The sequence below is a fragment of the Pseudonaja textilis genome, chromosome Z, assembly GCF_049901715.1.
Source record: "Pseudonaja textilis isolate UNSWEBS1 chromosome Z, rPseTex1.2, whole genome shotgun sequence".
NCBI lineage: Eukaryota > Metazoa > Chordata > Lepidosauria > Squamata > Elapidae > Pseudonaja > Pseudonaja textilis.
Window position 1 is genome coordinate 120,391,306 of NC_142008.1, and position 72,089 is coordinate 120,463,394.

At 39.0% G+C, this 72,089-nt stretch overlaps 5 protein-coding genes and 1 pseudogene across 5 annotated transcripts; 4 read left to right on the top strand and 2 right to left on the bottom strand.

Annotated features, from left to right (window-relative positions):
• The first annotated feature begins 11,200 nt into the window (after positions 1–11,200).
• Positions 11,201–12,136, top strand: LOC113449861 (olfactory receptor 6X1-like). The gene has a single exon (XM_026720997.1). The coding sequence runs from the start codon at positions 11,201–11,203 to the stop codon at positions 12,134–12,136; it is 936 nt and encodes a 311-aa protein (XP_026576782.1).
• Positions 12,137–16,913: 4,777 nt separating this feature from the next.
• On the top strand, positions 16,914–17,843 carry LOC113449860 (olfactory receptor 6X1-like). Its single transcript, XM_026720996.1, has one exon. The coding sequence runs from the start codon at positions 16,914–16,916 to the stop codon at positions 17,841–17,843; it is 930 nt and encodes a 309-aa protein (XP_026576781.1).
• Positions 17,844–20,397: 2,554 nt separating this feature from the next.
• Positions 20,398–21,368, top strand: LOC113449858 (olfactory receptor 6M1-like; annotated as a pseudogene).
• An 18,032-nt stretch (positions 21,369–39,400) lies between these two features.
• Positions 39,401–40,333, top strand: LOC113449857 (olfactory receptor 6X1-like). The gene has a single exon (XM_026720995.1). The coding sequence runs from the start codon at positions 39,401–39,403 to the stop codon at positions 40,331–40,333; it is 933 nt and encodes a 310-aa protein (XP_026576780.1).
• A 14,771-nt stretch (positions 40,334–55,104) lies between these two features.
• Positions 55,105–56,055, bottom strand: LOC113449855 (olfactory receptor 6X1-like). The gene has a single exon (XM_026720994.1). The coding sequence runs from the start codon at positions 56,053–56,055 to the stop codon at positions 55,105–55,107; it is 951 nt and encodes a 316-aa protein (XP_026576779.1).
• A 10,370-nt stretch (positions 56,056–66,425) lies between these two features.
• LOC113449854 (olfactory receptor 6X1-like) lies at positions 66,426–67,367 on the bottom strand. Its single transcript, XM_026720993.1, has one exon. It carries the CDS (start codon positions 67,365–67,367, stop codon positions 66,426–66,428), a length of 942 nt encoding a protein of 313 aa, XP_026576778.1.
• Between the last annotated feature and the right edge of the window lie 4,722 nt (positions 67,368–72,089).

Sequence of the window (72,089 nt, forward strand, 5' to 3'; positions counted from 1 at the left end):
TGTCCAATCTAGCCTTTTTACCCCTCCATCTCTTAGTCTCTACCCTCTTAATCTCCCCTCTCTGTTGTATTCCTCTTTTCTGTTGCTTTCTGACATTGTATGGATTTTTCACCTTATTTTTCCCTTTTTTTTGGTTGTTTTTTTAAGTCTTGAATTCTCCATTCTCTTTCCCTTCTTTCCCTTTTCTTCCTCAACTAAAGTTATTTGTTCATTAAAGATGGCTTCTTCTTCTTCAGCCCAGCTTTCTTCTCATTGTAATTCCTGGTAGGTAGAAATCACCATTTCCAAAAAGTGGAAAACAGATCCAGAAGAGCCCTTCCCTTCTTGTTCCTCTTCTCTTAACTTTTGAAATTCCATTTTCAATTCTTCAACAGATAATGCCATTGTGAAATTTTTTAAACAACCCAAAAGTTATTAGTCTTTCAAAAAATAGTTTCCAAAAGTCCCAAAGTCACCAAGCAACCCTAATCAACACAAACTGTTTCTTTTAGCACTTTCTTCTTTTTGTACTTTCTCTTCTTGGGGTAGAATCAATTGCAAAGTTCCAAAATGTATTTTTTTGAAGTCTTATTACAGTTTATCTCTAGTCTTATAAGCTCAAAGCTCTTAATATAAGTTCTTTATCTCTCCCTTCCCACTTATAGCAAAAAAAGAATTTTTAAATTTTTTGATTCCAATGTTCAGAAATCTTTAATACCCCCTTGGTTTTATTTTTCAAATTTGATTACCTTCTGTTGCCAAGATGGGTTTTTCTGATTTCCTTCTGTTATTTCCATAGGGAAGGAGAGTGAGGAAAAAGAAACTTTCCCTTTTAACTTTTAACTTTCTTTTTTATGATCTTCTTAGGGAACAATGTATCTTTAAAAAAGTTGAATTTCTGGGGTATTTAGATGTTACTTGTTATCCCAGTTCAGCCAAAAACTTTCACTTTCTCAGCTTCCTCCTGCACAGTCTTGTCCGGATGAAAGTTTCTTTGTGGCGGCCATTGGTGACCGCCGCTCCACTGCTTTTGGAGAAAGGAGTTGAGCCAGCTGAGGAGGGGGGTTGCAATCCCCCCGGACCCCTGTTGGGCCTCCTCTATCTTCAGTCACCTCTATGGGGTGACTATTCACCCCTAAATCCAGCTGGATCGGGAGCACGCCAGCGGCGAGAGTGACAGGAATCGTGCACGATCATGGATTCCTGCCGCCACCGCAGCCTTTCAAATCAGAAGTCGTTTAACAGTCTTCTTAAAGATTCTGAAGACCTGGTTCTGTCAGTACTCCTGGGGAAACCAGAACATTAAATGACTTGTGTGATCTTCTGTCACCGGGGCAAGGGTAGGGGGTGATTTCATTATATTATGCTATATTAATTTATTTGATTCTTTTTATTAGTTTTATTATTTTAAATGAGGTTTTATATTCTGTAAGCCACCTTGAGTCAATAAGCCTCAATATAAATTCAATAAAGAAATAGACATATATTAAATAAATATCTTTGTTTTTGAATCTGGCTTTCCCATTGACTTTGCTTATGAGAAGGTCACCAAAGGGGATCAAGTGACCCTGGGACACCACAACTGTCAGCCTTCAGGACTCCTTTCCTTTTTCTCACTAACTTTATGGCTGCCATAGTAATGGGGAGAGGGTGAATCAATTGGGCTTTGAGGTGTGGGAAACATGCTGGAGGTTTTAGAGAATGAACTGTATAACTTGCAGAAAACTTTGTTGTTTATGCTTATTCACTTGCTTACTGTGCAACTGCAGCTCTTTATCCAACTAGGCCAAGATCAATGGTCAGATGTCTGCATCACCACCTGAAGATGCCCCTCATGACATTATACACATCTTTGATTAGATGGACCACTTGAAGCGTTGTTGGTGGGAACATTGCCATAACTTTGTATATGTGTTTTTTGCATGTAAATCCTCAGATCTAGAATCCCTTTGATGCTACCACTTGATTTCCAGTAAATGTTTCTTTTCTCCATAACAATGGAGTCTAAGACTGTCTTTCTTGGATTTTGAATGGAGCACCATCTGACAGCAACTGTCATAAATATGAGTCAGTTGTTAAGCATCTGGATTTTGAGCACATGACCATGGGGATGTGGCAATGGTCCTAAGTCTAAAAAATGATCATGTCTCTATTTCAGTGTCATTATCACTTCAAATGGTCACTAAACAGTTGGTTGTAATTTGAGGATTACCTGTATAGATGCTCAAGGTTTTTAAATCCTGAACATGTCAAAAGGATTGGTTATTATTCTGTTGTGTACAATCATAATCCTTCATAAGAAATAAACTTTTCAATGTGATGGAAAATGGATTTTGTTGTGCATTCATTAGAATTTATGTCTTCCTTAGTGGCACTCAAAAACTAAATAAATTATAGGGGAAGGGGAATCGTTTATTCCAAACACACACACATGCACACATGCACACACACACACACACACACACACACACAAACACACACACAATATATATATGTATATATACACACACACACATATACATATATATGACAACAAAAATATCCAGAGAATTAGCAAAACTCAAATCAAACTGTATTATGATTTTGACATGCTTGTCTTTTATCTGTTGATTAGATTAGATTGACAGAGTTGTAAGGGACCTTGTAAGTCAGCTAGTCCAACCCCTCCACTCAACCAGGAGACCCTACATCATTTCTGACAAATGGCAGATCAGTCTCTTCTTAAAAGCCTCCAGTGATGAAGCTTCCACAACATCCAAAGGCAACTACAGTTCCATTGGTTGAGTGTTCTCACTGTCAAAAAAAATATATCCTTAGTTCTAGGTTGAAGCTTTCCTTGATCAGTTTCCCTCCATTATTCCTTATCTGGCTTTCAGGTACTTTGGAAAATAGCTTGATCCCCTTCTCTCTGGGGCAGCGCCTCAAATATTGGAACACTGCTATCATGTCTCCCTTGGTCCTTTCTTCACTAGACTAGACATGCCCAGTTCTTGTAACCGTTCTTCATATGTTTTAGTCTCAAGTCCCTCATCATCCTGGTTGCTCTTCTTTGCACTTTTTCTAGAGTCTCAACAATTTTTTATGGTGTCGTGACCAAAACTGGATGCAGTATTCTAGGTTTGGTCTTACTAAGTCTTTATAGAGTGGTATTGGTACATCATTTGACCTTGATTATATCTCTCTTTTAATACAACTTAGGATTGTGTTGGTTTTATTGGCTGGTGCCAAAAAAAAAACCAACAACAGTAGTTTATAAAGGGAAGAGATCTCAAAGTGAAAAATGGAAACAATGAACAGTTCTTTCCATGCATTGCTTTGAAGAATAAAGGGGTTACACTATAACCAAAGTTCCCAAAAGTTGTAACCGACATGTAATTTTGGACTTAATTTATTATTTTCTTAGTTTTTTTAAATAATAATTTAAAAAACCCAGAATGAACATCCCTAGATGAATGATTATAAGTTGAGAGCTACCTGTAAGGATTTTTTTTTAAAGAAAAAAGGAAAAAACTATATAAGAGGGGTGGGATTCAGCTGGTTCAGGACAGTTCAAGCAAACCAGATGTTAAAATTACATCTGGTTTGCTGAACCAATAGTTGAACTGAATAGCTGGCCCCTCCCACCCTGCCCCACCCCTCCAAAGAGTCTCCATGCAGCCCACTTTGGATGCAGATAACTGCATGGTCTAGGAGGAGGCTGTTGGAGGGCAAAAAATGAACCTCCTGAAAATTCCAGAAGTCCAGAAACAAGACTGTTTCTGGCTTTCAGAGAGCTTCTGCAATCCATGGGAGGCCGTTTTTGCTCTCCTGGAGAACCAAGGGAAGCCTCTGGACTCTGAGGAAGGTGAAAAACAGCCCTCCCAGAAGTTCCAGTAGGTCATGCCCACCATGGCCATGCCTACCCAGAAACCAGGCAGAGAACTGGTTGCTGGGATTTTTGAATCCCACCCCTGCATATAGGAACAGTTTCACCAAATTAATCTGGCCTCCTAATTGTAATATAGGTGGGCAGAATAATGCAGGCAACTTGGAGCAACATTCAGCTGTAACTTTATTTAACAATAAAGGGTTGCCGCGGCTGCCACAAGCTAACAGGGCAGCCAGCTGACGGGCAACAGCTGATGACATTTGACAGCTCCCTTTATAGTCAGTTGTCAAATGGCCTCAGCCAATAGGAGCGGCCCAAATTCTTGCTGGATGCGCAGACCGGAGTGAGAACTCCAGCTCAGTCTGTTAGGACGCAATACTCCTTCTTCCCCAAACAGAGCATGTGTAGTCCTTTAGGACTGGGATCTGTAATTGGGAAGGAATAACCACCCTGGTTCCACACAGCAGGCAGCCTTGTAAGGAAGACAATTCTTGCTGACAGATTTTAAAAGGCAAGAATTCTGGTGAAAAAGGGCCTTTAGATCACCCCCTTCCCACCCAATCAAGGACTTGGAATATTACCTTGTCCTTGGCAAAGTGGGCAGTGATGTCAGAAGTAGTGATGAATAGTTTGAGGTCTTCGATCAGGAACCACAGCATTGGTTGGTGAAGGATCCTCCACCAGAGTAGGAAGGGGGCAACGACTGAGAGCATCTGCATGGCTGAGGTATTTGCCTACTTGATGTGTCAGCATATAAAAATATGCAGCCAGAAATAATGTCCACCTGATCATTCTTGGAGACAAAATCTGAGGTGTTTGTCTGTTGCCAGATAAAAGTCCCAAGAGGGGCTTATGGTCTGTGATTAGTTTGAAATGGTGACCATAGAGAAACTCAAGAAACTATTTTACTGATGTTACTGCAGCTAAAGCCTCTTTGTCAATTTGACTATTGTTGGAGAGAACATTCTGGAGAAAAAGGCAATTGGTGCCTCAGACCCATTGGGCAGTCTGTGACTTAATATGACTCCTATGCCAAAAGGTGAAGCATGTGAAACCAAGATTAAAGGCAAATTTTTGTTGAACTGAAATTAGAACAGCATCAGATGTAAGCAATGATTTGGCTGCCTTGAAAGTGTAGGCTTCCTTAGGGCCCCAGTGCCAAGAGGTGTACTTGTATAAGAGTCTATGAAGTGGCTCTGCTATGGAAGCCTTATGGGGCAAAAAGGAGGTGTAAAAATTAAGTAGTCCCAGGAAAGATTGAGGTTCAGTCTTGTTTAATGATGTGGGTGCATCATGGATTGCGTGTACCTTGGATTCTATTGGGTGAATGCCAGAGGCATCAACTTTGTAGCCCAGAAATTCTACTTGTGGTGTGGCACTAGTGTACTTTTCCTTCTTCAATTTGAGGCCTGCTTTTCTGAAACAATCAAGAACCCCTCAAATTCTTTGTATTAGTTGAGATTTGTCAGATGCAGAAATTAATATGTTATCAAAATAAGGTATTAAACCAGGTAACCCTTGTAGTAACCTCTCCATTAATGACTGAAAAATTCCTGGGGCCACACTGACCCCAAACTGGATGCACTTGCATCTGAAAGTGCTTCTGTGAGTTACAATAGTCTGTAGTTCAGCAGCTGTGTTGTGAACAGGGAGCTGTTGATATGGTTGAGACATATCTAATTTTTCAAAAAATGGTCCCTGGTTTGAAAGAATGCAGAAGGTGCTGGATGTCTGGGACTGGATATGCGCTGATATGCAAATATTTGTTTATCAAACATTTATAGTCTGCGCAAATCCTTAAGCTGTCATCTTTCTTGAGGGACGTGACTATAGGTGTTTCCCATTTTGCAAAGTCCACAGGCTCTAAGATTCCCTAGTTAATTAGCTTATCCAGTTCCCTGTCCAGCTTAGGGCACATTGCAAAGGGCACTCTGCGAGGCTTCAGATGGATTGGAACTGCTAGGGGGTCCAAACTGAATGATATTGGGGTTCCCACATAACACGCAAGGCCCTTGTTGAATACATCAGCATAGTCATTAAATAAGGCATCCACCTCCAGGTTTGTAATAGTGAATCCCTCCTATATGAAGGCTAAGGGCAGGGTACCAGTCTAACCCTAGCAGACTTGGGAAGGCACCATCCACAACTAAAGGCAAGTGACCCTTAAAATTTTGAAAATGAATGAAAAACTTGCCTTTCCCAATGACTGGAATGGTTCTGCCCTGGTAATCACGTAGAGTTAGATTGCAGTATTGAAGCCTCTTCTTTGCCATACAAGGGAGGATTCGCTTCAAGGCGCTCCATGAGATGATGGAGAGCTCTGAGCTAGTATCTACCTCCATCTTACAAGGTTTTCCTTCTAAAGAAAAAATGACACTTATTTTGTTAGAACCATTGTTTAGTGATTTAGCTTGGTAGCAGGTGAAGCAATCTTCAACTTGTTTATGAAAATGCTGTGTTGTCTGAGGAATTGGTTGCTGTGGCTGGGTAAAAGTCTTTCCTGCCTGACAGATCCTGGCTAAATGACCTTTCCTTTGGCATTGTAGACAAATGGCATTCCTGAACTTGCCCCAAGATGATTTCCTCCCACAGCTCAAGCAGATGGGCTGAGACCGTGGGGCCTAATTGGGAGCAGACCTGTTTCCCCTCTGAGTGACTTTGGGCTGTCTGAGGCAATTAACGTCACTGGTTTCATCAGAGCTTTCCTCCAGAGAGGCTTCATCATAATGAACAGCTGAGCTATTCTGGCTGACAGGGTTTCCTTTTATCTTTGCCGCTGAGAGCGCTGACAGTTAAGCAGCTTGAGATTCCTCTATAGCTATCTTAAGGGTCAAGTCACCTTTAGCAAGAAGGCATCTCTGTAACCTTAGGTCCCTAACCCCAAAGACTAATTGGTCCAATAGCATGTCCTCAAGGTAGTCCCTAAACCCACAGTGTAAGGCAGCTGTCCATAAGGCTGCCATATACCCACTAATAGTCTCTCCTTCAGCCAGGATTCATCTTCTAAAAGTGTGATACCTGACAATGCAAGAAGGTTTAGGGGAATAATGGTTACATAGGATTTCCTGCAATTCCTCCCAGGGTACAGTTTTTACTGATCACAGTGCCAGCAATGCAGTAGCAGTGTGGCTCTGTAAAAAAATTAAAAAGTATACTTTTTTCCTGTGGGTGGAAATTTCAGCGAGATTGCTGGTGTCTAGAAAACAATCAAAGTGATTTATGTAAGACTGCCATGTTTCTGCTGTCAGTCTGAAGGGTAGGAATGCTGGGGTTGAAGTCATCTCAGCACTGAGTTCTCTTGAGAGGAATTAAAATTCGCACTCGCAAATAGTGAGAATCAGCTCTTATAGTGACTTTCAGCTCAGGTAGTGGCTTCAGCTCTTATAGTGACTTTCAGCTCAGTAATCGTGCTCAGTTGCCTCTTTATCAAATCCCACCCTCGTCGCCAGTGTAATAAAGGCAGGCGGAATAATGGAGGCAACACGGAGCAACATTAAGCTGTAACTTTATTTAACAATAAAGGGTTGCCACGGCTGCCACAAGGTAACAGGGCAGCCAGCTGATGGGCAACAGCTGATGCCCGTTGACAGCTCCCTTTTATGTCAAACAGACACTGTCAAACAGTGTCAGCCAATAGTAATGGTATGCGTTCCCATTGGATGTACAGACCAGAGTGAGAACTTCAGATCAGTCTGTTAGGACACAATACTAATGGACAATTCTTTTTTTCTCAGCTTGACCTAGATAATTTCAAATGACCAATTTCCATAATTTCAAAGTTTTTCTTTGAAGACATCCATACATAAACTACTAATTGGCCTAAGGGATTACTTCAGTTACAATATCCCTGAGGAGCTATTAAGGAAATACAGATTTTCCGACTATTCGTTTCTTAGGGAAGAGTTATACTTAGAATCTTCCTGTGTTAAAATTTTCTTCACATGTTTGATGATGGCCAGAAAGGTCAGAAACGAGATTCTGTATTTTTCTTATTGAACATGTTGTTGACAATTTTGTATATATCCTGTTGAAATGTCAATCTAAGCAAGTTTATGCATCACGAGTGCAGGTTCTTCTTACTGAGATTAAGTATAGCAGCCGAACACATACAACGTTGCTGTATGGAAATTGGCAAGGCTGTACCAAATTTAAAATCCCAGGTTCAAGACAGGTGGATCATAATCAGAATAGAGCTGGAAGGGGCTTTAGAGGTCTTCTAGATGAAGGAGAATCTACTTAGTAGATGCAATGTAGAAATTGCTTTGGATTTCAGGTGTAGAACTGAGAGAGATTTTTTTAAAGGCTCATTGCATTGTTTTGCTAAATCCTACTATGGAAATTTATAGTAAAGAAAAATGTATTTAATCATATATATATTAACAGCAGCTAGGATTGTATTTGCTCAAAATTGGAAAAATGAAAAGATTCCGATAGAGGAGGAGGAATTAAGAAAATATTGGAATGTGCAGAAATGAGTAGATTAACATTGGCAATTAGAGAACAAGAAGAAATGGAGTATTATAAGATCTGGGATTTATGTCATGGATGGTTAAAAATAAAATAAGAAATTAAATGACACTGTAGTAATGTTTTGTTAGGATATATAATGCTGAATAGGCTATAATATGAATGTAAGCTTAGTAAGAAATGTATACAAATATTAATGTGTGCACAAGAAATATGTACCCAGGCGACACACTATATAATTGAAAGATGGTTTAATTTATTGTTTTTGTTATAAAAATAAAAAAAAATAAAACAAACAAAAAGAAAAGAAATTGCTTGATGTGATGGTCAAAAACATGGAGAGATACAGAGAGTGGAGGAGAATCCCACATGCTCGTTCATTTTAGGATTCTGCGATTTGGAATTGGCTGGTTTATTTTAAAGATGCAGAATTATAGATAAAGAAATCAAAAACTGTTCTTTTTAAAGAATTCCCTGTATGGAGATTCTCAGTCATCCAGTCATGGTTGTCCCAAAGGTGCTTTCTTTCTAAAAGCAACTGGACTTCCCTATATTACTTGAAAACGTTTTGCTTCTCATTGAAGAAGCCCTTCCAGAAATAAAAAAGTGAGAGAAAATAGTTCCTCTTTGGAAGCTTAAAAGTAAGTTACTATTTGCAACCTGATAAAGATTCAAGCAGGTTATATTTTAGGAATGTTCTGGGGCTTTTTCAGTCAATGGGAATTTACCAGGAATCAAATTGTGCATGTGACATACAAATCCCAGAGAAGGAAACAACTGCTTTGTGTCAAAGGAAGGAAGCCCAATATTCAGAGTCTCAAACATGCAATGAATCACAGTTTGATTTTTTTTTAATCTTAGCGCTGCACAGTCTTATCAATTCTTCTTCTTAAATGCTCAAATCACTTTCTCCTTTCCTCCCTCTCTTCTCCTCCCCTCCCATCCAAAAAAGTAACATGAGATTGAGATATGGGAGTGTAGGGGCTAAGTTTAAAAACAAAGCTTGCTTGGAGCTAAAATTAATTGCCCCCAAGTTAAGCCAAGTTCAAAATTCCCAAATCCTGTGTGGAAAGGGAACTTCATGAGGACAGTGGTGATACCCAAGCAGGAAAAGCCCAAAGGGAACATCAGGCCAGCCATAAAACAAACTTGCATAGGAAAAGAGATTTGATAAACGGTATTGAAAGAAGCCCCCTAGACAAAAGCCAAGTAATTAAGAAAGCTAGGGAAACAAGAAAAAGAAATCCCTTACAAACAAAAGGTCATGCCAAATCAGCAAAACAAATAGACAAAAAGATACGAAATAAATCCCATAGCAGACAGGAGATTGCCACCAAACAAATATAAGAAAACATTAGGATGAAACTGATAATCCAATCAAACCACCCCGCAGAGTTTACCCTCTGGCGGAAATGAAGACAACCCCCTGACAGGATTTAAAACATTAAGAAATACAAACACAAGCACTCACACACAAAAGGAGAAAAGGTATAAAAATCAGGAGTTTATTATACAAAGATGGCTAGCCCCAGGAACGCAGACTTCTTGCTATCTCTTGCCTTCCTGAAAATTAAAGGAACCTGCTTCCAAGTAGTTGTCTGTGTCCTTGTACTGGAGCCCTCCCAGCAGGAAAACCGAATCCTCAAAAGAAAGGCATTTTCCAGCCTTTCAACACCTGTTTCCAGGCAATTCCAATCATCCTCCTGCCAGTCAAATTATAACAACAAGAACTAAAATCACTAAGAAAAAGGGTTTCACCAACAAATAATCTGCTTGGATTCAGAGCTGGCTATTCTGTTATGCAGAAACTCCCAATTCTTTGGAATGCCTGTTTTCTTAATCATTGGCTTCAGATGTTTTGAATTTTCCCCACCAATATATATAAATGTCTGCCACTTTTTGTGAACAAAAATTGTGAACATGGAGACTGGACAATTTTATTTGTAAATATTTGACCTAATTGACACTCAAGGGACTGAGACAGTTGCAAAAGTTTATAGTAGCACTTTCCAGGTTCAAAGAATAAGACTGGTGTTGGTAAACGTTTATCTGGTTGTTCAGATAAAGTTAATATATTTCTATTTCCATGACTATACAGTGTTTTAGACTTTATTTTGCTTTTTTACCAACCATAAGCTGGGCATGTAAAGCCTATTCTCATATGAGATTTCAGAAATCAATCCTGTATGTTAAAATGTTATGCTATGTCTCCTAAATGAACTATGTTCCTTTATTTATCTATGAAAATCGTCAGACATCCATGTCATGATTGTCTCATAATTGCAACTGGACTTCCTTAATTTTTCCTCATCCAACAAGCTTCTGACAGGAAGAACTAATAGTATCATTCCCCCCATGTCATCTATTTAGAACTGATGAAGCTTCTTGGGTGAGAAGCAAAACATCTTCAAGGAAAAACAAAGAAAATTCAGTTGCATTTCAAAAAGCACCTTTGAACTCTCTTTTATTTGGTAAGATATCTTTCTGCTTAAATGTGTTTATTTCAGGAAAACAGAAGATGGCCAGTGTAACTTCTGCAATATCAATCCAAATATTGAAATATAATGTGGTACACTGACATTACCATAGTGACTTTTCATATACTTCTTGGCATAATATATTGGAAATGATAAAATACATTTCCTGTTTTCATTAAATGTGTTATGACAAAAATAGTTTTGCAGACAGACAAATTTAGATAAATAGAACATTTCAGAAGTTATAATGCACTGTATAACCTTCTTCCCCTGCCTTGAGATTTTTTTCTTTATTTGTTTCTGTTTTTTAACTTTATTTGTAAATGTAATGCACACATTGACAATAATTTTTTGAAATGCTAGATGTGTTCTGAGCTACTGCTGAAAAATCACCGACCATTTTGAAATGATGGAACCCAGGAATCTGTTCCGAGTAACTGAATTTATCCTATTAGGAATTCCTTTTCTGTATGACTTTCACCAAGTCTTCTTTGTGCTGGGTCTGTTTGTGTACATTGTAACCATCCTTGGGAATGGCTTCATCCTCATCATCGTCACAATTGGGCCAAGACTTCAGACACTGATGTACATCTTCCTGAGCAACCTTGCTTTCCTGGAGATTTGCTATACCTCCACTGTGGTGCCCAAATTACTACAGACTTTTATACAAACCAAGACCATCATCTGCTTCCACTGTTGCCTTACTCAAGGATTTTTTCATTTCTTTTTCGGTAGTACAGAACTTTTCATCCTGACAGCAATGGCGTTTGACCGCTATCTGGCAATCTGCAAGCCCCTTCAGTATCCCATCTTGATGTCCAAGCACATGTGCCTTCATATGTCTTTGGCCACCTGGTATGCTTCCCCTGTGATTTTTATTTTATTTTTTTTAATCATTTGGAGACTGCTGTTCTGTGGGCCCAATATTGTGGACAGTTTCTTCTGCGATATTGGTCCTCTGTTGAACCTAGCCTGTGCAGATACCCATTTCATTTTGTCTCTTTTTCTGTTGTACGCTTTTGTAATCATGATTATGACCTTGTTTCTCATGCTTGTGTCCTATATTTTCATCATTGCCACCATCCTACGTATCCCCTCTGCCGTGGGGCGGAAAAAGGCCTTCTCCACCTGCACATCTCACCTGGTGGTGGTGTCCATATTGTACGGAGCTCTTGTGTACATGTATGTGAGGCCCAATGTCCAGTCTTCATTCTACTTGTCAAGGACTGTGGCAATCTTGAACACCACTCTTACCCCAATGATGAATCCTTTCATATACACAATTAGAAATGCTGAAGTCAAAAAAGCTGTCCAGAATGCAATCCATAAAATGAAAGGGACCTGAAATTAAGACAATGAGTGAAACAATAGTTCCAGGACTCTCATAGGTAGTAGGAATGAGATGAAGTTTAGAGGATTGTGGCATTGGTGACATTTTGTGTGAGGCAATCAGAATTCAACTGGCAATAATTTCAGTCTTAAAAACACCATTTGACTTTATAGTTTACAATACAGGTAGTCCTTGATTTATGACTACAATGTGAGTCCAACAATTTGGTTGTTGAGACAATTGTGAGTTTTGCCCCACTTTCTTGCCGTAGTTGTTAAGTGAATCACTGCAGTTGTTAAGTTAGTAACATTATTGTTAAGTGAATCAAGCTTTCTCATTGACTTTGTTTTTCAGAAGGTCACCAAAGGGGATCATGTGATCCTGGGATACCACAACTGTCATAAATATGAGTCAGTTGTTAAGTGTCTGAATTTTGAGCACATGACCATGGGGATACTGTGATGCTCATAAGTGTGAGAAACAGTCATAAGTCTCTTTTTCAGTACCATTATCACTTCAAATGGTCACTACACAGTTGGTTGTAATTTGAGGACTACCTGTACAGGTGCTCAAGATTTTAAAATCCTTCACATGTTGACAGCATTTGTTGTGATTCTTTTGTGTACAATCATAATCCTTTGTAAGAAATAAACTTTTCTATGGGAAGGAAAATGGGTTTTCTTCTGCATTTATTGGAATCTATATTTCTTTAAGTTTTATTTTGTGTCCTTCCATAGTCTTGGCTTACCACCAACCAACTTTCCCAGATCACCTCCAAAGAGTTGCCTAACTGATTCATCTGCTTCCATTCCCATAGGATAATCTTTGGCTCCATTTGGGATGATGTAGTAATTTATTCTTGCCAGTATCCTTATTTTTTTAAAAAAGTCATCGCATAGATTCATTAATGAATCACACTCGGAAAGAACATCATAGTCCTTTGTTTTTTCAGTCTGATTCATCTGCTTTACTCTGCTTGGTTTCTTCATCACTATCAGCAACTAATCAGCATGGAAATTATTTCATAGATGATTTTTCGGGGTTTTATAGGTATGTCATGGCCAAATTATATGCTACATTGTTTTAAAGCTTTCAAAAAGAAAGAAATGAGATTAATCACTTGTGATTTTTCCTAACAATATTGCCAAGCTTTATTATGTATAGATGGCATGGATGTATAAGAGTGTATCTCATATTATAGCTGTATAAATTTATAAGACTTAGAGTGTCTCTTAGTTGAATTCATCTACATTCAAAGATCGTCACATTATTTTTTTCCCACAGTCTCCAGTGCATCTATAGCTTCCAATTTCTGGAAAAAGAGATCTCACTAAAACTTACCATTAGATGAATGTTTATATACTTGAAAGAATATTTAATATTCTACCAATGAAGGAGAATAATTGTAGCTCAAGTAGTTGAAATGAGGTCCTTGGTACTCTCTGAGCTTGCTTGTTTTTAATTCAGTCTGATGAAGTTATCTAGTTTGGCAATGCAACATCTGCAAAAAAAGAAGCAGGCTCAGAGAGCACCAAAGACTCCTCAATTAATATTCTTTCTATAAGAAAAAATAGTTAAACAAGAAAGGGAGGAGAAGAAAAAAGGAAGAAATTAGCAATCAAATCAGAAATCAGGAAAATAAATCACACCAGTCAACAATGTATTAGGATGTAAGTCCAACCTTGTTCTCTGTTATCTTGTCTATCCTCTGAATTGATAAAGCTGATTTGTGACATATAAAACTCATCCCAACTCTAAAATGGCAGTGTAAATACTTATATCACCATGATGTAAAAAAAATGTTGAGACTCTAGAAATAGTACAAAGAAGAGCAACAAAGATTATTAGGGGACTGGAGACTAAAACATATAAAGAATAGTTTCTGGAATTGGGTATGTCTAGTTTGATTAAAATAAAAGCTAGCAGTGATATGATATAGTATTCTAATATCTGAAGGGTTGCCACAAAGAAGAGGAAGTCAACCTATTCTCCAAAGTACCTGAAGGCAACAGAAGAAGCAATGCATGGAAACTAATCAACGAGAAGTACATATGAAGAATAGTTACAGGAACTGGGCATGGCTAGTCTAGTGAAGAGAAGGACCAGGGGAGACACAATAACAATATTCCAATATTTGAGAGGCTGCCACAGAGAGGAAGGGGTCAAACTATTTTCTAAAGTACCTATAGGCCAAACAAGGCATAATAGATGGAAACTGAATAAGGAGAGATTTAATCTGGAAATAAGGAGAAACTTTCTGACAGTGAGAACAATCACCAATGGAACAACTTGCCCCTGGAAATTATGGGCGCGCCATCACTTGAAACCTTCAAGAAGAAAAACTCTATGCTGTACATGAACTACTAATTGGCAGGAGGGAAATTATGACATCACTTGTGCTATCTATCCCTGAGGAACTATAAGGAAATCATATGGGGGATGGGGGGAATCTTTCACCTCTTCACTGTTACTGAACAGAGTCAGGGGTGGGATTCTACCAGTTCGCACCTATTCACAAGAACCGGTTGTTAACATTCTAAGCAGTTCGGAGAACTGGTTGTTAGAAGAAATTACTGGCCTAATCCTGTAAGGAAGGTAGGAAGGAAACATTCTGGTGTTTGTTACAGAAACTGCCTCTCCGTTAACCCTTATTACATTCTTGGCAGGACTAGACTTCCTGTCCCAGGAACTTCTGTGGAGATTTTTCCCCCTCCTTTGCTGGTACTTTTCTTGTGTGAAATGACCATTCAAGGTTACAATGGCACTGAAAAAAGTGACATAAGCATTTTTCACACGACTGTTGCAGCATCCCTACAGTCATGAGAGGCCAGGTGAGGAGATGCATGATATTGAGTTGGCTACACCCAGCCAATAACATGAGCACCAAGCCACACCTACCACTTAAGCCACTCCCACAGAACTGGTTGTTAAAAATTTGAATCCCACCCGTGAACAGAGTTATATGTAGAATCATTCTTCTCAAAACCTATCTCCACCTGGTTCTTACTACAAGATAAGAAAGAAGATTCTATATTTGATGTAGATTGTAAGGTCTTTCACAGTTATGGTAATTTGGAGGTTGGGAGAAATCATTTTCAGGTTCAAATGGACCTGTAGCGATAGCTGTAAGATCTATTGAGAGAGCGAAGCATGCTCTCTTAGAACTGGTAGTAAAAAAAGTTTTAATCCCACCACTGGCTGTAGGTGTTTAAAGAGTGAATAGAAAAATTAAGATTAAGGTCGGGTAGGAAAATGGTCAGTATGTGTACTTCCATGAAGTAATTGGTTGCAAGCTTTCTCACCCAGCTTTGAAGTCTTTTCACTAATTAAAAAACAAAGGAGTACCATCCTTACCTTGGAGTAACTGATCAAAGAGGGCTAAAAACAGAACAGAATAGAATAGAATTCTTTATTGGAAAAGTGTGATTGACAAAGAATTTGTCTTCATAAGCTCATGCATAAGCTCTCAGTGTACATAAATACATTCATCAAGAATCATAAGATACAACACTTAGTGATAGTCATAGGATATCAAATAAGCATTCAAAATTATAGTAGGAAACTAAATAAAACAAAACAAATCATAAAGTTACTAGCAACAACGTTATAGTCATAAGTAAAAAAGGAGATAGGTAATAGGAAGGATAGGAAGAATAATAGTAATACAATCTTAGTAAATAGTTTGACAGTGTTGTGAGAATTAGTTGTTTAGCTGAGTGATGGCATGCAGGAAAAAACTATCCTTGTGTCTAATTGTTTTGGTGTGCATTGTTATAATAATATTGTTTTGAGGGTAGTAGTTGAAACAGTTTATGTCCATGATGTGAGTGGTCTTTATATATTTTCACAATCTTCTTTTTGACTCATGCAGTATACATGTCCTCAATGGAAGGCAGGTAGTTAGCAATTGTTTTTTCTGCAGTTCTAATTATCTGTTGAAGTCCTTGTCTGTCTTATATGGTTGCAGAGCCAAACCAGACAGTTATAGATGCAGATGACAAACTCAATAATTCCTCTGTGGAATAATTGAAAAACAAATTATCTTGGAGTAACTAATCAGAGAGGGCAAAAAACAGATACCAATTCCAGATATGCAAATTATGAAATACAATTCTTTTGCATTAGAATAAAAGAGAAATTCTTTCAAATTGCAACTGCTTCCTATCTAGAAATATTCCTCACTACTCTTACATCTTTTAATGTAAATTAATCCTGTGTGTCAGTGTGTGTGTGTGTGTGTGTGTGTGTGTAGAGGTGTAAAGTTGCAAAAGACAGCACATTTTAATCACTTTGGGAAAGCACCTGACAATATTAAACACCTCATGAAGTTATGAAAGTGTTTGCCTGCAAAGTTTAATACTCTCAATTTAAAAAAAGTCAACATTATAGGCTCTTCAAAAACATTAAATTAAAGAAGGAAGATGATGTCACTTTTCTTTTTTCCCATATTAGATTTCAGAAAAAATAAAGCAAACTCTGAAATGCTTCATAGTAGCATGAAATACTCAATGAGAGAAAAGGGTGCTGACATTTTATGAGGAAGAAATTAATTTCCTGCCTCTCCTCACACCCTGAATCAAATAGCCACTGATTCTGAGAGTCATGGTGACATTTCCAAAACTACTAATTAATCAACAGTTGTACGAGTAAAAAATATGAAACAGTTCAGTAACCTGCACAGTATTTCACTTCAGCCACTTATGTGATTATCAATCCTATTGTATACTGTCTTACACCACAAATGATAATATTTCCATAAATTATTATATCATTTTAGAAAAAGAAGAAGGGGATGTCAAATGCTACATTTTTCAATGAATTTATTCTTCTGGGATTTTCAGAATTCCATGAACTGGACCTGGGATTTTATATACTTCTGCTTCTGATGTACCTTCTGTCACTTATAGGACATTCCTTAATCATCATAGTGGTTTCCATAGACCCTAAGCTCCATACTCCAATGTATTTCTTCCTCCTGAACTTCTCCATCGCTGAGATTTCTTCCACAACATCAGAGATACCAAAGATGTTGGTCAATAGCTTCTCTGGCAAAAACACCATCTGCTTTGCATGTTGCATGGCCCAAGGTTTTGTGGTCTTCACAATGGGAGCTGTGGAGTTCATCACCCTCACAATCATGTCTTTTGACCGCTATGTGGCCATCTGCAAACCTTTGCATTATCAAACCATTATGACTAGTGGACTCTGTATCAAACTGTCTTTGCTGGCATGGATTGGTGGGTTTGGACTCATATTTCCTCAGTCGGTTGTGGTGTGGACGTACCCCTATTGTGCGCACAATCTCATTGATCATTTCTTTTGTGACATTGGTCCAGTTTTGCAGTTGGCTTGTGCTGATACAATAGTGATTGAACTAATAGGATTTGTTTATGGTGCTGTTATAATGTGGGGTTCCTTTGGGTTCTCTCTGATTTCATATATGCACATTATAAACACCATACTTCAGATCCCTTCTGCCATCGGGAGGTCCAAAGCTTTTTTCACTTGTGCTTCCCATCTTATTGTTCTAACCATTTTCTATACAGCAGATATGCTTATGTACTTGAAACCTTCAACGCATAGTGACACCCGACTAAATAGGACAATCTCTCTTGTGCGCACCAGTTTCATACCCATGTTAAACCCTTTCATCTACACAATACGGAACAGTGAATTCAGAACTGCTTTGTGGAAAGCAGTAACCCAAAGGATGAGTTTCTAACATGGTGCATGATGCTAAATATCTAGGTGTTTCCATTATCTCTTCTTCTGAAAGAGAACTAGGGAGTCCTTGGTGCTCTCTGATTGTGATTACTTTCTTGCAGACATTTCATTACCCAAATAGGTAACATAATCAGTACTTCTGTCCCTGACGTTGTTACCTAATTGGGTAATAAAATGTCTACAAGAAAACAGCCATACTCAGAGGAAACCAAGGACCTCACAGCTCAACCCTTAGCTACAAATATTCTCTTCTGTTGAAAGAGAAAATATTTTATTATTATTATTATTATTATTATTATTATTATTATTATTATTATTATTATTATTATTATTATTATTATACACGAAAAACAACAGTGTACACAGCAAACGAGATAACTATGCTGGATTTCGTATCACAAATCACTAATTGAACACTTCCTAAGCATTTAGGACTGTGTGATGTATCGGCAGATTATGCGAGCAGATTCCAGTAAGGTGGCCTTCTGCAGCTGACCAATGGTGATTTTGTCAGCGCCAATTGTTTTTGAGTGCTTGCCTAGGTCTTTAGGCACAGCACCCAGTGTGCTGAGTACCACTGGAACCACCTGCACTGGTTTACGCCAGAGTCTCTGCAATTTGATTTTCAAGTCCTGATATCTGGTGATTTTTTCAAGTTGTTTCTTGTCGATTCTGCTATCACCAGGTATGGCAATGTCAATGATTCCAAAACTTTATCAGTCTGCATTCGGAAGTCCCTCAGTTGTATTATTATTATTATTATTATTATTATTATTATTATTATTATTATTATTATTATTATTATTATTATTATTATTATTAAATTTCCTTTGTTTTACATATAAAATTTCCATATCTACAATGGCAGTGTACTGTCTGGGTACAATCTCTTTTAAATACAGGTAATAAACTTAATACATACAATAGTTGTAACCATTATTCTCAAAATCTATTCATCATGATCTTCACTTATCCTTGCTAAACATTTTCTGTTATTTAATTAAATAGTCTGTTCAATTTTGTGTATAATTAGTTAATGATATCAAACCTTATAAACATCACATTTATAATCATTATCCTCCAAGTCTATTATATTTACTTATCCTAAGTATTCAATATTCATTATTTAATTACACACTTACTTCATTTTTATTTACATATCCTCCTTGATTTTGAATTTCTAACTTCTGCTTCTATTTTCTAACCATTGATAGAATAATTCCCAAGTTAAAAAATATTCTGTTTCTTCCTTATCCTTAATCTTCAATGTTAATTTATCCATTTCAGCACATTCTGCTGGGATATCTTTCAATAGTTGCACATCCATCTGGGAAACTCCAAAATTGCATATGAAACTATGAATTCTTTAAAATATTTTATGGCTCTTGCGAAGTCTTTGTCCATTTGACAATGTCTAGCTTGGACATTAAGAAATAAAACAGCTCAAAACAGTTTATCTATATTGAAGCATTTTTCACATCCCTGATCACATTGCTATGGAGGAGAGTGGCGCTATGATTTAATGAAAGAAATGTAGAAAGCTCTTTTTAGCTTATGATGTGGGAGAAATTTTATATATTAACAATGTCCTAAGAATTCAAAGCTGAATATCAAACAGGACTACATGTTCAATTACTTTTCTATTTAGTATAGAAAAGCTAAGAAGCATTAACAGAGCTTAAATCACAATTCTATTTGGTTCAAATTTCCTCCCCCTCCCCCTCTCCTCCTCCCACTTGTTCAAAGCAAATTTATTTATTTCTCTTATTTTGAGCATCAAGGTTCCCCCAAATTAAAAATCAACTTATGGTCATTTCATTGATACATCATCTGTAGTAACAATGTGGAACAGCAACTACTTCTTCTTCTTCTTCTTCTTCTTCTTCTTCTTCTTCTTCTTCTTCTTCTTCTTCTTCTTCTTCTTCTTCTTCTTCTTCTTCTTCTTCTTCTTCTTCTTCTTCTTCTTCTTCTTCTTCTTCTTCTTCTTCTTCTTCTCCTCTTCCTCCTTCTCCTTCTCCTCCTCCTCCTCCTCCTCCTCCTCCTCCTCCTCCTCCTCCTCCTCCTCCTCCTCCTCCTCCTCCTCCTCCTCCTCCTCCTCCTCCTCCTCCTCCTCTGTCCAAAACAAATTTCTTTCTTCTTCTTCTTTTGAGAAGTCGTCAAACCTAATATCAGCTATTGGCTTCTAATTATGTTTTGAGTAGCCCTCACAATTCCTGGATGTAGGATATAGAAATCAATGATTCCATGAATAGTTAATATAAATGTAGTTTTGTTTTCAGGTTTTATCAATAATATATTGGGATTCATGCTACCATTTTAAGGTACAGGTGGTCCTCAGTTTACAACTATTCATTTAGCAACTATCCAAAGTTACAACAGCAATGATATAACTCATGATATAACTGAATTGAGGGAAGGCAAATTTCCTGATCTGAAAAATAATGACCTTGTTATTCTTGATTTTGAACAAATGGACACCAAATTAATTTAACTATTTTTTATTCCAACAGACTACAATAATAAAAGAAAGTATGAGGTCTGAAAATTACAGCATGGTGAAAGAATTCATTTTTATAGGTTTTCCTGGCATCCAGAAATTCAAGATTCCTCTATTCCTGATCATAGCAGTGATCTACATATTAATATTAAGTGGAAATGTTCTGATTTTCTTCTTTGTGTGGAAAGATTATCGACTCCAAACCCCATGTATTGGCTTCTGGGCAACCTTTCCTTCTCAGGACTTTGCTTCACTACTGTCATTATACCCCAAATGATATAATATAATCAATATAATATAATCAATATAATCACAGAGTGAAAAGTTATTTCCTTTATGGGTTGCATAATGCAGATGTATTTCTATTTTTCTTGGGAACTTCAGATTACATTCTGTTAGTTATCATGGCCTTTGATTGCTATGTAGCCATCTGAAAGCCCTTGAGATATTCTGTCATCATGAGTGGTTGGTTCACCTTCCAGCTTGCTGCTGGGTCTTGGACAGGGGCCTTTTTCTCAGTCCTTTTTTCAACAATCCCCTTTTATCTGATCCCATTTTGTGATCCCAATGTTATTAACCACTTCTACTGTGATATTCTTCCTGTGCTCATGCTGGCTTGTAAGGACACAACCATGCTGAAATGGTTGAGCTATATATCAATGGCTCTTATTGTTCTGTGTTCACTTTTTCTAACCTCAGTGTCTTACATATATATCATTGCCACCATTCTACGCATTCCATCTTCATCTGGTCGACAAAAAGCATTCTCAACCTGTGTTGCTCACATTACTTTGGCCTTGATTTTTTTGTGGGTGTCCCATTTTCATGTACCTTCTACCAGAGAAAATCCATTCCTCTGGTTTCTACAAAGGTATGGCCCTGCTTCACACTGTGGTGACACCTTTGCTGAATCCATTCATATATACCCTTCGGAACGAGAAAGTAAAAGAAGTCTTCAAAGATGCATTGAAACAAATGGACATTCTTGCCCCCAAAGTGGAATCATTTAATTCAAGAGTATGTTGATTCTAATACCAATGTATATCCCAGTGTGTGTTCTTTTCATGCCTTGGTTATTGTGAATTAAATCCCAGATCTAAGGTAAAGGTAACATAGGTGCTAGTCATTTCCAGATTTAGGGTGTGGTGCTTATCTCCTTTACAAAGCCAAAGAGCCAGCACTGTCTGCAGACGTCTCCATGGTCATATGGTCAGCTTGACTAAATGCCAAAGTTGTACAGAATGCTGTTACCTTCCCAGCAAAGTGGTCCCTATTTTTCTACTTGCATTTTTACATGCTTTCAAACTGCTAGTTGCCACGTCTAAATATATGGTTAAATTTTGTTTTGCTGAAATCAACAAAAGGAGGAATTGTAAGTGCTTCTCTGTTGAAGAATAAGAACTCCAAAGACTGCAGATTATAGTTAGTACCCCAGTTTACACACCTCCCACCAGCCAAAACAAAAAAGTAAATGCTTATATACAGAAAGCTTTTGGAGTTAAGTGCAGCAGCGAATCCACATCTAACAGCCTGAGCATATGCCAAAGCCTCACGTAGGCAAAGGAGTTTCTATACCTGCAAGACCTCACGTAGGCTGAAAGCAGGTATCGGGAACAAAAGGATGCTGCCCACCTTGGGCTACTGGCTGGACTGCAGGCATGGATTGGTTACTTTGTATCCCTTAAGCACTGTGATTGGGCGCTACAATGTATCCACTGAGACCCCCCATTCTTTTAACATGTAAAGTAGACTGAACTTTCTCTTTTGTGATGTTTAACAATGTGTGTTCAATAAAAGAGCTTCCCTGAGCGCGTGTTCGGGGCTGCTCATCCAAGACTGAACCGGCTTGGTCTCTTTCTTGATGCATTGGACTCAATGAGAAGCCCTCCTAATGTGGAGCAAAGCCGCATCTGGTGACCCCGACGTGATCTGCTGAAAAGAAGCAGACCCGCCCGCCTTCGACCTCCCATCTCACCCGGCCAGATGAGCCAGTTGCAACCCAGGGACGCCGTCTAGTGTCACGGATCCCTCCCCAGGAGAAAATCCTCCCTTCAGGTGAGTATGGGCGGGAAATTCTCTAAAGACCAGATGGTGCATCTGCAAGAATTAAGGGAATTAACGAAGAGCTCAATTTTGATTCTTAGGAGTCAGGGCAAAATGCTCCCGGCTCCAAGTAAAAAGGACCTCATAGCCCTTTCAAAGTACATCCACATGCAGTGTCCGGCTTATCCAGAAAAGGGGTCCTTAAAAGTCTCCACATGGCAATGTTTGGGTGACTTTTTTCATGATACTCCCAGGGCTCTGCCAAAGATTTTAACCACCTGGCGGATAATTATGGAATGTTTAAAAGTTCACAGCTCAGCGCTGACTAATGCTGGCACCTCCCCCTGCGGGAGGTCCCCCTCCCTATGCTGCTGAGACCAAAACCAAAGACGCTCTCCCACTGGAAGCCTCTTCCCCCACAGATCCTGAACCCTCGGTTCCTCCTAAATTAAATCCTGCGGGGGATCAGACACCCATGGGAGCAGTTGCACAAGCCATGGCACAGGGGCGCAAGGAGGGCTCTCTTACCCTAGAGGAGCTCTCCCTCTGCCCCATAGAATATGTTGGGGATGGAGCTGGGAATATGGTGCCTAGGCTTGAACCCTTATCCATGAAATTAATTAGAGATTTAAAACAAGCTGTGGCCATGTATGGCATTCAGGCACCGTATGTCAGTGGTCTCATTAACACCATCAGCACCTCCTTTTTTATGCTACCCCAAGATTGGAAAGACCTCTTCCGAATGATACTGACAGGACCGCAGTACGTTGTGTGGGAATCAGACTTTCGTGCCAAAGCTGAGAAAGTTGCTCACGATCGTGGCTCAAAAGCAGATCAAATTTTTGGCATGGGCCGATTCGCTGACTTAACATCCCAGACAACGATCCCACAGTGAGTTCTCGCCCTTGTCAGTATCATTGCTATCAAAGCCCTTGATAAGGTCGATGATCCTGCCTCTGGGGCCATAGGCTCCTTTTCCAAAATTACCCAGGGATCACATCAGCCTTATGCTGAATTCATAGAGGAGCTCCAAAAGGCTGTCCAGAGGCAAATTTCAAATGGAGAGGCCCGCAGAGAGATTCTGTTGAAATTAGCCTTTGAGAATGCAAATGAGGATTGCAAAAGGATTCTGCAGCCTCTGGCTGCCCGAGGGGGCTTCCCTCTCGGACTATCTAAAGGCTTGCAGAATCATGGGGACTGTTTCCTACAATATGGAACACCTGGCAATGGCCTTGCAGCAAGCAAATTCTCAAAACAGGCCGGCTGGGAATTGCTTCAATTGTGGGAAACCAGGCCACTTCAAAGCACAATTTAGGGCTAGGGACAATCCACAAAACAACAACAAGCCAAAAACAATTTGCCCAAGGTGCAAAAAGGGTACCACTGGGCAAACCAGTGTCGCAGCAGCACCCCCAACCGCAGGGAAACTAGAGGGGGCAGTCAGCCAGCCCCACTCCAAAGGCTGACACCATATCTTTCCAATTAGTTGCTTCTGAAGATATGGAAATTGACATCCCAGGCACTGTGTACTTTCTCCCCACGTGTCTGAAAAACCATCCCTCCTGCCATGACGCCCTCATAATTTATCCCATCCGGGACCTCGTGGCAAAAGGAATTATTGCATCTCCATTTCTGAGAGATTCCGATGACTTTTCCTCAGTTGCCATAGCGGTAATTGGAAATACTCCCACAAAATTTAGCAAGGGAGAACTAGTGGCAATTGCTGTTCCAGTACCTGTTAAACTGAAGATGCCTGGGCATTCGCTGTCCATCAATCTATGGAACGAGCCAGGCCTGTATTACAATTCACAATCAATGATAAGGTGTTTTCGGGTCTCTTAGATACTGGAGCTGACGTTAGTGTCATCCGAACGGCTGAGTGGCTGGACGATTGGCCCCTAGAAACTGCCCCGGCCGTTTGGGGAGTGGGAGGAGTTCAGCAAGCCCACCGTAGCAAACACTGGCTATCGGTGAGTTCATCTGATGTCTCTCGCACTGCCTACCTCCAACCCTTGGTGCTTCCACTACACACTAACCTGTGGGGCCGTGATCTCATGTCTCAACTTAATGCAAGACTCATCATAGAATAATGGCATCCTCCACTGAAACCCCACTGCGGCTGCAACTAAAAACCACAGAGCCTGTTTGGGTGGATCAGTGGCCCCTCACTATAGACAAATTAGAAGCCTTGCAATCACTTGTCCAGGACCAAATTGTCAAAGGGCATGTTGAACCATCTGTCAGCCCATACAACACCCCCATTTTTGTTGTAAAGAAAAAATCAGGGAAATGGAGGCTCTTACAGGATTTGAGGGCCTTGAACATGATTATAAAACCAAGGGGGCATTACAATGTGGTCTGCCAAATCCCAATATCATCCCTGAAAAATTTGATCTCATGGTTGTTGACCTAAAGGATTGTTTTTTTCTATCTCGCTGCATGAACTTGACCGCGCCTTGTTCGCCTTTACTCTGCCTCACTTGAATAACTCCTCTCCCTCCTCTCGCTTTCAATGGAAAGTCCTACCTCAGGGCATGCTCAACATCCCCACCATGTGTCAGCACTATGTAATTAAGGTCCTGTTACCCTATCGTTCTGCCTATCCACAATTTCTGGTGTATCATTACATGGATGACATCCTTGTTGCTGCTCCTGGGCCCCCAGGTACAGTGTTTGCTTCATTCTCTTTCCTGAAAGCCATCCTCGCGAAGGGAGGCTTGCACATAGTGCCTGAAAAGGTACAAGTGCTGACTCCCTATGCATATCTAAGCTATAAAATGCTCTCAACTACTGCCTATCATTCATTCCCCTCACTCTCTCTGCCTCCTCAACCTACCCTTGTTCAGCTTCAACAATATCTGGGCACCATTAATTGGGCCCGACCTTTCCTGTCACTAACCACTGACACTCTTTCTCCGCTGTTCGAAGCCCTTACTTGGGGAAAAGGGCCCTCTGACAAAATATCCTTGCAGCAACCCCAGCTCCAAGCGCTGACCCATATAGAAGAGAACATACGTAGAATATGGGTGGATAGGGCTGCTGCCAATACTCCTCTAGATATGGTCATTCTAGCCACCCCAAGGCTCATGACCACGGCAGTGACCCAAAAGGACCAAAAGCTCCACATCTTAGAGTGGATCCATCTCTCCCACACGCCCCGATGCTCCATCACTTCCAAATCAGGTCAATTGGCTCAATTAATCGTAAAGGGCAGGAGCCGCACAAAAGCACTCATGGGGATAGATGTCTCCACACTTTTTATCCCCTTCTCGCTGCAAATTTGGGAACCTCTATTCCAAAACTCCCAGGAGCTTCAGTTGGCCTTATCCAACTGGCCTGAGCTAGTCTCCTGCCACCCACCCGCTGACCCATGTTTTCAGATCATTCGAACCATACCCATCTCCTTCTCCTCTCCCATCAGCAAACAACCTTTGGTCAGTGCCCTGACTATATTTGCTGATGGCAGCAGGGAACGAGGGGCATGCGCTTGGCAAAAGAATGGAGCATAGCACACCAAAACCACCCCTGTGCAGACTTCACCACAAAGGGCTGAGCTTGCTGCAACCATACTAGTCCTCCAAAATTTCAGCGAACCCCTCAACTTGATCTTGGACAGCCTGTGTGTTACCCAAATAGTCTCTACCATCCACGACTCTTACCTCTCTCCCACTATTGACAAGAACCTTCTCTCTCTTTTTGTTACACTGCCACAGCTTGTTGCGCACTGACAACACCCTCTCTTTGTAGCCCACATTTGCAGCCACCAGCCTTTCCCAGGAATTCTCCAGGAAGGCAACGACGTGGCTGATCAAGCGGCTACAGGTATTATGACCACGCACACCCTAACTCCCTGGAAAAGCCATTCTTACTTTCATCAAAATGCCAAAGCCCTCATGAAACATTTTAAACTTACCATGGCAGAAGCCTCAGCCATCAGACAGCAATGCCCCACCTGCAGTCAGCAAGCCAATTCCATTCCCTTAGGAGTAAATCCCCACGGGTTGAAAGCCTGTGAAATATGGCAAATGGACATTACTCAGTTTCCTCCATTTGCCCCCTGGAAGTACCTGCATGTCACAATTGATGCTTATTCAGGGTTCATAATGGCAACCCCGCAGAGAGGAGAAGCCTCTAAACATGTCATTAACCACTGCATTCGCACCTTTGCATCGTTGGGACGCCCAAACAAAATAAAAACAGACAATGGTCCTGCATACACTAGTGCGGCTATGTCAGAATTTTGCTCTAAGTGGCAGGTCACCCACAAATTTGGGATCCCTTACAACAGCCAGGGACAAGCCCTGGCAGAGAGAGCCAATTTAACTTTAAAGACAGCGCTAGAACGACATCTGACCAAAGGGAAAAAACCCTTGGCCTCCCGGCAATGCAAAACACCCTTAATCTTTGCCTTTATACACTTAATTTCCTCAATCTCTCTGGCACCCCTGCTACAACAGCAGCGGAGAGACACTTTTCCTCCCCCCCCTCTCCTGATTCTCCCAAACCACAGGTATACTACCGCCAACTGCCAGACCCTGCTTGGAAAGGTCCTGCTGATCTCCTCACCTGGGGTCGCGGCTACGCAGCTATCCAGCTTCAAGATCGTGTCCTGTGGGTTCCTGGACGGCACGTCAGACCATACCACCCCAAGGTAGCAAAACCACCAGCTGCAGACATATCAACATGATCTGCCCTGCTGCTTCACTGACCCTCCTCCTCCTCCTCTTCCTCCTTGCTGCACACGCCTCCAAAGTTTCCATTCCATCCAGAGTAACATACTTCACGCCAGACACCCCCCTCCTGCTGACCTGCACTGCATCCTGGGACATTTTTCCCCCTTATCTCAGATGGTCAACGCTTCCTCAGCCATGGTCCTACATCTCCAGCAATGCCTCTTTCCGGGTCAACACCTTTGAACAACCCCCTCGAGCTACACTCCTCATATCCCATCCTACTGCAACCACCTACTATTGTTCAGGTCAACGCCTCCATGATTCTATGCGCAACACCTACAGCTCCTGGACAATCCTCAGACCTCGCTCACCTCATCATCATCACAGACAATTCATGAATTAGCCTGACACTAATATTCAGAACCCCCCTTTGCTGCATAGGATTAAAAGATCACAAAAACCCACCAAACCAGATGACTGCACCCCCTGCTTGACCAAAACCACACAATCAGACTTCACTCAACTGACTCTCATTTACCATACCCAGCAACCACAGAGATGCCTTTCTACTGGGAAAACTTGCCAGAATAACGGGACTATGTATCAGTTATGCAAAATGAACTCAGAAACTATTTGCTATGACCCCAAGACGGCTGTTCGCCTCAATGTTACTTTGTGGGCCGGACTTCCAAAAGCCTCTGGCAGAGCCGATCCTGAAGGGGAGGGAAAACTTTACTACCTAAATCACACCACTGTGCTTAAGGATGGTACTGACCCAATTGTCTTAACTTTTGATGTTTGCATTGCTTGTTCCAAACCAGGGGGATATCCTTGTGGGTCAGATGATTGGAAAACCAAATATGCTCATGATCATAAGTATTTGTGTCCCATGCCCATCAATTGGGCCGTAGGAAACCCTAATCATTGGATCCCTTCCGGGGGCTCCATTGAATGCTCGGGTTGGTCTTGTGACTGTGATTACACTGGGGGAGGGTACTCAGGCTGCAATCATCTGTCACAATTTAAACGAGTATCAGGGTCTACCAAGGACAACAAGGTAGAGATCCCTATCTCCAGACAACACCCCACCATGGATACCTATGGTATAGGGATTGATGGCATAGGAGCAGACCCAAACAGCTACATTACTATAAAAACAGAAGTGATATATGAGGGTAAGGAAACATCATTAGTCTGGTCGGTGTATAATAATTTAAGAAAGTTAGATAAAGCCCCTGATACCAGCATAATAGCAAAAACCTATTCATGGACATGGCAGAAAAAATTGCAAAACAACTTGCAATAACCAATTGCTTTGTCTGCGGGGAACCACCACAGGAGAACAGTGGCCATGGCAAGCCTTAGAAGCCTCGCCATCACTGTTCAACAACATGTCTTCTATAGGAAACATAACAGCCAGAACTGCCCCCGACCCCCTTATCTGGACAATTACTACCAAACTAATCGGTAGAAACTGCTTCTCCCAAAACGGGTCCATTCCGGTAGGACATCTCCTTTGTTTAGGTCCGTGGGACATCTCCTACCGGAATTGGACAGCACCTGATAATGCTACTACCACACCCACAAAATTCAACACAACCCTCCTCCCTTATCTCAGGGACACTTCATCCTCCCAGAACTGGACTGCACCCAATGACATGTATTGGATCTGCGGCAACCTAGCCTACCCATCCCTCCCAGCAGATTGGCAAGGGTCACGTGTATTGGGATGGATAAGACCTTCCTTCTTCCTCCTTCCAATCTCAGTGAAGCAGGAACTAGGCATCCCTGTTTATGACATGTTGTCTCGCAAAAAAAAGGGAAGCCGACAATGCTTTTGCAGGCTTCCCCTGCCAATCAGAATACACAGGGGACACCTGGACCACAGAAAGAATCGTCTGCACCTATGGCATGGCTACTTGGGCCCAAGACGGGTCTTATGGGTACAGGACCCCCATATATATGCTTAATAGAATCATTCATTTGCAAGCTGTCTTAGATTTAGCAGGTCAACGAATAGATAAGGCTCTAAACACTCTTGCAACTGCTACAGACAAATTACGCACAGCTGTCTACCAAAATCGCTTGGCTTTGGATTATTTATTAGCCAAGGAAGGGGGGGTATGTAGAAGGTTTAATCTCACAAATTGCTGTCTTCAAATTGACAAGGTTGGCAAAGTCGTAGCACAGTTAACTACTGAGATGCGACAATTAACCTACAATCCGGATCAAGTATGGCGAGGTATGGACCTCAAAAATATCTTTGGCTCCTGGCTCCCAAAACTGCCAGGATTACAAGCTATAGTAGTGCTCATAGGTATTATTGCTGCTGGGTGTGTCATTCTTCCATGTATATTACCAATCTTTGTTCGCACCATCTCCAATAGTCTGTCACTGCTAGCAGAAAAACATGCCATTGCACAGGTCAATGCCCACTGGGAAAAAGAATCTCTGTACAAAGCTATACCCTCAGAGGACCCCAATGAGAACATGTGCACGGGCTTCTGTATGGGCTATAGCAAAGAACCAGAAGAAATCCCTCTGCGTAAAACTAAAACAGAGGAGATGCAGCAGCGAATCCACATCTAACAGCCTGAGCATATGCCAAAGCCTCATGTAAGCAAAGGAGTTTCGATACCTGCAAGATCTCACGTAGGCTGAAAGCAGGTATCAGGAACAAAAAGATGCTGCCCACCTTGGGCTACTGGCTGGACTGCAGGCGCGGATTGGTTACTTTGTATCCCTTAAGCACTGTGATTGGGCGCTACAATGTATCCACTGAGACCCCCCATTCTTTTAACATGTAAAGTAGACTGAACTTTCTCTTTTGTGATGTTTAACAATGTGTGTTCAATAAAAGAGCTTCCCTGAGCGCGTGTTCAGGGCTGCTCATGCAAGACTGAACCGGCTTGGTCTCTTTCTTGATGCATTGGACTCAATGAGAAGCCCTCCTAATGCGGAGCAAAGCCGCAGTTAAGTATCAGAGTCATGCTTAAAACAGTAGGAAAAGTGGTATTTTAAGTCACAGTGGTGAGATATACATTTTGATTCTACCATTGTGCTTTATGAAAAATCACGAACATGCAACTTACATTAGTATCTACCTTTCTTTACATCTCATGTAAAGTGAGTGGAGTTGTATTTGTACAATTTATATCTCAGTACTTGATAAGTTCCTCAGGACAGAGGCTGGGTTTCATAGGGATTAGAGGGAGATAGAAATAGATGATAGAGAGAGGGATAAACAGAGGGGAGAGGAAATAGAAAGAAAAATAGAATAAAAAGTTTAAAAGATGGAATGAAATAGAGAAAGACAGAAAGACAGATGATAGATGACAGATAAATAGATGGATAGATGAATAGATAGATAGATAGATAGATAGATAGATAGATAGATAGACAGATAGACAATAAAGATAGATTGATAGACAGCTATCCTTTAATGATACATCATCAAAATAGAGAATCAAGTTTCCCTATTTTCTGCCACAATGCTCTCCTAGCTAAAGCAAATGTCCTCATTGCCAGGAAATCATAGTTAACCGGCAATGTCTGAATGGTTAACTAATTCTGGGGCATTGTCAGTTGATAAAAGTCAAAGATTTTTTGAGAGGCCATCATGGCATCAAATCAAATCAAATCAATCATATTATAGGAAGAATGTTACCGCAAATAAAAAATAGAACATCTAGAAAAATAATGTAATGTTCTGCCAGCAAAACTATTGTCTTCCCCAAATTGATAATTAAATGTCTATTTTTCTAGCTAAAATTTCATACTTTTCTGAACTGCTATTTCAATAGGGAAATATATAATGTATACATTTACATTCTGAATATGTTTGTGTGTACATACAAAAAGACAGTTACAAGCACACACACACACATATGGATATATTGTACCTTTCAATAACTTAATGCATAAAACTTTCCAAATTTAGCTTTCTTAGATTGGCCCACAGAGATCTACGTGGTGCTCAGGGACATCCTAAGAAATCCTTATCAACAAGTAAGTCCTAAGGGGGAAAAAAAGACTCTTACCAAAATAGAATGGAAAAAAAATAATCTAATCCCCATTAATTGTACTGAAAACTATCCCAGAATTGGTGTAGAAGTGGAAAAATGTATGCTCTTGGGCTTAACAAAATAATAGAGTTCAAAGGGACCTTGGAGGTCTTCTAGTCCAATCCCTGCCCTGTGCCTGCTTCTTGATTACATTTCCAACAATTTGGTAATAGATTTCTAAACATTTTGGCCAGACTTGCTGGGGGAAGATGCCACCTATAAAACATCTTGTATAGGTTTTCTTTGTATGATATGGCCAGTGTTATTTTCCTATTTCCTTCCCATAGTTCTTGCCATTTTTCCAATTCAATATTATATTCAAAAGTTTTTGGCCCATACCACCATTGTTTCCTTGACCTGTTCCTCCTCCTTCTTATAGTCCAACAAAAATTTATAAATTTTCTTTATCCGCTTATCATCAGTCCCCAGTAAAACTGTATCTAAAGTCATTGGTTCTCTAATGATTCCCCACTCTTTCATATCTTTCCAATAACATGATTGAATTTGTAAATATGACCATCACTCCAATTCTACCCCTTGATGTTTTAGTTCTTGTCTAGATTTCAATTCCCCCTTTTCATTTATTACATCCTTGTAAATAATAATTTTCCCTGATTAATAAAATTTGGGTGTACCAAAGTTTCCAAGATGGATAACCAAACTGGAGTTTCCATGTAATTCTGCTGTTTGATTTTGTTCTGTACCGCAAATAAAGCTGATCTAGTGTCTTTGGCAGTATTGATGTGCTATGTGTCTGTTCTACCACAAGAATGCATGCCATCCTAGGTGTAAATCATGGCCCTTTAATTCTGGTAGTCTCTTATTCTTTAAATTTATTCATTCTTTCACCCAAGTAAGTGTCGCTGCCTGATAATGTAATATATTCCCAGTTGAGCAAGCTGAACCTTTCTTTTTCTTTAGCTACTTGCAGAAGTTTTAGTTTGATCCTTTATTTCTTTCCTTGCCATATAAAATTCAATGCTTTTTTTGTTCAAATTTCCAAAATATTTTTATCTAATTTTATGGGTATATTTTGAAACAGAAAGAGTAATTTTGGTAGAATATTCATTTTAATTACCACTACTCTACCCCTTAAGGAGAGCCTCAAATTTCTCCATCTCTCTAGATCCTCTTTTATTTGATTCATTAACATAGTTATTTTCTTCTATTGTTGTGCACCTTGCTGAAACATAAATCCCTAGATTTTTCATTTTTTTTACTATCTGAATATTTATTTCCTTGGCCAAATTTTCTTTCTGCTTGTTCATCATATTCTTAATTATCATTTTAGTTTTTTCCTTGTTTACTTTAAGTCTGGCTACTTCTCCATATCCTTCTAATATCTCTATGAGCTTCAAACCCAATTGCAGTGGTTCCTCCAGAATGAAAACTAAATTGGCTACAAATGCTTGTAATTTATATACTTCTTTCTTGATTTCCAGACCTTTTATTTGTTTCCTTCCTAATTATCCTTGTTAAAACTTCCAAGGTTAATATGTATGATAGTGGGGATAATGGGCACCCTTGTCTTGTACCTTTCTGAATTTTGAAATTTTTTGTCACCTCACCATTCACTATTACTTTGGCCTCTTGCTTAGAATATATCACCAAAAACATATTTAAGAATTTATTACCAAAATGCATATATTGTAGCTGTTGTAACATAAATTCCCATTTGACATTGTCAAAGGCCTTTTGAATGTCCAAGAATAGCAGTGCAACCTGTTTCTTGTTGTGTGTCTCATAGTATTCTAGTATATCTAATATTGTTCTTATGTTATTTTTAATTTGTCTTTTTGGCAAAAAAAACATTTTGGTCAATGTGTATAAACTCACTTAGGAACCTTTTTAGTCATTCAGCTATTATTGATGTAAATACTTACAGTCCATATTCAGAAGGTATATAGGTCTGTTATTTTTAATTAATCTCAAATCAGTATTCTCCTTGGGTATCAGCGTGATGTTAGCTTCCACCCATGATGGTGGAATCTTCACCTCATTTAGAACTTAATTGAATATTTCAAGTAGAACTTGTGCTAAGTTGTCTTGCAGATCTTTATATAATTCTATTGGTAACCCATCAGGGCCTGGAGTTTTATTGATTTTTTTGTTTATTAATCACCTGTCAACTCGTAAAATATTTCTATGATCTTTTTAGAGTTGCCAACAGAAAGGGAGGGGGGGACAGTGCAGCAAAACTGAAACTGCATTCCATAAATGTTTTCAAAGATAGTAACTAGGTGACTGAAGTTTCTGCCACACAAAATTCTAACTGGAGAGCATGATAGATGACTCTTGGCTATAGATGTGTCCCTTTGGAGAATATGAATTATGATACACCCAGTGGATGGGGGGAAAACCAGGGTCAAAGGTGACAATGAATTATGTGTCTCAGAGTTGACTACACCCAGGCTGTACCAGCATGTTAACTCCCAATAAATCCTTTTTAAGTTTTGGAAGTTTGGCTCAAGACTCATGATTTAAATGGGGTAACTGCCTGAATCCTGACATCACCACTATTACTTCTGACATCTTTATTTCTTCATTTAACATACTTTTTATTTCTTTTGGGACTTTGGGTAACTCCGCTTTCCCTAAACATTGTAATGTTTTTTCCCTCTATGTAACAGTCATTCTCATTATATAATTTCTCATAAAACTCCTGGATTATGTTGTTTTTCTTCTTGTTTTAATAACATATCCTCCCCTCTTCATTCAGCAATTTGCTGATCCATCTTTTCTCTGTTTTTTTTTTTCAGTTTGTATGCTAACCACCTTTCCGGTTTATTTGCATTCTCAAAAAAAAATGTTTAGTCCTTTTTATTTGTTGTGCCAAGTCCTCTTTCTCCAGAATGTTCAATTTATGTTTAATTAAGTTCATTTGTTGTTTTAGATTTCTTTTTTATGGCTCCTTTTGGATATTTGCCTCCAAGCTTTTATATTCCTCTTCTAGGCATTTCTGTCATTGCTTTTTCCTCTTTCTTTTTGCCATGTAGGATACAGTCACTCCCCTCATGTATGCCTTTGCCATATCCCATAAGTTTTGCAGGAATGTATCTTCTTTCATGTTTCTTTTAAAATAAAGATGCAGCTCTTTACCCATTCATAGCCTTAATCCTTCATCCTTTAAAATTGATCTTTGTAATGTCCATCTTGGAGTTTTCTTTTGTCCTTTCCAACTAAATTTCATAGGGTTATGATCAGCCCAGAGATTTGTCTCAATTTCCACTTCCTTTACTTCAGAATTTAATTCCATTGACATCCAGACCATGTCGATTCTGGACCATGCTTGATGTCTATTCGAGTAATGCATATATTGGTTCTTCCTGTGATTTCTCTCTCTCCAAATATCTTGAACACTTAATTCCTCTGCCATTTTAAAGAAGGTTTTTGGGAGTGTTCTTCTTATCTCTTTCTTTATATTATTATTTTTGTAGTCTAGTTTTTGTCTGTGCTTGTGTTAAACTCTCTTAAGATACAAATATTATCACACTTTATATCAAAGGTGGTATTATGTAATTTCCTATAAAATTGCTCCTATCCTCTGCTCGGTGCATAGATTTCTACTAATACAACCTTTTTTTGGTTTATTACTATCTCTATGATCAAAATCCTTCCTTCTTCATCCTTAAAGATTTGCTTAGCCGGAATCGTCTCTTTAACATATAACACTACCCCTCTCCTTTTTTGTTGTGCTAATGAAATGAATGTATTCCCTAGTTTGGCATATTCTAACAATTGTTTATGTTGTTCCTTTATATGGACTTCTTGTATTGCTATTATGTCCAAATTAAGTCTTTTTAATTTATTAAAGATTTTCCTTCTTTTTATGGGAGAGTTTAATCTGTTAATGTTCAGTGATAAGATCTTGAACTCTTCTTGCATTTCTCTACTTATATCTGGGTTTTGTACTACTTGTTGTTCTGACCTCTTTTAAATCTTTATGTCTTCTCTTGTAGTTTTCTGCTCTTTCTTCTTTTCCTTTCCCCTCTCCTTGGATTCTAGTGCTTTTTCTTCCATAATCAACAATATTGTGTCTCTTTCTTCTATTGTATTCCTCTCTTCTGATTCTTTTTCATTGCCAAAATGTTGATTATAGAATTCCTCCACCTTATCCAAAGTGTCCAGCCTTTTATCTTGCCAAGAGACCAATATGCCCGCCGGTGTCAACCAAATAAAATCGATGTTATACTTAGTAAACTTTGATGTCAATAATTTTTAGGGTCTTCTCAATTCTCTTATTCTTCTTGGTACTTGCCTGAGAACTACTAGTTGTTTCCCTCTATGTTCTATTGGTTCATCCTTTGTCATATGCAGTACTTTATCCCAGATTGACTTCTTCATGAATCTAAAATGTATTTCCTTTGGGAGGTTATGTCTCCTTGCATAGTTCATTTGCACTCTATAAATTTCATCTATCTCCATCAACATCTCCTCTTCCTCTGTTCTGAGTGCTTTTGCTATTAATTCTGTCATTGTATCCTGTAGATCTTCTCCTTGCTCTTCTTTTACATTCTGACAGTGTAGATAGTGTGCTGCTTTCTTGGCTTCTAGAAAGATCACTGTTGTTTCTAATTCATTATTTGCCTGTATTAATTTCTCACTTATTAGATCTACTCTCTTTTCTTCTTTCTCCATTCTTTCTTCCATTTCTTGTACTTTTTGTTTGTTTTTCATGATTTATTGCTGGAAGGTTTCAAATTTTTCATCTATAATCTGCATCTTTTCTTTTAGTTCTCCTGTATTATTCCCTACCTCTCCTATCTCCTTCTTCATTTCTTCATGGTTCCTTGTCATAGTCTCTTGCATTGATTGCAGAATGGCTTGCAGATCTTTAAATGAGTTTGACTGTTTCTTGAAGCTCCCACAACTTCCAAAGGCAAGCTGTTCCATTGGTTGATTATTCTCACTGTGAGAAAATTTCTCCTTATTTCCAGGTGAAATCTCTCCTTGTTCAATTTCCACCCATTATTCCTTGTCTGGCCTTCTGGTGCTTTGGAAAATAGCTTGATCCCCTCCTCTCTGTGGTAGCTCCTCAAATATTAGAACACTGCTATCATGTCTCCCGTGGTCCTTCTCTTCACTACACTAGCCATGTCCAGTTCCTGTAACCATTCTTCATATGTTTTAGTCTCCAGTCCCCTAATCATTGTGATTGCTTTTTTCTGTACTTTTTCTAGAGTCTCAACATCTTTTATATAGTTTGGTGACCAAAACTCAATGCAGTACTCCAGGTATGGCCTTACTAAGGCTTTATAGAGTGGTATTAGTATCTCACTTGATCTCGATTGTATCCCTCTGTTAATGCAACTTAGGATTCTGTTGGCTTTTTTTGGCTGCCATTATACACTGGTGCTTCATATTTAACTGGTTGTCCACTAATACTGCAAGATCCCTCTCACAGTTACTGCTATTAAGCCTGGTTTCATCCAGTCTATATATGTACTTTTGGTTTTCCTTGCCTAACTATAAAACTTTACTTTTCTTTACATTGAATTTCATTTTGTTAGATCTACCTCTATAGGTGGAAGCAGAACACAGAACTTGCAGAGATATTTATAGGTGGAAGTAGTACAGAGAAAAAGACAGGATTGTGTATGTGTGTTTGTGTGTGAGAGAATGTATGTAAGGACAGAAAGAGAAATGATACAGACTAGGACAGACATAGACACGATTCTTCTCAAGATTAATTAGCTTTCTTAAATTGGCATGGGTAGATCCATGTAATCTCTGGAGGCCTTCCAAAAAGTCCTTGAGGTATGTCCAAGGAAGTCAGAAGAAAAATAAAAGCTTACCTAAACTCAATGAACAAAATCTATCTACATATTAGACTTACTGAATATTATTTCAGAATCAGTGTGGTTGCTGCTACGAAGGTATGCTGTTTGGTTTTGTTATGAAATTTTTTTGGCACTGAACCTGGATGATATTTTTTAATGCTGGATTAGTGAAAAAGATGATCTTTATGTTCAGGAGGTTTTTTTGGTGGGGGGCACATTTCTTCTATATATTTGAGGCTGGAATAATGTTCTTATTTTTGTCTCTTGCCAATGATGTATTCTATGTGAAAATTGTTTATTTTTAATGCAGAAGCATTTTGATGTTTTTGAGTTGCTCATGGTTATATTATGGTATGGAATTGTTAGAATGTTAATAAAAATCTGATTAAATAGAGGTTTAGTCTTAAGCTCTTTATCCATGTCTTGAGTTGGACTTGAGCTTGAGAAAGTGAATGTAACTACTTTCAACAAGCTGGTTTGGAGTTATAAACATGTGGTCCACAGATTGTCTTCTCTATGTTCAGAAGATAGATTTTTCATCATACAGGGTGGAAGGGGGAGAATGAGCCATCATGTACCAGTGGTTTGTTGGTGGCTACCTACATTCGCTTCATGAAGAAGAGGGGATGCCCAACTCTGCTTTGTTGGACATCAAGCAACAACAAGCAGCAATTATTTTGATAATTTGAGTAGACCATTTACCAGAGGTTATAAGAGATAAATCCCAAACCTTTTTTATATACGTATCTGAGGAATCTCTTCTTCTTTGTAGAGCCCTTCCTTCAAAGTGCTCTTCTCTACTGCAAAATCTTCCCTACACCTAATGTTTAAAAGTCTCTGTTATAAACTTTTAAGCATTAAACTGAATAATGTTCAACTTAAATGACATACTTAAATAGAGACACGTCCAAATACTAAACAAATATGTTTTTGTTTACTGTGGATGAAGGACACATTAATTTAGTTCTTATGAAACCTGCCAATGCTTTCCATCAATTATTCCTTATCAATATCCTATAAAGTTTCCTTTATCACTATCTGTACAATATAAACAAAATCATTTCCATAGGATTTAGAGAAAAATTGAATGGTAATAGGTCCTTATATACGTATCTGAGGAATCTCTTCTTCTTTGTAGAGCCCTTCCTTCAAAGTGCTCTTCTGTACTGCAAAATCTTCCCTACACCTAATGTTTAAAAGTCTCTGTTATAAACTTTTAAGCATTAAACTGAATAATGTTCAACTTAAATGACATACTTAAATAGAGACACGTCCAAATACTAAACAAATATGTTTTTGTTTACTGTGGATGAAGGACACATTAATTTAGTTCTTATGAAACCTGCCAATGCTTTCCATCAATTATTCCTTATCAATATCCTATAAAGTTTCCTTTATCACTATCCGTACAATATAAACAAAATCATTTCCATAGGATTTAGAGAAAAATTGAATGGTAATAGGTCCTTATGAAAACATGAGCTGGGTGTTTGTTTGTTTGTTTTACTTCTGTCTAGTTTTCAAATTCAGTTCATTCTCTCTAGTTCTCAAATTCAGCGAGTATATGCTGTCTCAGAGTGATAAACATTATCAAAAGCCAGCCAGTTAATGAAATCTGTATGAGTTGGAACAGGGAGAGGACACTTGCCTTAAACAGAACTACTGCTAAAAGTTATGCAAAGTAATTCAGTCCAACCATTCCATATAAATCTTTGTAAATTCTGCTTCAATACCTCATGACTACTTTTTTCAGTTTTACAAAGGAATTATTATTATTGTCATTTGCCCCTCTATAATTGTCTGATTTGGCATTGCAACAAAACAAGACAGACACAGACTTCAACAGATAGTTAGAACTGAAGAAAAAAAATGCTATCTATCTGCCTTCCATTGAGGACCTGTATATTGCACAAATCAAAAAGAGGGATAACTATATCTGAAAATATCTACAGACCCCTTACCTCCTGGACATAAACAGTTTCAACTTCTTCCCTCAAGATGATGCAATAAATGTCATCAACAACAGACACAAGAACTGTTTTTTCTCCCATGTCATTCTGCTAAACAACTAATTCCCACAACACTGAGAAATTACCTAGTAGGCCTGTATTACTATTATTCTTTTCATCTTTCCTATTACCTATTTCCTTATCTTCTTATAACTTTGTTGTTTGTATCTTATGATTTTTATTATTTATTTTATTTAGTAACCTAGTATGATTTATGTTGATTGCTTATTTAGTATCCTATCACTAAGTGTTGTATCTTATGATTTATGAGAAATGTATTTCATGAAGATTATGATAATGATTTATCACTTGTTGCTTGTATGTACAGTAGGAGGCTATGCCATGGAGACAAATTCCTTGTGTGTCCAATAACACTTGTCCAATAAATATTTCTCTTCTCTATTCTACTCTATTTTATCCCCCCCCCCCCAAGTTTTATTTATTTTATTAATATGATATATAAAATTCATTGTTTTAGGGAAGAACAAGATGTCAAATGCTACATTTATTACTGAATTTGTTCTTCTCGGATTTTCTGAATTATATGAAGTGGACCTGGGATTTTATACTCTCCTACTTTTGATGTACCTTCTGTCAGTTGTAGGACATTCCTTAATCATCATAGTGGTTTCCATGGAATCTAAGCTCCATACTCCAATGTATTTCTTCCTCCTCAACTTTTCCATGGCTGAGATTTCTTCCACAACATCAGAGATACCAAAGATGTTGGTCAATAGCTTCTCTGGCAAAAACACCATCTGCTTTGCATGTTGCATGGCCCAAGGTTTTGTGGTCTTCACAATGGGAGCTGTGGAATTCATCACCCTCACAATCATGTCTTTTGACCGCTATGTGGCCATCTGCAAACCTTTGCATTATCAAACCATTATGACTAGTGGACTCTGTATCAAACTGTCTTTGCTGGCATGGATTGGTGGGTTTGGACTCATATTTCCTCAGTCAGTCGTGGTGTGGATGTACCCCTATTGTGCGCACAATCTCATTGATCATTTCTTTTGTGATGTTGGTCCAGTTTTGCAGTTGGCTTGTGCTGACACAACTATCATTGAATTTGTAGGACTCATATATGGAGCCACTATCATGTGGGGTTCTTTTGGATTTTCCCTCATTTCATATGTCTGCATTATATTTACTATAACTCAGATCCCTTCTGCCACTGGGCGCTCCAAAGCCTTTTTCACCTGTGCCTCCCATCTTACTGTTGTAACTATTTTTTATACAGTGCTGATGATTATGTACTTGAGGCCTTCAACTCATGGATACAGCCAACTTAACAAAATATTGTCTCTTTTCCATACGAGTTTCATACCCATGTTAAACCCTTTCATTTACACAATCCGGAACAGTGACTTCAAAACAGCTCTGTGGAAAGCAACAACAAAAATGAAGAGGAGATGCTAATGGTGCATAACACTTTATATGTCTTGCATTCCCTCTATTCCTTGTCCTGAGTAGAACTCCCTTCTTATTCTGACCTAGGCTTCCTTAGAAAGCATAAAGCACAATCTTAATCCTGGCAAAACCTCTTTTATTTCCACAGCTGTGAGTTACATTCATTCACGGCAGACCAGGTTTAACAACAGTCTTTCAGGGAAGTGTTTATAAACACCCATTTTATCACACTTGGAATGCGGCCAGAGAACTAATTGCCAGATGCAGGGCAAGGCCAAACTTGACATAGAGTCAAACATAACTTTTCAAAACTTGAACTGACCAGATGAATTAATTGCTTCCTGCAAATTTTACATCCTGTTCACTCCTCTTTTATGTCCTATGGGAGGGGCCAATCATTTCCAAGGTGTGGCCTTACTCCTGAGTCGACCCTGCTTTTTTAATTGTTCTTGTCTTCCTCTAGCTCTGTATATGTGCAGGCTGGGAACCGGTTCCATAAGCTCCCCCCACATCACTGCTGTCTGAACCCAAAGGCAGCTGCTGAATGCCAGCCTGCCCGTTCCCATCTCTGCCTCTGATGCAGAGTCCTCCTCTGTGTCTTCCTCAGACTCCAGACCTGGTCCAGATTGTCCCCAACCTCCTCACTACTGTCCAACTATTCTGCCAACTCCATCAGCTGCTGGTGGGCCACATCACTTCTTTTGACCTCTGTCTCCTGTAATATAATGGCATGTCATCTATTTGAACTAAAACTGATGATGTTATTAGTTTGGGCAATGAAATGTTTGCAAGAAAACAAGCAAGCTCAGAGAGCACCAAGGTGTCAATGTATATGGATGTATGAATGCCCATGAAACTGGGATATAGCAAACATAAATATCTTGGTTATGATAATGAGTTGCTTCATAGATGCATGCTTGCAGAGGTTTGTGGTTCTTTATGTGTATCTTTCTAAACTTTTTCTGCATTTCAGTTTCTCATCCTGGATTTACAATGGGAGAAAGAGATGTTAATCTTTTATTAGGGGAATAAAGATGTCAGCATTCCAACTAACCAACTCCAAACCAATAGACAAACATTTCTCAAAGTTCCATTTTATTAGAGTTGTCATAGTGGCACATCTGGGGAAACCTGAATTTGAGAGATCCAGGTTTTCCCTTTCCAAAAGAAAATCAAAAATCTAACCCCTGCATCCATCAGTCCATCATACGATCCAATCAAATGTTGTCCCAACTGGAGACATCCCTCCAGTCACTCCCCTGCAGGTGCAGAGCAACAAGTCCTTGACTCTCTGAGAAAGAATGTTGTTGGGTCTAATGTTTTACCTCACTATGAAATCCCTCCTCCCAAATTCCCAGGCACTGAATGTGGCAGCCTCGAAGCTTCCAAGTAAAAAAATTCCTTCCAAGGCTGACAGTAGAACTGGGAACTGTACATTCCATAACTAATCCACAATCTCTAGTTCTCCAAAATTCTATCTCTAAAAATGTTACCTTGTTGGATAATGAAACATCTTCAAGATAACACCCAAATCCAAACCCAAACAGCATCAAGGACTATGCAGTTCAATATATTCTGAGTTATATATATTCAGATAACAGACAGATAACAGATAATCAGAGTTGGAAGGGACCTTGTAGGTCCTCTAGCCAACCCCTCACCCAAGCAAAAGACCCTACACTATTTCTGACAAATGGCAGTCCAATCTCTTTTTAAAAGCTTCCAGTGAGAAGCTCCCACAACTTCCAAAGGCAACTTCTCTTTCATTGGTTGATTATTCTCACTGTCAGAACATTTCTCCTTATTTTTAGGTTAAACTCTCCTTAATCAGTTTCCATCTGTTATTCCTTGTCTGGCCTAGAGGCGCTTTAGAAAATATCTTGACTCCTTCCTCTCTGTGGCAGCTCCTCAAATATTGGAAGACTGCTATCATGTCTCCCCTGGTCCTTCTTTTCTGTAGACTAGCCATGCCCAGTTCCTGCAACCATTCTTCATATGTTTTATTCTCCAGTCCCCTAATCATCCTGGTTGCTCTTCTCTGCACTTTTTCTGTTCTCTTCTATTGGTACCATTTGATATTCATCCCATTGCAACTTTCAGCAAGCAATAAACTCAATGGGAGATCACATGATCAAACCAAATGGGAATCAAGCTTTGGCCTTCCTGCCCATCACAATAAAGCACTCAAAGCAGTTCTCATCTATTTCTTATCTGTATCATGGAAGCTCCAAAACAATTTTGACTTGGTAGGATATAAGGAAGTCAGCTATTGAGTTTTCAACTCAGCATGGCTGATGAAGCAAGTGTGTGACAAAAATATCAGCTTCTTTGTGTACCCAGATGTGAAAAGAAGGAAATCTAGAGAGCATTTGGCTGACTCCAACTCTCTTCAAAGGAGGAACTGAAAGTAACCATGGAAAGAGGGGAGGAAAACCCATCAAAAATATATGCTGGGCCTCCTACAAGATATTGTGCAGGAACACTTCCAAATTCAGTCATTGTGTATCTTGCACAGTAGTAGGTAGCAGTATCTTCTACTTTTAGAGCATCTATCCTTAGCTGTGCTGTCGAACCATGGGTGGAAGGGGTAACACGACCCTTAAATTCATCGGCAGTGTATGTGGTATATCCAGTCCTGAAGGATGTGATAAAGACAAGCTTTTTGCCCTTAGATTGACGAATCCAGCTCAGATGATGGTTATTGATATCATATCCTGATACTGTGCAAGTCAGAGTAATGGATCTCCCTGGAAGTGCCAGTGCTTCAGGAGGCTGGGTCAAAGTAATAGTGGCAGAAACACCTATTTAAAAAGAACAAGATAAAGATATTAAAAAGTTACAAATGCAGAAAGATAACAACAACCCATCACTTCTTTTCTGAATTCATATTCTGTCCATATGTTCCATCTTACCCAAGATTCAATACAATATGAAAAATCTCATGATTTTTCCAGATGTGGGGATTTCAAACCCCAGAAGTCACCAGTGAATAAGGATATTGCTGAGAATTCTGGGAGTTGAAGTCTGTACAGTTAGAAGTTGCCAAGGTCGGACAACACTATTAATAACAATTTTCTGTTTTAAATTACTTACCAGAAGATCTATGTGGGGAAGATATTTAAATCATGGAAAAAGAAGAAGTGGGAACAGGAAGGCTTAGATTTGGGGAGGGAAAAATTGGTGACTTTTTTTCATTTATGAAGAATTACACACTGGAGATAAGACCTTTGCTGTATTTTTAAATTTAGTTCCAATTTTTATTTCATTACAAAGGAATCATACTATTTATTGGGAAATATATTAAACTGACAAAATGAAACATGGTTACTCACCAGCCATTAAGAGCAAAATAGCAAGGCTAATATAATTGAAGCATTTCATAATGTCAGGTGGATCTTTCTTTTGAATTCGGGGACTTAATGTCATCTATTTGAACAATTGGAAAGTTTGACAGCTAATTCTTATATAATCCATGACATGAAAATTAGTTTGCATTTCAGAAATGTCCTTCCTCCTCTCATTTGAATTTTATATCTGTCTCTCTACTTCTATGGCAATTTTTTCTCATAATAGTGCAGAAACAAGAACTTCATGATGTTAATTGCTGGTTATTATTTCTCTCTATTACTTATTATATTCCACACTCTAGCCAGTTCTTATCTGGTTTAGCCTTCTAAATTTATACATATGTGAATATATGTGAAATAAATATAAGTTTGCTTGTTTTAACTTTTAATTTTTATTTTTTTAAAAAAAAATTCCATTCAATTGTCTTTTTTCCCCTACACCCCCTAGGTTTTGGCCTATCATTAAAAATCATGTTAAATCCATATGCTGTCCCAATGAAAAAAGGCCACTGTATATTGGAAAAGATTTTGGAATATTGGAGAAAAGATATTGCCCCACATTCCTACACAAGTTTCTAGGACTGTTCTCACAGAATCAAAAACAAAGCTTTAGCAGTTTCAATAAGTAAATAAAGGTCTCAACTGAGAATTATGGAATCTGAATTCAGAATTTCACAGGAGTTACAGTTGTATAGAACGTTTAGGGTAGTTCTAAATTAAAATCCAAGCAACAAATGAAAAAGTCAGGGAGATTAACCTTATCACAGCCATCTGCCATTCTGCTCCAAAATTCTGTATTTTAGAGGGATAACAGGAAATATCTTCATACATAATAATTAACATTGAATATCAAAAGGGCAACCTGCTTGGGAAAAAAAAAAGATCTTTGATTGTTGTTGTTCTCCTTACTCAGAATTAGAGATGTTCCATCTTATATCAGGTTGGTATAGTTTTACACAGTACCTGTAGTTGTTACTCACCAAACAAACATAGAAGAAGGAAGTAAATGTAAAGAAACCAGCCCATCTTGTAATACTGACCCGATATTACAAGTTATAAGGAAGTTATAACTTAAGTTATAAGAAAGACATATTTACAATGGCCAAATCACTGGAGCATTTGCATGTTCTCACCTACTCCAGGATGAGCAAATAATTTTGCATTTCAGAAATTTCCCTTCCTTTCTTGGTTCCTGCCTATCTCCATATGGTTCTGGTCATTTGGAAATAGACAGACTGCTTTTCCAGGAAGAAAACAGAATCACTATTAACATTACTTGGGCAGAAGGGAAGTGCTTCTCTTCCCCTTCTTACTGTTCTTGTAGGCCTCTCCCTCAACTTATCCTTCTGAGAGGAGGAGCAAGAGCAGGAGGAGGAGGAGGAGGAGGAGGAGGAGAAACTTCAGTTATATTTTTCAAAGTACAGCTATGGTGCAATTGAGCTTAGATCTATGTTTCAGTCTCTTTACTCTCTAAGGCCAGAACAACAACAGTGAATAGAATAATGGGACAGAATGTTGTTCAATACATAACTTATTAAATTCTAGGCATTCCAATCCGAGCAATGGCACAATTGACACACAAAATAATTCTGAACCTTAACTTTATAACTTGCCAGAAGCCCTAAAGTTGGTTAATGGTCAACTATAGATACACATCTGGACATTGAATATGATCATGGTTTATCTATCTCTTAATTTATTGATCTGAATATTTTCAATTGTATAATTAAATCCATCAGTTTACTTGTTTGGGCTCACAAACATTTATGTGAATTTGAGAGGTGCTATTTGAGCATTTGGTGAATTTTAAGACCTAGTGATGTTTGTTATTTCCCTTTAGCAATTTAGGGACATTTGACTACTCACATTCAATATATATATATATATGTATGTATGTATGTATGTATGTATGTATGTATGTATGTATGAAAAAAAATATCACTTTGGTAATACTAGGAAGATAAGTCACTAATACTGTAGTCATCATCAAGTTTCATTATATATCCTGTAAAATGGAATGGCTGGGGTTTTTTTAAGTTGTTTTTTTCTTAGGTGTTCCAACCTTTGGAAGCTGATCTCATAAGAAGTAAATCTTATGGCTCTAGTTCTGCAAACATATTTCTGTTACGTATTTAACAAATGGTTCCAGTAGAGAGATGCCACAAAGACAGTTTCAATTGAGCAGCACTGCTGAAGAACATTTCCTTTCTGATACGTAAGATTTGAAACCGCTGCTTATTTCAAACCACAGTTTCAGTTTAGAATTTATTTTCTCAAACACACAATCTGGTTTTGAGCAACAAACTGTATAAAGTCCTACTCAACAAACTGGAATAGATTCCAAGAAGGACCATGAAGAGACAGGTAATGAAGTCCTATGGAGAGAAACCGGAAGACCTGATCATGTTTCATTTTGGAGAAGAATGCCACCCAGAAGATGGCTTGTTCTTTGTCATTCCAGAGTGCTGGACGTGAACTCATGGATTTAAGTCAGAGAAGGAAAGATTCCCATGAAATATTGGGGAAAAGTCACAATAATAATACTTTGATGATGGAACCTCTCATCCAGAAAGGTGACAGTCCTAATTCAAGAAAACCTGGACAATTATATACATAGGATTTTTTTTTAAATTGGATTCGTACACTTAGACAATACAATAGAGCCAGAAGGGACCTTGGAGGTCTTCTAGTCCAGCCTCCTGTTCATGCAGGAGAATCTATAGCATCTCAGACAAGTGGCTGTCCAGTGTCTTCTTAAAAGCCTCCAGTGATGGGGTGCCCACAATTTCTGGTAGCAAGCTGTTCCATTGGTTTATTGTCCTCACTGTTAGGAAGTTTTTCCTTAATTCCAGGTTGCTTCTCTCCTTGATCAGTTGGGAGTCTTCTTTTTCTTTGTGCATTGTTGCTTTTCACATGCATGCTTTGATCATTGATTTGAGTAATGTGAGGTGTGGCTATTCCAAAAACAATAACAAAAATGGAGAACAACAAACACACTCTAGAAAAAATGTGTGGGTGTTTGTGGCCGTGAGGGTTCATAACAGATTAACAGAATTGGAACGGGCCTTGGAGCCCAATGCTCTGTCCAAGCAAAAGAAATAAAGGAAAAGAAAAAGAAAGAGATGATAGCTAAGCAAGAAAGGGAAATTTAATATTTTGTTGTCTCTTTAAATCAGGGGAATCTCGAGACTTGGCAATTTTAAGACTTGTGGATTTCAATTCCCAGAATTCCTCAGAATTCCTCTGTTTTTTTCTGCTAGGTCTGAGTCCCTTTGGTCGAAGATGATGGACCTTATAGCCCCAAACATCTGGAGAAGTCAGCTTCTGGTCAAGTTGCATTTTAGAAATTGCTTATTTTAGTATCTAAGTCCTGTTTAGTGACTCTTGGCCTTACTCTTAGAAGAAACACTCAATGCTTGTAATGTTTCTAAATAGCTACCATGAACCTATGTGAAGGTTGTGTGTCTGTGTTTTATTTTTTACAGTTATAATGTACACTGAAGATGGTATTTAATTGTATGAGGTGCAATGACAATAAAATAAACTAACTAACTAAAATGCAGCTGGATTTTAAGCTATGTGATTTGAAAACTTTAAAAGCAAGAAGAAATGGAAGGAATTTGAGTTTCATGTATCACGATTGAGCGAGGGCCCCATAACTTTCATTTCTCTTCTTCTCTTTCTATTAGCAATAGAAAACTGCTTTCTTCCATGGATCAAAAAGTCACTTTCTCTACCTCAGTCTTGAATGTTCTGCCTTGCATGGTGCGAGAGCACCTCCAAGAGCTTTGAACTGAAACAGCAGCCAAACCTCTAAGGAATGAAACCCACCAGCAGCTTACTGAAACCGAAAATGGTAGAAAGAAGCAAAACAATAAATACAACCCAACAAGTAGTTCTGATACTTGCTGTGGTTTTGCGTTATAATAGTCCGATTTTTTTTCCCCATAATTTTTCCTCTTAAGCTTCTGCTACCATCAAGTGGTTAACATGAAATGTGACATGAGCTCATTTTTGCCATCAAATATAAGGACAGAGAATATGTAACTTGCCACATATTGGTAAATTAAATATTCACTTCTTAATTTACTATAGAGTTGCTAAGAACTATAGTTCAACAACTTTTGGAGGACAACAGAATCCCCAAACCTGCTATAATGATGAGACTTTGGAAAAAGTTCAAATAAGAACAACTAAGATAATTAAAGTCCTGGAGACAAAAAAACATATGAAGAACAGTTGCAGGAACTGGGTGTGGCCACCCTAGAGAAAAGAAAGGGCAGGGGTAACATGATAGCAGTATTCCAGTATTTGGGAGGCTGACATAAAAAGGAGGGAGGGTTAATTTATTTTCCAAAGCACCAGAGACTAGGACAAGAAACTGTTGGAATGTCCATTTGGGTTCAGTTACAAGTGGGAAGAAAGACACTGGAAACATGGAGACTGCTTAGAAGGATGGTTTTAATGGTGGACAGGACCACATTGAGGTCCTGGGCAAAAAAGACCACATGGGTGACAGAGGGAGAGAGATTTATAACCTTTGTTGGACTTTGAACTTGCTTTCTGTTCTTTGGCAAGAAATGTATCCTGATTGATTGTCAGAGTCTCATGGGGCCAGGCAGGAGTAACTTTGTAAGTTGTCTTGAGTCCCAAGCTTGGTTGAATTTTGCTGGGTGATATAATGAGAAATTGGGGAAAGCTATGTTTTTTATTTTAAAAAAGACCCTTTGCTGGTAAATGAAATCCAGGCAGTTCTTGACTAACAACTGGTCACTTGGTAAGCAGTCAAAGTTATGATGGATTCTCCCCTAATACACCCCACCCCCTCAAAAGTTACTCACAACCCACTTTTTGGAAGTGTTCATGTTTGCCTCCTGCAGTCACATGAACACAATTTATGATGTTTTCACCAGAAATTAGTGCTTGTGTCCGGCTTCTTGTGAAAAACACCTCATAAGGAACAAAGAGGTTCCCTTAATGAGTATGGTGTTTCTTAACAACCATGTATTCATTTAGAATAGAATAGAATTCTTTATTGGCCAAATGTGATTGGACAACACAGCAAATGATCCAGGAAATCACAGCACAAGACCAAGGATACCACAGCAAGGACAATCACAAGATCATCACACAACCCATTACCCAAGCCATTACAACACAGGAGGCTAATGGAAAAGAGATCAAAACACAAACGACCCAGGAGATTACAGCATAAGATCCAGGATATCTCCACAATAAAACTCAGAAGGCCATCACACAGCCCATTATGCCAACATCAACTCCATCAACCAATCAAGAGGCAGCAGCGCAGCCAACCAGCCCAGCACACCAGCCCCCCCCCCCACCAGTATTTTAAGAGAGACACGGTAGCTCCAATCACACACTGCTTACACTGGCATGAAGCTGAAAGCACCAGCCTGAGGATGGCGAGTGGGACCTTGCCAAAACGTTGCCAAGATACTCTTAATCTTACACAGGAAAAGACCCGAACACACCTAGACCTACAGATATATATATATATATATATATATATATATATATATATATATATATATATATATATATATGTGTGTGTGTGTGTGTGTGTGTGTGTGTGTGTGTGTGTGTGTGTGTGCGTGTGTGTGTCAGTTGGTGCTCCATTCAAAATTCAAGAAAGAAATACTTAGACTCCATAGATGAGGAAAGATGTCTTTTACTGAAAATGAAGTTGTAGCATCGGTAGGATTCTGAATCTGAGAAATAAGGCCCGCAGATCACATATACAAAGTGATGGAAATGTTCCCACCCCCCATAGTTCAAAAGATTCTTCCAATTAAAAGTTCTGAATATGATCATGTGGACATCTTCAGGTGGTGATGAGGCTTCTGTCCATTGACCTTGGCATATTTTGATAAAGGTTTGCAGCTGCGCAGAGAAAAGGAAGCTAAGCGAGAAATAGAAACTTAAGCAGGAATTTATACTCCCCTCTCTCCTCATTTACACCACACAAGAATGTAACACCTCCAGCTCTCTTCCCAGATGTTATCCCCCCTCCTCCCCCTGTTACTTATGGCAGCCAAAAGATGCAAAGCAGTAGTAGAAGATCTAGAAGGCTGACAGTGTGTGTGTGTTTTCTTAAGTTTTCGTGGGTACTTACATGTATGGTATTCAACTTTGTTCAGGTATTTTCCCACGTCATTATAGTCGTGCTTTTAAAGTTGTAGCAACATTTTGGTGGAATCTCATCTGCCATCATCAGGCTTCTGTACTGTGTTTGTCACAAACACACAAACACACAGACAGACAAACACAATACAGAAGCCTGATGATGGCAGATGAGATTCCACCAAAACGTTGCTACAACTTTCTTTCTTTTGAGTCACTTTTCTTTCTGTCTTTCTCTGTCCCTCCCTTTTTCTTTCTCTCTTTCTCTCTTTTCTTTTCTGTCAATCTCAACTGCTTTTGTTTCACTGATCGGAATTCAAAATGTATTTATCTTAAGAAAGGAAGCAAATGTGTACAAAAAAGAAAACAGGGTGGGTTAATGTTCTGTCTTTTTTTATGCCTAAAAAGCTGTATTTTAGAAGCCCAAAGTTTAGCTGCAGGATGTCAGATTTCTCTACTTAAATTAAATAATGCCAGGTTTTAGTCCCTTAATTGAGCCCAAACAACATAGATTCTGCACAGGTGATGATTCTATTAAAAAATATTAGTGCACCTGACACATAGACCATAAGAGCTATCAATAGAAAGTCCATGTGCAGAGATGGCATTTTTTAAAATTTATTTATATATAACATTGCCCTGTAATACTTCTTTTAACCACATGAGGTCCTCACTGTACTTTACAGCAGGGGTCCCCAACCACCGGGCCATGGACCAGTACCGGTCCGTGGATCATTTGGTACCAGGCTGCAAAGAAAATAAAAATGGCGGCTTTCTTCGCCTTCAGTGAATGCTGCTGGGATCAGGGATCAAGGACACAAATGAAAAAAGGGGAGGGAGGAAGCAACCAAAGCCCGTCCTGCTCTCTGGCTCAGCGGCTTCGGTTTCCTCCCGCCTCGTTCCTCTCTCAGTCACTCTCTCGCTCCTCCACCAGCCCAGGAAGAAACTGCTTCAAAGAAGCCGGCAGGGTGGCTTTTCCTATCGGCGCAGCTCCTCTAAAGCACCCATTCACCCCCACCCCGCCACCCGCGGTTCAATCCAGTGCTCCATTCTGCCTGCCTGCCTGCCTTTGTTTCTGGTTGTTTCGGAGTAGCTTTGGCTGAAAATAATAACTATTCGCCTCTTTTACTCAGCCGAAGCTGCTCCGAAACAACCAGAAACGCAGGCAGGCAGAATGGAGCACTGGATTGAACCACGGGCAGCAGGGTGGGGGTGAATGGGCGCTTTGGAGGAGCTGCGCTGACAGGAAAAGCCACCCTGCTGGCTTCTTTGAAGCAGTTTCTTCCTGGGATGGTGGAGGAGCAAGAAAGAGACTGAGAGAGGAACGAGGCAGACACCTGAGGGATGAGGCTGAGGGAGGCAGGGCTGAGAGGCGGGGTTTCTCAGCCATCCTGCAGGGACTTGTCCTGAGCCTCCCTGAACTTGGTGGTTTGCTGGCAGATGTTTTATTACCCGACTAGGTAACAACATCAGATGTTATCTAGTCAGGTAATGAAGCATCTGCAAGCAAACCACCAAACTCGGACTCCTCCCCCTCCTTGAAAAAGTGTCCCATCCCCCCCCCGCCGGTCCTTGAAAAAGTGTTTCTGCGTGAAACTGGTCCCTGGTACAAAAGAGGTTGGGGACCACTGCTTTACAGAACCACCAATCAAGGAAACAGTTGGTCCACTAAGGAGAGAAGACTACAAGGAAGTAACAAAAAACAGAGAGAAAGCAGAGCTGCTTAAACAGAGGTGGTATTCAGTAGGTTCTGACCAGTTCTGGAGAACCTGTAGTGGAAATTTTGAGTAGTTTAGAGAACTGGCAAATACCACCTCTGACTGGCCCCTATTCTCCGAATCAATTCTCTGCTTCCCAAGTTCCAGCTGATTGGCTGAGTCTTCTTTTGTTGCCCTGCACAAGAGAACGGAGCTGGAAAGCAGGTTAGTGGGGTGGGGAGGGAATGGGATTTTGCAGTACCTTTCCCCAGAAGTGGGGAGGGAATGGGGATTTTGCAGTATCTTTCCCCTGCCATGTCCACCAAGCCACGCCCACAGAACTGGTATAAAAATATTGAATGCCACTACTGTGCTTAACTCTGTTTCAGTCTTTACACAAAAACAAACTATAGCTCAACTCATCATAAACATACCTGTAGTAGACAGACCAGAAATAAAAGTTAAAATAAGCAAAAAGAAAAAGAAAAAGAAAAAGAAAAAAAACATATTCTAGACCAAGACATGTCTATTTCAGTAGAATGTATATTGATTTTTATCAGTGTGCCTAGAATAGACATGATTTGGACATCATCAGAATTAATATCAAATATAAAAGAAATGCAGATCAAAACAAGTACCTGGGCAGACCACAACCTTATAAACGTTATATGGAGGGAACAAAAAAAAAAAAGAAGCCAAGATAGACTGTGAATGCATTAATACTGAAAGAAAAGGAATTTATTCAATTTATTCAAAAAGAAATTGATTTTTTTTTCTTTAAAGAGAATAGAAAAGAAGAAACTTCATGGCAAAATGTTTGGGATACTACAAAGGCATATATTAGAGGACTAATTATAACATATATGAGAAAGAAGCTAGAAAGAAGCATAGAAGCTAAAAGATATTGGACAAAAATACGCATATGGTTGGAAAAGATGATACAGCAACAAATTGATTTAAAATGGGAAATATTTTTGTTGGGGATTATACCTGAAATATATAATAAAGAAAAGCTATACTTAATCGTTCATGTATTGATTGCGGCTAGAGTTGTATTTGCACAAAATTGGAAAATTGAAAAGATTCCAACAGATGAGAATGTGATCCGGAAAATATTAGAATGTGCAGAAATGAACAGGCTAAAACTTACAATAAGGAAAAGGAACAAACTAAATATTATATAGTATGGGAATTGTTTTATCAATGGCTGGAGAATAAAAATGGAAATTAGAAAATTTAAGATCAGTGAAAAATAGTAAACGTGAATCAGAATTAAATATGCCAAGAATTGTTGTCATAATTAGATACATTATGTGTAATAGTATGAAGTAAGAATAGAATAATGATATACCGTGTTTCTCACAAAATAAGGCTGGGCCTTATTTATTTATTTTTTGAGCCCCGGAAAAATGGCTAGGATGTCTTTTCAGGGGTGAATTAATTTCTTCCCTCCTGCGCACCAACGTCGTCCCAAAACAACAGCATCTGAGTCACTCCTGCTTTTCCCCCATCCCCGTAACAACAGGAAAAAAAAGATTTTGAGGTACCTGGGAGCGCCGCGCACTGCGTTTTGGTTTAATCCCGAGCGGCTGGGTGGGCATGAGAAGTTCAGGTGGATACCAAGATTAAGCATGCTGAAAATTGTCGGCTTGCACCATGCCTTCTCAACTTGTTGATGATCCAAACTCCATCAAGGACTTGGAATACTCATCTCTAATGATCTAAGTGCTAAAGCACACTGTAACTACATAGCCAAAAAGGCATTAAGAATTGTTAACCTAATCCTATAAATAAATAGCTTTTTCTCCCGTAATATCACACTACTAATTAGGGCATACAAAACATTTGCTAGACCAATACTCGAATAGAACTCATCAGTCTGGAACCCACATCACGTATCTGATATTAACACAGTTAGAAAAGTCTAGAAATATTTCACAAGAAGAGTTCTCCACTCTTCTACTTGTTGCAGAATATCTTATGCCACCAGACTTGAAATTCTAGACCTAGAAAACCTTGAATTACGCCATCTTCAGTCCGATCTAAGTATAGTATATAAAATCATACATTGCAATGTCCTACCGGTCAATGAATACTTCAGTTTCAACCATAACAATACAAGAGCACACAATAGATACAAACTCAAGGTTAACTATACCAAACTTGATTGCAGAAAATACAACTTCAGCAAGAGAGTAGTCAATGTCTGGAATACTCTACCTGACTCTGTGGTTTCTTCCCCAAACCCCAAAAACTTTAACCTTAGACTGTCTACTGTTGACCTCATCCCTTTCCTAAGAGGTCTGTAGGGGGGATGCCTACCATCCCTATCCTATTGTTTCTTTTATTTTTCTTATAAGTATTCATTTCATGTATTCAGAACTATGTTTATCCTTATACTTATTATCTTGTAAGTGATTGACAAATCAAATAAGTAAGTAAGTAAGTAAGTAAGTAAGTAAGTAAGTAAGTAACTTACTTTAATACTGACAAGCATCTTTGATGCAGCTTCGGTTTTATGTCCAGCTCTGAAACCCAACTGAACACTGGTAACATATTTTATCCCAAAGAGCATTTGTAGAGGCTTCTTAACAAAGCTTTCATCAAATTGGGTGGGGTGGGGGGGGAATGTTGCCTTCCACTTGGATGTTGCTCACTCTTTCTTATTTGTTAAGGAAGGCAATGTGAAATAACTGATACAGATTAAAATAGTTGGATAGGACCTTGTAAGTCACCTAGTCGAATTCCCCTCTAAAGCAGACCCTATATCATTTTTGACAGATGATAGTCCAGTCCCTTCTTGAAAGCTTCCAGTGATGAAGCTCCTCCAACTTCTGAAGGCAAGCTATTCCTTTGGTTGATTGCTCTCACTATCAGGAAATTTCTCCTTATTTCTAGATCGAATCTTTCCTTGAATAGTTTACATCCATTATTCCTCATCTGGGCTTCAGGTGCCTTGGAAACTAGCTTTAGCCCTTCCTCTCTGTGGCAGCCCCTCAAATATTGGAAGACTGCTATCATGTCTCCCCTGGTCCTTCTCTTTACTAGGCTAGCCATGTCCAGTTCCTGCAACCATTCTTCATATTTTTTAGCATCCAGTCTCCTAATAATCCTGGTTGCTCTTCTCTACACTCTTTCTAGAGTCTCAACATCTTTTTTATAGTACAATCACAAAAACTGGATGCAGTATTCTAGGTGTGATCTTACTAAGGCTTTATAGAGTGGTATTAGTACCTCATTGGATTTTGATTGTATCCCTCTGTTAATGCAACTTAGGATTGCATTGGTTTTTTTGTCTGCTGCTGCATACTGTTGGCTCATATTTAATTGGTTGTCCACTAAGACTCCCAGATACCTCTCACAGTTACTGCTATTAAGCCTGGTTTTATCCAGTCTATGTGTGTATTTTTGGGTTTTCTTGCCTAAGTGTAAGACTCAACTCAAGTATAAGATCTAACTCAACAATCTTGGCACACCCCAACATAGAAGAATCATTCAAAAGACAGAGAAGTTTCACATTTCATATACAAGAAATCTATTACAAATGGAATCTCTCCCACTTCTTTTAAATGAGGGTTAGGGTTGGCAATAATTAGAGATTTCGGAGACCTGGAACCATTCTTTCTATGATTTTTGATGCAGAACCTTTCACCTCATTATTCCTAATGCTGTAGATGAAAGGATTGAGCACAGGGGTGATGAAAGTATACAGTATGGCAACAGACTTCATCATACTAAAGGAAGAATTTTTGACAGTCGGTCTTAAGTAGACAAAAAAGACTGACCCGTACAAAAGACTGACGACAACCAGATGTGAAGCACATGTCGAAAAGGCCCTCTGCTGTCTGGAGGTTGAAGGCATTCGAAGAATAGTATATAGGATGAAGAGGTAAGAAATGAGGGTGAAAATCAGAGAGGACAAAATGACAAGCACAGCTACAAGGAAGCCAAGGGCTTCAATGAGATGTGTATCTCCTCCTGCAATTTTCAGCACAGGTCCAACATCACAATAGAAATGATTGATAATGTTGGAAGTGCAGTAGGGTAGGTTTGCAATCATTGCTACCTGGCAAATTATGGATAAAAATCCTCCAAACCAGGCTGCTATTGACAGTTTAAGGCAGACCCTAGAGGTCATAATATTGGTATATCTCAAAGGATAGCAAATGGCTACATATCTATCCAAGGATATCAAAGTGATGATAAAAAATTCAGTGACTCCAAAAAAGAAGTAGAAGCACAATTGTATCACACAGCAATAAAAACAGATGGAATTATTAGCAGAGAGATAATTAACCAGCAGCTTGGGTATAAAGACTGTGGTATATCCAATGTCTTTTATAGAAAGGTTGGTAAGGAAGAAATACATGGGCTTCTGGAGATATCGGTCCATGATTACTATCAAAATGATGAGCCCATTGCCTATCAGACTCAGGATGTAGAGCAGAAAGATGCTGGCATACATTATACTTTCCAGTCCCCAAACACTTGGCAATCCAACAAGAATAAATTGAGTTGCTCTTGTGCAATTGGTCAAATTCATCTTCCCCTTTTATCACCAAAAGAGGAAATGTGGAATCTTCATTCAGTCAAGGTTTCTGAAGATCTTTTTCAGAAATACACTATTTCAAGAGAGAGAACACAAGACTTGATTTTAAAATCAAAATAACCAAGACTTAGCCAAACCTGTAAAATCCTCTTTCAGAAATTAGTATTATGAGTTCAACATGGAGAACATAACAGTTAATTTATATATCAAACAAAAACAAAGTTTGTGTGTAGCTATAGTAGCTGAAATTAAATACATATATTTGATTATCAGTTATGAAGACTAAAGGCCCATAACTGAAATCCCAAAACACACGAGGTCACAGCAAGAACAACAAAACACTATTTGAAATTAGTGTTGTGTGTGAAATTTGTCAGTTAGAAATTTATCTTTTGGAGAATCTTAAAAATAGAATGACATATTTTGTAGATATAACCTACAGTTGAAATATTTTGATGTAAATTAGGACTTGGGAATTCTGGATTGACAGTCTCCCAAATACCCATGCAGGAATCTTCTTTACATCGTTAATTATCTAAAGAAAAGAAGAGTAAAGTACTGAAAAACAAAACATGGGGTATGATAGAAATATAAAAGTAAATAAAGGGCTCTAAAAATATAATAGCCATGATGTTTCTCTCTGTGTGGAGGTAGATTTGAAAATATATGCTAGGAAATCATGGTTATTTTAGCAATGAAATTCTGTTCCATGTGCTCATTCTACTAAGTTTTACTGAGAGTATTTGCACCAAGACAAATTCCTTATGTGTCCAATCACACTTGGCCAATAAAGAATTCTATCTAGTCTATTCTGTAAAATAGATGGATCTAAAGAGCTATTCATCCTTACCTTGAGTTGTTCTTTCTTCTCTTTATCAAGTACCTTTACTACATCTCAGCATCCATTCCCAAAGACAATGTTTTGTAGAAACATAGAAAATGATTCATCATATCTTGAGGATAGGGAAAATGGACTTCATGAAAAATTAATTTCCTTAACATTTAAAGAATTTCCAGAAGATTGCATCATAGAAAGTTGATTTTCTTCTCTACAGAAGTCTCTAAGGATATTTGCCTTTAATTTCCCATGAGCATTCAAACACTGTAGCTAGAAAATACTTAAGGCTGATAACCTCTGGAGAAAATTTCAAGTGCATCCCAAATTAAGAGGTCCTCTGGAGGCAAACCAGCAAGTATAAACTATGCAACTTTTTTGTGGTTTGTCTAGTACCAATTCCTCTTCAATTGGAGAAATTGAAAATGTAAAACTTTTACTGATACAATGCTCCAGTTTCTACAGAAATTTGAGATAACATTTCAAGAGATACTTGTTTCTCAATTCCCAAATATATTCACAGTTCATGCCCAGAATATATTATTTGTAATCAGCACGACTCAGGCCTGCTTTTATTTGGACCAACTTTCAAATCTTATTCCCCCAAATAGAGTTTCCTATATATTATTAAGTCTTCAAAGACCCTTCAAGTCTCAATAAAAGGGAAGGAACCATTGGAAATGATGTCCAAGAATGGACATGTTCCCATGTTCCCTTCGTTCCCATTCAGTATTCCATTGGAATTCAAGGTGAGCATGAAGATATTCACCATAGTAACCTCCAGATCTGCAAATTTGAAATCTCTTCACTGGAGCAGTAACAAAGCATATTCCAGCCAGCAAAGTCAAGGTCATCTCCATGGGAACCCACAGTGAATTGCTTTGTTGGGGAATGTGACTGATGAAACAACTTGGGGGGAGGTAGAAGCGGGGTCAGAGCCAAAGCATGAATTAAGTGAGGTAAGAGTTGGTTCCATTTAGTCCATGCTAGCATGAAGCTCCTAATAAAGAATTTGATTTTTTTAAAGCTTGGCCTGCGGCTCATGATTTAATTATGGCATTGGTTGGAACCCTGACACCCAATATGTCAATGACATTGTTTTAATGTATAGAACTTTCAAGCATTACAATTCAAGGAAAAGATCTAGAAAACAAACTTTATTGGAAACATATTACAATATAAACTCAATTCATTGTGATAACCCTAATGATGCAATTGGTATGGAATCACCCACCCATACTGAATCTTATCCTTGATTATTCAGAGAAAGAGAAGAAAGAAATATGGTCTCCATCTTGTTTATTTACATTACTATTATTATTAGAGTATGGCATTATTAGGAGACTACAATGTTAATGCAGAGTAGTAGTTTGGCTGCCAATTTACTGGAGCTGTTGTGGTATTTGCTCACACACTTTCCAAGGTGTGCCACAGGAAGGTGAGCTTACATCTCACCAAAAAGAAAGAGTAGCAACTTTCCTTACTGCGTCACTGAAGGTTCTCTCTTTCCATCAGAGCTGCCTCACAAACAGGCATCATAAAGAAGGTTCAGAGCTGGCAGGAATCCGATTGCCTGAGTGAAGCAGTGGCTCATCTCCCCACCAAAATGATACCTATTTATCTATTCTCACAGAATAGGCTTTTGAACTGCTAGGTGACAGAAGCTGAGACAAATAACAAGAGCTCACCCCACCATGGAGTGCTAGGTCTCAAACAGCCAGAGCAGAAACCATATCCAGTGTTACTAAGCCACTGAACCACTTTACCCCTTTTACATACATAATGTTGTATCTTTCAAGCAATAGGTTTATAAAAGCATACCTATTCATTCTTCATTGTCCATATTAAAAGCAAGGCATTTTGAACAACTGTTTTATAAAAGTGTATATCTATTGTAAGATATAGATATCACTTTAAGCAACTCTGGCTTTCAGACAAAAAGGATTTCTTAATTGGGAAGGAAGAATCCTGCACTCACCCAAATCTAGTTTGTTTGGAAGACACCAGATTAGGAAGTAAATTGAAATATAGTGATGAGAAGAGGAACAAGCCACTATGACATCTGAATATTATGCATGTGTTTAGTATTTTACACCACATGCTTGCAGGAATCAGTGTTGGTCCTGTCCACTACAAGAAGCCATGGATGGAAACTAATCAAGGAGAGAAGCAATCTAGAACTAAAGAGAAATTTCCTGACAGTAAGAACAATTAATCAGTGAAACAACTTGCCTCCAGAAGTTGTAAATGCTCCAACATTGGAAGTTTTTAAAAAGAAGTTGGATAACCATTGGTCTGAAATTGTATAGGGTTTCCTGCTTGAGCAGGGGATTCAACTAGATGGCCTCCAATGTTCCTTCCAACTCTATTATTCTGTTATTCTTTCTTCCAGTTCAATTCTCACAAATTTCTGGATTCCATTTTCTGCATTCCAAATTTCTTCCAATTCAATGCCCACAAATTTCTGCATTCTTTATACCAATTGCTACATTTCAACTTCAAACAAGAATATTCCTTTTATACATACATTATACATACATTATTACACTATGGATGGTGCTACTAGAGTATTGAAGAATGATATTGAAGAATGGCTGACTTCTTTCTTGGGTTGATAGAATTTTATTTTGACTGTTCTTGAGGACATCAAGAGAATGTACCAGAACGTTGTGCTGAATCCACAGACTCTAATGCCTTCAGGCAGTCCTGGTGGAGGGCATAATTGATAGTACTAAAAGTTGCTAGGAGATGAAAGAGAGCCAGGATGCTTGTACCATGCCTTCCCAAGTGACATTGAAAAGCATAGTTGATACAATCTCAGTTTTATATCCCAATCTGAAATCCCACTTATCATGGCTTCTTAATTTCATTTTATATGTATGTTTTGAATAATATTTTCATCTGTGGTAAAATATTTTATTCTGCAAGTCCTTGTATAGCTTTGCATAGATCTAGGGACTAAAAAATGCCCCTGGTGGGGGGGCATTTCCGCCTGCTATGGGTGTTTTTGTCCTGTTAGGACCTGCGAAGCTTAGAGGACCAGATATGTCGGTGAAAGGTCATAGTATATAGCTGAGCCATTCCCATGGGAATAGCTGAGCCATTCCCATGGGAATTTCCGCAGATATATATTCTCATCCTGTTTGTTCTCATCCTATATATCCTGTGGAAATAACATCCTGTTGAGGTCACTTGTTTTCTGTATATGCATTTTGTTCTCAATAAAAGCTGGTACCTGGGTCTACTCAGGGCTGGCATTTGCTCAGACGTTTTCCCTGCGTCTCATTTTCAAATGTCAGACCACCACAAGTGGTGACCCCGACGTGATAGTTTGGAAGGCTATACGTTTCGACGTGATAGCTTTGGAAGGCTATACGTTTCCCGCATCCTATACTCATCGTCGCGGACGTCGACTGGGCCCTCATCTTCTTCGCTGGACGGAGACAGATTCTTTTCGTGAGTATGGGAGGAGATTTCTCGAAGGCTCAGACAGGGCACATTAGGGAAATGAGAGAAATCACTGGGAATAGGTTTAAGTTTGGAGTTCATAGTAGAGGACATGCAGTAGGAAAGAAAGAAATTGAGGACTTATTACAGTATGTTTGGAAACATATTCCGTGTTATCCAGAGGAGGTAGTATTAAAGTAGAGTGCTGGAGAAAGATAGGGAAATTTTTGCACGAGGAGCCTCGTGCCCTTCTTCAATTTTGTTAACCTGGAGGGTGGTTATGGATGCATTAGCTACTCATGAACAACCGCTCCTAGCACCCCCGAAGAAGGTTTGCCGCCTTACCATGCGGTACGTATATTGCCACCGACAGCACCTCCAGATAAATCCAGAGGACTGTCAGGCACTGAAAATACTTTGTCAGAAGAGAAGAGTTTGCCTTTAAGAGTTCAAGTAGATGCAGTTACTGCAGCTATTCAGGAAGCAACAAATAGAGGGGAATTATCAGGAGATGATTTGGTAGAATTTGGAGTGGAGATTCAACTTAATCCAGTAGAAATTGGTGTAGATGCTGCTTTAAATCAACAGAGAGATGGAATGCCTGAGGAGGGGTTCGTTCTTCTCCCAGTTAATTTCCAAGCCGTGGGGCTCTCCCTGACGGCGAAGGTGGTGAGAAGACCTTTACTAACATCAAACAAGGGAACAATGAACCCTATGAAAATTTCATTAGCAGATTGAAATTGGCTATTGAAAGGCAAATTGACAATCAATTTGCCCGGAATGAATTGCTTTTGAAGTTAGCGGTAGATCAGGCTAATGTAGATCGCAAAAAGATCCTTAATCCACTTATTGCGAGTGGAAAGCGAGAGATCACAGATTTGATAAACGCATGTAGGAAGGTGGGGAGTCAGACTTTTAACATGGAAACTTTAGCTCTGGCTCTCCAGGCAGGAAATGCTAAAAAAGAAACTTTTTTCAATTGTGGGAAGCCTGGACATTTTAAAGCACAATGTTGGGCTCCTGGAGGGGATCAAAGTCAGCAAAAAAAGAGATCAATGGGACAGAGTGTGACCTAAATCAGTATATCAGATGCTCCTAAAGTTTTTACTGATGGAGGAAAAAAATTTTTTTTGGTGCTTGTGTTTGGAAAGATAAATCTGGAATTTGGCATACAAAAGTGACATCAGAGCAGAAGTCTGCCCAGCAGGCAGAACTTGCTGCTGTGGTTTTGGCTTTTCAAAATTTTCAAAATCAGGATTTTAATCTAATAGTGGATTCTTTGTATGTATATAATTTGTTACCCTTTGTAGCAGGTTCTTATTTGTCTCCTGGAATATCACCTAATATTCTATGTTTGCTTTTGTTGTTGCAAGGATGTTTGGAGCAGCGTGTGAATGTGTGTTTTGTTGCCCATATCCGTAGTCATAGTAATTTACCTGGAATTTTATCACAAGGCAATGCCAAAGCTGACAGTGCTGTAACTTCAGTTCTCACTGTCCAGCCATGGGACAGCCATAGTTATTTTCATCAAAATGCTAAAGCGTTGGCACATCAATTTAAGCTTACTGCTGCAGAAGCTGCTGCCATAATTCAGCAATGTCCAACTTGTTCAAAACAGGGCACGGCTATTCCTATGGGAGTCAACCCCAGGGGGTTGAAACCTTCTATGATTTGGCAAATGGATGTTACTCAGTATCCATCATTTGCACCTTGGAAGTATATACATGTGACTGTGGATACTTATTCAGGATTTCTAATGGCTACTCCTCAAAGAGGTGAAGCAGTTAAACATGTCATCAATCATTGCATTAAGACATTTTCAGTTGCTGGTACGCCTCAAACTTTAAAAACAGACAATGGTGCAGCTTATCGGAGCACAGTCTTTGATCAGTTTTGCAAACAGTGGTCCGTGGAACATAAATTTGGAATTCCATACAATTCCACAGGACAGGCTATTGTAGAGCGTTATAATGGCACGCTCAAGAACATGTTAGCTAAATTAAATAAAAAAGGAGGGAAGCTCCTGGGGCTTCCGGCAATTCAAGATCAATTAAATCTAGCTTTGTATACTTTAAATTTTCTAAATTTGTCTGGTAACCCCCCTGCGAGCGCGGCCAGCAGGCATTTTTCTTCTCCTTCTACAGATGCAGTGAGGCCTCGAGTGTTGGTGCGATTCCTTCCGGATCCGGCATGGGTTCCCGCTGAACTGATTACGTGGGGACGTGGTTATGCAGCAGTAGAACATCTTGGTCAAATTCGTTGGGTTCCTGGTCGATGTATTCGACCTGATCATTCACAGGCGTCTTCGCAGGTGCCAGTGAGGGAGGTTCCTGATTCTCAGGATGGCGTTTCCATGGTTCCTGATTCTCTTGATGCCGGCAGTCCAGGCGCGGCGCTGTGAAGGCTGGGAAAAGATGACTGCTTATCTGAGGTTATCAACTTGTTTGCAGCAGGTTCCTCTGGGGAATCAGACTAAATTGATCTGCAAACAGCGGCATCCTTTGATTTTTCCAGCATATTGGTCCTGGCATAAGGGTCAAGACATTCTTTATTCGGGACCTGATAAGGATATTATATCTTCAGCCTGTGCTACAACTCTGATCCTGTTTAATGTTTCTGTTTCAGACTATGGACAATATAGATGTCAATTGGAGTTACCTAAGTTACCTTACACAGACTCTCTTTCCATTCGTCTTATGCCTCCACGGACTCTAATACGGAGGCGGAGAACTGCTATTATCTCAAAAACTAGAGACCTTGGTGATAATTTATGGAAAGAAAATTCCTACATCAAGGACATTCGGATGGCAGCTAAGGGTTTAAATGTAACTAATTGTTGGCTTTGTATGCATGTGCCTGGGTCTGGGAAAGGTGGAGTTTTGTTACATGGTGTTCCTTTGAATGAGCGAACCAGTGCTAATTTTGATTATAATGATTTTAAACATTGGCTTTACTGGGGTCCAGACCCCGAAAAGTGGAATCAAACATTGTTCACAACAAAGGTAACTTTCACTACCAAAGCATCGGTTTGTTATTACCGCCCCCCTGTAGGGACTCAATCTATTTTGCTGGGAAATACTACGCTCTGTAAGAAGGTGATTCCTTTGGAAGGAGGATGTATGAGATGTGTAAAAAGCATTACTGGTAAGAACAACTGCATAAATCGGATATCTTCTACATTATCCCGGACTTTGAAAGGTCCCTATGATTGTTGTATAAATCAAACAGTTACTAAGAGGCCTGATATTCAACATGGGGCATATGTTCTTTGTACTTGGATGTGGTTAATGTGGAGTTGGGAAAGTCAGGCCTCCAATAATATCTATCATAAGCATTTAAAATACTTTCCTCTTCCGGATGGGTTATGGTTGCTATGTGGGGATACTGCTTATCAACAATGGCCAAAGGATTGGTCTGGGGTGTGTACGATTGGGCATGTCATCCCAGTAATATATAAGTTAGACCAACTGCCCAAGGCCCGGATTCGTAACAGGAGGGAGGTGGATTCGGGTCTCACCACGGGAGGGTGGTGGTTAACTCAACTTTCCAGGGCGGCATTACCACCTTTGGGGTGGCTATGAATTATCGGGATCTGCATATTTTAAATAATTTCACTGTTGCTATGTTTAATAATACTGTTAAGAGCATTAAGATGTTAAATGAAGAAGTGTCTGAAATTCGCCAAATTACTTTACAAAATCGTTATGCTTTAGACATAATATTAGCTGCTAAAGGAGGAGTTTGTGCCTTAATTCATTCACATTGTTGTATTTTCATACATAATTATGAGCCTAACATTACAAAAACTGTTCATGATATGGAAGACCGCATAGCTGAACATGAAGCAGGAAAAGATGGCTTTGATAAGTCACCTTGGGCTTTGCTATGGGATTGGCTTCCTGACAGCTCATGGTTACGTTCATTGCTTCAATTAGTTGTGACAATTGTTATTATACTTATTATGTTATGTTGCTGTATTCAATGTATTCCTAATCTATTTCAAATATGTACCTCAGTTTTTCAGCGTACGAGACGAAGTTGTGAGGGAACTGTGTATTATGCCACTAAAACACCCCCTATCTTTGAATAAATAAAAAAGGAGGGAATGTGGTAAAATATTTTATTCTGCAAGTCCTTGTATAGCTTTGCATAGATCTAGGGACTAAAAAATGCCCCTGGTGGGGGCATTTCCGCCTGCTATGGGTGTTTTTGTCCTGTTAGGACCTGCGAAGCTTAGAGGACCAGATATGTCGGTGAAAGGTCATAGTATATAGCTGAGCCATTCCCATGGGAATAGCTGAGCCATTCCCATGGGAATTTCCGCAGATATATATTCTCATCCTGTTTGTTCTCATCCTATATATCCTGTGGAAATAACATCCTGTTGAGGTCACTTGTTTTCTGTATATGCATTTTGTTCTCAATAAAAGCTGGTACCTGGGTCTACTCAGGGCTGGCATTTGCTCAGACGTTTTCCCTGCGTCTCATTTTCAAATGTCAGACCACCACATCATCAAAGAGAAAAAAGTTGCCTGTCAACTCGTTAAGCATTCCTGGCCTGCTCTTGAGTTGCCATAGGCAGGAGCAGGGAGAACTAATGGAGCAGTTTGGTTGCTATGACCAGAAGTACATTTCATGCATACCTTTCTCCAGATTGTATCCCATGTCACTAGAGCTAGCTGGAGAGGCATATTTCTACTGCCTGCAAAAGTGCCTCATTGGAGAATATGATTTATGACACATCCTGGGAGGAGGGGGGAAACAGGATCGTAGGTGGGCAGTAAATTACGTGGGGCAGAGCTGACTGCACTTAGGAAAGTGCCGACGTGTTGTTCCTAATAAACAATTGGATTTCTTTTGAAACCTGGCTCATGAATTAATTAGGGCATCCATCAGAACCCTGACATTGCCTTCAATTTGAATGTTGCTCACTCTTCCCTCTGTGTTTCGATAGGCAATGTGAAATATCTCAAGAGTCTTCCATAATATATTTGCACTACCCGCTTGAAAGAATATAAGCATAGAGGCCTCCTTCAAAAGACAGATTAAGTTTATGTTTGATGTATAATAAATTCGCTTGGACAAATGTTCTTGTTGCATTATCCTAACATGTGGACATGAGGAAGCAATATATGGAGTGAGCTTTAGAGCTATACAATTTTGGATTTTTGAACCAGCATTACCTCTTCCATTGGGCAACTACAAAAGGAAGGACACTCAGGAAACAGCTTTCAATTAGAATAGAGCTGGAAAGGACCTTGGAGGTCTTCTAGTCCAACTCTCACTCAAGCAGGAGACCCTGTACCATTTCAGAAAAATGATTATCCAGTCTCTTCTTAAAAACTTAAAAAGTGATGAAGCACCCACAACTTCTGACAGCAAGCAAGGTTGCTTTTCTCCTTGATTAGTTTTCAGCCATTGTTTTTTGTCCTGCCCTTTGGTGCTTTGGAAAATAAGTTGATTCCCTCCTCTTTGTGGCAATCTTTCAAATACTGGACTACTGCTATAATCCTGCAACCGTTCTACATATGTTTTAGTCTCCAGGCCTTTAATTCTCTTAGTTACTCTTCTTTACATTCCCCCCTCCTTTTCCCTATTTATCTGTTCTTCTAGTTCTGGGGAAATATATATTTCTCAAAACTACTGTTTAACTATACAGAAGTTTGGGGAAATTATTTAGAAAATGAGTAAAATTGTGCACTGAGTAAAATTGAGTCTATTTATTTATTTATTTGGTTTCTAAAGTTGCCTAATCCAGTAATAACTCTAGGTGGTATATAACATTGAAAACTTTTTAAACAAAATAGTTTAATTGTTCACCAGGCCCAAACGTAGAAATACAACTCCATTTGTGACTAACACAATATATGGCCAAATATCTCAGGCAATGGGTTTAATGGGTTAATGCAAGCAAGTTTGACATATCACGACAATCTTGATTGATATTTTTAGCACACCCCAACCAGGAGAAACACAGATGTAGAGGAGTCCTTCCAAAGACAAGTTAACCTCATGTTTTAATTTCAAGAAACCTGCTTAAAAATGGAATCACTTCACATAAGATTAGGTTGGAGATACTTCTTCAGGGATCTGGAATTTTCCTTCCTAGCATTTTGCGTACAGAATCCTTCACTTCATTGTTCCTGATAGTGTAGATGAAAGGATTGAGCACAGGGGTGATAATCGTGTATAATATGGATACAGACTTCATCGTATTGAAGGAAGAGTTTTTGACAGTAGGTCTTAAGTAGACAAAAAAGACCGATCCATACAGAATACAGACCACAACCAGATGGGAAGCACATGTGGAAAAGGCCTTCCGCTGTCTGGAGGTTGAAGGTATTTGAAGAATAGTGTGTAGGATGAAGAGGTAAGAAATGAGGGTGAAAAGCAGGGAGGACATAATCAAGACCACAACAAGGAGAAAGCCAAGGTCTTCAATAAGATGTGTATCTCCTCCTGCAATTTTCAGCACAGGTCCAACATCACAATAGAAATGATTGATAATGTTGGATATGCAATAGGGCAACTTTGCAATCATTACTACCTGGCAAATAATGGACAAAAATCCTCCAAACCAGGTGGATATTGACAGTTTAAGGCAGATCCTTGAAGTCATGATAGTGGAATATCTCAAAGGATGGCAAATGGCTAAATATCTATCCAACGATATAAAAGTGATAATGAAAAATTCAGTGACTCCAAAAAGGAAATAGAAGAATAATTGTATTAAACAGCAATAAAAACAGATTGAATTGTTAGAAGAGACATAATTGAACAACAGCTTGGGCATAAAAGTTGTAGTGTGTCCAATATCCTTCAAAGAAAGGTTACTAAGGAAGAAATACATGGGTTTCTGGAGATGACGATCCCTTATTACCATCATAATGATGAGGCCATTGCCCATCAGACAAAAGAGATAGAGCAGAAAGACGCTGGTATACATCACCCGTTCCATTCCTACAACACGTGGCAATCCAACAAGAATAAATTCAGTTGTTCTTCTACAATTGGTCAAATTCATGTTCTTCTGTTACAAAAAAAGAAAATATGAAATCTTCTTTGATTCAAGATTTAGCCAAAATTGTAAAATCCTCTTTTGAAAACTAGCATTATGAGTTCAACATGGAGAAGACAACAGTGAATTTACACATCAAGGAAACAAAGATTATGTGTAGTTATAATAGCTGAAATTAAATACACATATTTCATTATAAGATATAACCACTAAAGGCCCATAACTGAAATCCCAAAACATATGAGGCCAGAATCAAAGAAACACTATGTGAAATTAGTGTCATATGTGAAATTCGTCACTGTTGGAAATTTGCTGTTTGGGGAATCTTAAAACTATAATGACATCTTTGGTGGATATAGCCCACAGTTGAAATATTTTGATACATATTAGAACTTGGAAATTAACAGAGTTACATACACGCTGCAAGAATTTTGTTGACACTGTTAATTATCTAAAGAAGAGAGGGATACAAACCATGGGTTGTGATAGAAATATGAAAAAAGATAAATGACATTAGAAATGTAAAGCCAATAAAGAAATAAAAAAATTATAAAAGCTTTGGGTGGGTGTGGGTGGGTGGGTTGTATATGCTAGGAAGTCATAGTTATTTTTACAGTGACGTTCTGTTTCATGGCCTGTTTCTATTCTCTAGAATACAATACAATAGGATAGGATAGGATAGGATAGGATAGGATAGGATAGGATAGGATAGGATAGGATAGGATAGGATAGGATAGGATAGGACAGGACAGGACAGGACAGGACAGGATAACAGAATTGGAAGGGACCTTGGAGGTCTTCTAGTCCAACCTCTGCTTAGGCAGGAAACTCTACACCACTTCAGACAAATGGTTATCTAATCTCTTCTTTAAAAGTTCCAGTGTTGGAGCATTTACAACTTCTGGAGGCAAGTTGTTCCACTGATTAATTGTTCTAACTGTCAGGAAATTTCTCCCTAGTTTGCTTCTAGTTTCTACCCATTGCATCTTATCCTGCCTTCAGGTACTTTGGAGAATAGCTTGACTCTCTCTTCTTTGTGATAGGCCCTGAGATATTGGAAAACTCCTATTATGCAATGCCTAGTCCTTCTTTTCATCAGACTAGCATACCCAGTTCCAGCAACCATTCTTTATATGTTTAGTCTCCAGTCCCCTAATCATCTTTGTTCCTTACCTTGATTTGTTCTTACTTCATTACCTGCCTTGTCTTCTCCAAGTACAGAACCTACCATACCATCTTTTCATCCATTTATGAAGACAATGTTTTCAAGAACCATAAAAAATTATGCATCAGGTGTTCATGGGAAAATAATAGACTTCTTCAGAAATATATTCGTTAACATTTAAAGAGCATCTAGCAGATTGCATCATAGAAGGTTTATTTACTTCTCTACAGAACTATGGAAAACAGTCTCTATGGATGTTTGCCTTTAATTTCCCATGAGTGTTCATGTATTACACCTAGAATATGCTCAAAATTGATATGCTTTGGATCTGAGTCAAGTGCCAATGCAAATTTGGAGGTCCTCTGAAGAAGCATATTTGGGACAACCATGACCTGAGACTGAGAATCTCCATAGACATTTTGCATTGGGAAGTTATCATCCAATGAAGTGTAGTAGATGATTTTGTCATGTAACACATGCAATCAAGAAGCTTGTTGTGTCCCAGTCCCATTTTGCCTTAATTCATGTGCACTGAAGATTTAGGGCTTTCCCTGAGTGGTTATATTTAAGTAGAGGTGACTTTCTTTCAATATTTGTTTAAGATACTTAATTTTTTATTCTCAAATCAAAATCAGGGTAGGAGATAGATTACAATGACCCAAGAGTCCCCTTTCAACTCTGGTATATTATGATATTCTGTGTGGCAGTCAAATATTGTTCAAGAATGGAGTGGTCATAAAATGTCAGATGTAGAATGGATGGAGTAAGTCAGTTCAGATGGTCACTAAGATGTTAGCATACATAGACTTGAAAATATTACACCATATAAGGTTCATTCACTAACTGTGTTCCAGGACACCTTTTTAGCTTCTCCACTTCTATTATTTTCCAGGGTCTATGTGTTCTCTACAATAGATAAAAAGTTCATGCATCTGTAACATTTGGAAAGCTCTGGAGATAAGGTCTCTTATGTGTAAATGATACTATTTAGAAAATAGGACAAGAATGTGAAGAATTATTTTCTTTCAGGTATACCACAAATATTTCTGTTCAAGAACCATTCATGGTATGGGATGTGATTGACTCAAAGTCATTCATGAGCTCTCAGGACAAAAATGATTAAAAGAGTCTCCATTCCCCAGCCCAACTCTTTAACCATAATAATACACTCTTTTAGTGTACAGCAACCCAAGAAAAGGGATTAAGATTGATTTTATTTTAACACATCTTGATGCAAAGTAAATTCATTATGATAATCCAGTGTGCTTGGAATCATCCACAACCAATCTTGATCAGTGATGCCCTAGAGCAGGGGTGTCAAACTCAAGGCCCGTGGGCTGGATCCAGTCAATGATGTGGTTGGATCTGACCTGGGGGACCAACCCAGTCTAACCCACATTGCTTCGGCCCAGTCTACTCGTGTTGCTTCAGCCTGGTCTTCTCGTGTTGCTTCGGCCTGTTCTACCAAATATAGAGAAGAAAGATCAGGCCAGCAAAACTTTGGCCCAGTATACCTGGTGTGAAGAGGAAAACCAATGAAGCTTTGGTTCAGTCTACCCGATGCAGAGAAGAAAGATCACCCAGCGAAGCTTCAGCCTGGTTTACTCAATGCAGAGAGGAACATGCCAGCAGTTTGGGGAGTGGCATCAAGCTGGCCATGCCCACCTAGTTAGCCATCCAGCCAGCCATGCCCTTTGGCCCCCTGAGGTCAATCACAGCCCTAATGCAGCCCTCAGTGATATTGAGTTTGACACCCCTGCCCTAGAGAAGAAACATATGTAATCTCTATCTGAGTTTCTACTTACATGATGTTCTATCTTTGGACCAAAACATCAAACAAAATTTACCTATTCATCCTTCATTGGTCATCTTAATAGCAAAATAATGTATATTTTTGTTTATTATGTTCATGTAATAGATATGAGGAAGAAGACATGACTGATTGAATATCATCATATTTTATATGAATATAATATACATAAGTGTATGTCCTTTTAAAGAGCTTTTTTTAAGCAATAATAATATGTTAGTAAATAGACCACAGGCTCCATTCTGGGAAAGCTTTAATTGATTATTTGAAAAACAGGATCTCAAATATATATAAGGAGGAAATAAGAGGAACCAAGCCAGGAAAAAATTCTTTGTCACTATAACCAGGTTTGGTTTCAGCCAAGAAGGGTTTGTTCATTTGGAAGGAAGAAATTGGAATGCCTGAATATACTTTATATGGAGGACACCAGATTGGGGAAGTTAATGGAAATATAGTGATGAGAAGAAGAGCAAGGCACCAACAGATCTGAGTATTATGCATGTGCTTAGCATTATGAACTTTGAGATTGCAACAATGATGTATAAAGTTTCCTTTTATGTTTTTAAATTTTGAAAATCAAATAAAGTATTTAATAAAAAAAGAAATTGAAAGAATCAATGTTGAGCCTCTGTTTCCTCAACTCCAAATCTCATCGATTTCTGGTTTCCTTTTGCTCCAGTGGTGGGATTCAAACAAATTTACTACCAGTTCTATGGGCTTGGTTTGGTGAGCATGGCATGGCTTGGTGGACGTGGCAGGGGAAGGAGACTGCAAAATCCACCTTCCCTCCCCACTCCTGGGGGAAAGATACTGAAAAATCCCATTCCCTCCCCACCTCACTAACCTGCTTTCCAGCTCCATTCTCCTGTGCAGGGCAACAAAAGAAGATCCAGCCAATTAGCTGGGACTCAGGAGGCAGAGAATGGATGGGGGCGGGGCCAGTCAGAGTCTGTAGACATGGCTTGGTGGGCATGGCAGGGGAAGGATACTGTAAAATCCCCATTCCCACCCCACCCCACTAACCTGCTTTGCAGCTCTGTTGTCCTGTGCAGGGCAACCAAAGAAGACCCAGCCAATCAGCTGGGACTCAGGAGGCAGAGAATAGATGGGGGCAGTGGCAGTCAGAGGTGGTATTTGCCGGTTCTCAGAACTATTCAAAATGTCCGCTACCAGTTCTCCAGAACTGGTCAAAACCTGCTGAATACTATCTCTGATTTGCTCCCCTCATAAAAGTCACATAGCAATTGCTGCATTTCTCAAATTAAACAGAGGGTATTCATTTTTTTAGACATCTTATATACATTGTACACTGTAGGTAGTGGTACTAGACTATGAAGAATGATAGAAAAGAATGAGCGATATCTTTCTTTCTTTGCTCGATTTCTACACTGAATTTTTTCCAAGACCACAAGAGAATGTATCAGGAATTTGGTCTTCCCCTTTTCCCCCACAATAACACTGAGTGAAGGAGGTTGGAAGGAGAAGGATGAATCTTGGGGAGCACCCATCAATAAGTATTGGTCAGAATCTGGGATCCCATTTCTAGTTCAACACATGAATCACTATTCTGAAAACTCCCCTTTGATCTCTTAATTCAGGATAGAGTCAGGACAACTGGATGGAGCTGAGTGCCAGCTGCCCTTCTAGATGTCACATGAAGTTCACAGTAGATATTTTTTTCTTTGTGCCCTAGGAAAGAAATATATGCAGCTGCCTAAGATTGAACTCTCAACCTTCAAATTGGAGGTGAGCA

Bases quoted from the DNA above. Each gene is read 5' to 3' on its own strand.
- LOC113449861 (XM_026720997.1), top strand. From the start codon at position 11,201: ATGGAACCCAGGAATCTGTTCCGAGTAACTGAATTTATCCTATTAGGA.
- LOC113449860 (XM_026720996.1), top strand. From the start codon at position 16,914: ATGTCAAATGCTACATTTTTCAATGAATTTATTCTTCTGGGATTTTCA.
- LOC113449857 (XM_026720995.1), top strand. From the start codon at position 39,401: ATGTCAAATGCTACATTTATTACTGAATTTGTTCTTCTCGGATTTTCT.
- LOC113449855 (XM_026720994.1), bottom strand. From the start codon at position 56,055: ATGAATTTGACCAATTGCACAAGAGCAACTCAATTTATTCTTGTTGGA.
- LOC113449854 (XM_026720993.1), bottom strand. From the start codon at position 67,367: ATGAATTTGACCAATTGTAGAAGAACAACTGAATTTATTCTTGTTGGA.